We start from the raw sequence: 72089 nt of genomic DNA, 5'->3' as shown, positions 1-72089 counted from the left end.
AAACAAATCTCCACATCTAGACAAAATAAAACCATTCAACATTTTCAACTTTTAGTCACAAAAGAAATACATATCATCAACATTCTACTCATGAAGAAGAAGCCAAGAATATATGATCCATTTGAATCATTACATGATGATATTATTATATCTATTGTCTATGTAGATAAAGAGTGAAATGTTGGTGTCACAACTTCTCTTTTAAAATATTATATTAGTTTAGTTATGATATTTATTCAAATAATTTTGTTTATTAACGGAATAGGATTGTGTGGCCTGATGGCTTTTGCTTTCTATGGTTAGTCTTTGGCTAAGAGTTTGTACATGTGTGTATGCTGCAGGTTCGAGACCTATTGTAGGTAGCAACTTTTTTTCCTCATTTATTTTGTCATTTGATTTTTTTGTGTATTTGTTTGTTTATGTATTTATTTATTATTCTATTTGTCTTAAATATTTTAATTTAGAAAAACTTATTATTTGGATTTATTTCCGGAACATAAATAAATCCGATATCGGCCGAATTCACATTGACTCACCATCTCAGTGCCCAGATTTTAACGATCAAGTAAACATCATTTTAAATATGTTAATTGTATCATAAGCTACATCGTAACCAAGTTCGTGTCATTTGATCATAAGTTGTGCGTGTGCCGATACAATTTTGAACGATTTTTTTTTCTGATTTACTATCGGTGTGTTAACAAACTTAACTGATACAATTTTGAACGATTTTGAACGATTTGTTTTAAATATTTTAACTTGGAAGAACTTATTATTTGGATTTATTTCCAGAACCATAATAAATAAATCTGATATCGGCCGAATTCACATCGACTCACCATCTCAGTGCCCGTTTTTAACGATCATGTAAACATCATTTTAAATATGTTAATTGTATTATAAGCTACATCGTAACCAAGTTCATGTCATTTGATCATAAATTTTACGTGTGCCGATACAATTTTGAATGATTTTTTTTTCTGATTTATTGTCAGTGTCGTAACAAACTTAACTGATACCAACCGATTTCGAGTTGCTGCGCCGACGCAACACGGTGCGTTGTTTACCTAGTTCTGTGTAAACTCAGTTCTACCGCATCTTCACCGTCTGATTTCATCTCTATTCTTCACACGTACGTTTTGATATTATTATTGTTATTTTGTATTTTGTTATAAGTAAGATCTGAATAAAAATAAAAATGTGTATTGTGGTTTTGTGTTGTTAACAGATGTAAGCGGCTGAATAAGTTAGGGGTTCATCCGTTAGTGTTGTCAAAAGCATGTCCTAAAACGCTTACTGTTAGTGCTAAAAGTTGATGTGAAGAGGCTCACCGGTTTTTGAAACTGTGTGTTAACGCCGGTAACGTCGAGGCGTGTGATATTCTCGGAATGCATGGTGAATATTAATAAATTATTATTTAAAAATGAGATCGGTACCGGTACCGAAAACGAGTGAAAATACCGTACTGATTGACAATACCGAAACCGTAAACATGAATAACGAGCATTGGTTGCCCGTTGAAAATATGATACTCGGTATTTTCAATCTGTCTCGGTAAAAGTTCTTTATGTGGTAAAAGTTCTTTATGTTTTCGGTTTCGGAATTTTCAATCGGTATGGTATTTGGTATTATACGGCTTTACTCATTTTTTAGTATAGGTACTAAAAACGAGTACAACCATATAGCGCACTGAATGAAAATACCAAAACCAAAAATATGAATAACGAGTACCGGTACGATTGATAATAGTGTACTTGGTATATTTGGTTCGGTATTTTCAGTCGGTTTCGGTACATAGTCCCATGTTTTTGGTTTCTGTATTTTCAATCAGTACGGTACACGTTATATGCTTTTACATATTATAGGTTTCGGTATTTTTCGATACAATACTAATCTCATTCCTAATTAAAATACTGGTAGTCTGGTACCATTGAAAATACCGAAATTGAAAACATAAAAAAACTCCCTAAAATTAATTTCTAGTATTATTGTATTTTGAATTTATTGTACAAATTTTAATTACTAAACTTCTTATTTTGTAGATCCTGTTTTAGTGCTTACAAATTCGAGGAAGTGGCGCGTCGTTAATGGCGAAGGCGGTGATTAATTCACACGCGTCGGCACTATACTCGCTTGCGTTGATTCAGTTCAACAGTAGCGGAGGCTTAAGGAACGATAAGGATCTTCGCGCAGGCGTTGCTCTTTGTGCGAGAGCAGCGTGCCTCAGCCACGTGGACGCTCTTCGTGAACTCGCGCATTGTCTCCAAGACGGTTACGGAGTACGGAAGAACGTCCACCAAGGCCGGCGCCTCCTCATGCAAGCTAATGCACGAGAATTCGCATCCGTAATTAACGTTTTAAAAAATAAAAATAAACTGTTGGTGTTACCGTTACCGTTAATGCACCCGGTGAATAAGTTTATGATAGAATGGTTCGGGTTAGGCGAAAATCAAGAAAACTTGGCTTGTCATGGTTTAAGAATGTGTTCCTAAGAGGCGTGTGGGCGACCCGAGACCCGAATAAACGAGTTTAGGAGGTGTTTGGGTTGCGGGAAGGTAAAATATTGTTCGCGTGGGTGTCAAGGGTATGACACTATGACTGGCGGGTGCGGCACAAGGGGGCTGTGGGGCCATGGAGGAGTGAGTGGGCCATGTGGTTGATTTCGTGGAGGTGGGAGTTGATGTGGATTTGATGTGATTTCATTAACTTCGTCCCTCCCTTAACTTTTTTGAGACCTCACCCCTTTCATCTTTATCTTCTTGTAAAACTTCTGTCACCTCCCACCGTCAACATTTTAGAAATTTTTTCATAAATGGTATTTTAATAAAAGTTGTTTCATATTATGGTTTTGAAGGTGGTTACAAAAATGTTGTAACCGTGGTTTGAGTATTTATTATGAATGTGTTATATGGGTATTTTAAAAAGTAATAATTTTGATTAAAATTAGGCAAGCTGTGGTTTTAAACTATGGATTGCATAAAAAAAAATAAAACCTAATACCAATTTTAATTGTGTGGTGGTTTTGCTATCAAGACAGACGTGGTTTGAAACCACGGTTTGATACTTTTTTATAATGCTGATAAGTATATAGTTAACACGATTTCGGTACCGGTACGGGTACGGTACCATGCTCAGACCTAACAACGTAAGCTCATTTGAAAATTTTAATTGTTTAAATTAGGGATGGGCAAATTCGGGACTGGTACCGGTACCGAAATCGGTACCGTCAGTACCGAATCGGTACCAACGTTTTGAGTTTCGGTACCGGTACCGGTATTTCCCGTAATTTCCCGTAATTTTACCTTAAATACCGGTACCGTCTCGGTCCCGTCCCCGAACCGAATATTTCGGTACCGATACCAAGAATCCGCGATTTTCGGGACCGGGATTTTCGAGACCGGGACCGGTCGGTACCGGTACGGTCCCGATCTCATCCCTAGTCTAAACCCAATAAAAACCCTTTTACTTAAGGCCCAATTTTTCCCCCCTTCGGCCCCAAAAAATTTAACGATTCTCAGAAACAACCATGAATTAAGGTTAGTGAAACATTCGATTAGAGGTCAGAAAAATATCGAGATCATGATATGAATCTGAATTCACTCGAACCGGTCCGGTTTGGATCTGATATGTCGGATTATATCGGTTCATGAAACCTGTCCCAACCCAATTCGAGTCGGTTCCTACCAGTTCCGTTTAGTTCTCTTCAAAGCCTATTACAATCTGATATGGTTTGGCCCAGATGTGGTTTTGACTTCTATAGACCAAATCAACCGGGTTTTAAAGCCCCAAAATCTAGTTTGTGCATCTCTTGTTTTATCGTCTTTCCAAAAAACATAACATTAAATTTAAACTGCAACTTTGAACGAGTCAGGTATTCACTATCTGACGTTGGATGCAACTACTACATAGGTGGTGTTTATATTGTCAGTTCAAGAAACATGAAGCAACGGCCGCGACCATTTTTATTACCATCCTTGGATAAACGGTAATTAGGGTAAGACAGTAATTAGGGTCCAACCACATTGTTTAAATTGTATATATTATGATCAAAACGAGTTATAGTTAGAAGGAGTTCAGAATAAAATGCTAAGTCACGTTGTCACAACTATTGACGTTCGTGTTTTGAAATAGTTAGACGTGTATATTACAACAAAAAAAATGAGTTTTTTTCTGAGAATAGAAACAAATATGAACATACACGTGGAAAAATAGTTAAATAATAATTACTTAACTAAAAGCAAAATGAACATAGTTTTTAGGGGGTATTTGGGATTCCTTATTTACACCTCCTTATACCTTAAAAAGTGTAATAAGTTATATGGGTAAACTTAAAATACAAAAGACAACAAAAATGAGAAGCGTGAGAAGTAATCCAGTTCATTGATCTTAAATTTGAATGTCTGAGATTAATTTAATAAATAAAAATTAATGAAAAGGGCATGAAGGTAATAACCCATATTTGTTGACTTTCTCGCTCCACATGCAAAACACATGTCAATTCCCCTATCATTTTAAAATGTCCATAACTTTTTCATACGACATTATTTTTTTTTTTAAATTCACCATAATAATAAGCGTTTTTTTATTTTTAATATGAGTATCATATTGTTATATAAAAATAAAAAAAATTAATGGGTTTTTTTAGTTTTGTTTTTTTGTTGTTCATTGTGTCTTTTAGTTGAGTTTTTATGTGAATTGTATTATAGATTTTGATCATTATATTTTTCAATTAGTACTCATATTAAAGACAAAAATTAAAACAAAGATTACGTCATTGTGTCGTTTTGTTCGTCATTAACTTTTAGTCATTGTGTAATACGTTCATTGTCTTTTATTCTGATTGACATATGACAAATTCATTTAATTTGAGAAAAATTATATTGCGTTCATTGTATATTACGTTCAAGTCATTGTGTAATATGCTGTTTCCATTGTGTTTTACGTTTCAAGTCATTGTGTTATATATATATTCACCATTATGTCTTACGTTTTAGGTCATTTGTTATACGTATTCACCATTGTGTCTTACGTTTTAGGTCATTGTGTTATACGTATTCAACCATTGTGTTTTACGTTTCAAGTTATTATGTAACATGTATTAATCATTGTGTTTTATGTAAGATAATTTGTTGTTATTTTTTCATTATTTTTACATATTATTATTACACAACGGTGTTATTAGTATTTAAAAAAACATAATAATGAGTTGAAAGACACAATGACAAAAAACACAATGACGAAAGAAGACACAATGATAAGGGAAAAGACACAATGGTGTGCAAAAAGACACAATGACGAAAAAAACACAATTGTGTGCGAAAAGACACAATGATGTGATTTTTGTTTTAAATTTTATATAACAAAAATCATACTCATATTAAAGATAAAAAAACGTTTGTTATTATGATGATTTTTTTTTAAAAAAAATACCATACGAAAAAATTATAAACGTTCTAAAATGGTGAGGGTATTAACATGTGTCTTGCATGTGGAGAGAGAAAATGTGTACAATTAACTCTATATCCTTTTTCTTTTGGCCCACTTGACACATGTCAATTATTTATGGTTTCACACACTTCTCATTTTTGTTACCATTTGTAGAATAACTTGACCCTAAGTTATATTACCCAAACACTATTTTAATCTATAAAAGTGAATAAGTTATAAGGTTGTCCTCTATGGTGAGGGGCTTCGAAGCCCCTCCACTGTGCCACGTAAAAACTTAATCATCCAGATTTTTTTTCCCGCTCAAAACTTATTTAGGGTTTTTTCCATTCCACCGATTTTTAATATTTACACCCATTAGGCCAAGTGTAGTTGGCGAAATTGGGCAAAAATTTTGGGGGAACACCGCCCCCGGGGCGATAAGGGGCGGGGGCGTGATGAATTTGTCGCCAGAAAGGAAGAAATGAATATTATTATTATTATTATTATTATATTAGTATGTGATATATATATATATATATATCTATAATATATATAAACGAAAACATAAAAATCCTATGTGTCGCGATGTGGTCGCTCCCCTTTTTTTTGGAGTAACTAGATTTGCTTGATTTTTAAATGGAGGCTTCTCATGCATTTGACCCGAATTCATGGGTATGGGTCTTACCAAACCCAGATATTCCTTAAATGGGATATACCATCTCATTAAATTAAAAATTATTCTCACCTAATTATTGATGTAAAAATCCTATAAAATAGGATTATTTTAAAAAAGATATATATATTATTTAAATTAAAAACCAATTTTATAGTAAAAGAAATAAACGGGTCTTGGGTCTTATCAAACCATAAGTATATTATTAACTTTCATAAATATTATTTATAATTAAAAAACCAATTTTATAGTAAAAGAAATTAACGGGTCTTGGGTCTCATCAAAACCATATAACTTTTAAACCGAGTTATAACATTTCATTTATTTGTGAAACAATTTATCATCAAACAATAAGTATATTATTAACTTTCATACAATAAAAAAATATAAATTCAAAAAATAAATAAATATTAGAACAAATAATATAAATCAACCCTCGTAATACGGGGGATAAAAACTAGTATATATATACACACACACACATATATATATATATATTGGAAGGATAATTTGAGAACCTTTTGAGTTTTAAGAATTATGAGAACCAATTATGAACCACACATTCAATTAATTATGTAATAGACTTGTGGTTGTAAATAAATCATTATAAAATATTAAAAGATGAGAGAGAATCTATAATATTAAATACAAAAAGGGTATAAGAGTAAAAATACAAAACTATATGAAGACAAAAAAACTTTCAATCATATTTCTTTTTATTAAATTTGTTAATTTTGTTGTAGATTAGTTCTCCTATCTTTATATCTTGATAAACTTTTGGCTTATAATATTATTATTTATAATAATATCATACTTTTATAAAAATTTAAATAAGATATATAGAAAAAATCTATTATTTATTTAAGACAGAATTACAAATTTTGTCCTTTAAAAAAAACCAAATTACGGTTCGTGTCATTTTTTAGTTTCTTTGCAGGCGGTGTATTTTAAACATTTTTTTCTACACGTTATGTCCTTTACGCTAACTGGGTTAGAAAAACTCAGTTAAATACCCTCACGTGAGGCGCATGTGAGGGCATTTTTGTCTTTTCGTCTTACATAATAAAAAATATAAAACCCTTTCTCTCTCTTCTATCAAACTCTACTCTCTCTCCCTGCTTCTCTTTCTTTCTTAATCACCCACCACCACCACCAACTCACCACCACCAGCCACCCCCACACCTGCCCCCATCCAACCTCTGGCAACCACTACCGGAATCAAGATCTGGAAGGCGTAAGCTCAGGCCTCAACGCCACCTGCCGGTTTCCTTTATCCTCAAAACAGTAAAGTTGTAAGTCGAACACAAATCTGTTTCAATTGGTTGTAATTGTGATTCTACTAAACCTGAAAATATTATCAAACCTGGTCACTAATTTCCTCTCTGGGTTTTCGGATAAACAGAGCTTCTGATTCCAACACTGGATAATCCACCTCTTCAAATCCAAACAATTCCGTATAATAATATTATTATTGATTGTAAACCCTAACCTCTCTGAAATGGTTAAAAAGACAATTGCGGAGTCGCATTTCTTCCGGCGGGAAATCACGGGTGCCTTTGGGAGGATCGACGTCTATCTTTTGGGCGTAATCGACGGGCGGTGAGGCGACTGAATTGGTTCGTCCGGCGGGAGGAGTAATATCGGCGGCATTGAAATGATGAGGAGTAATTGAAGAGAAGTGGCGTTGACTATAGGCGAGCTAGTGGTGGATTAAGGTGAATGGGCAGAGAGTGGTGGCGAGTCGGGTGAACCGGGGGTGGAGGATAAGCAGAGATGGGGCTGCACCAGCCATTGAAGTTAACCAACTGCTGTTAAGTCGCTTGATTGGGTGCGACTGATCTTGGTCAGTGGGTGGGTTAGGTGAATTGGGTTTTCGGATACGGGTTTTGGAAAAGGATGGGTCGGGTTCGGGTGATAGGGATCGTTTGCGTTTGTGAACGGAAAGTGTGGTGGCGGTTTGTGAGATGGAGAGGAGGTGGTGGTGGTGGGTTGAATGGAATCTGCAACGAGGTGGCCGGAATTTATGGTGGCCGGAATTTATGGTGATGGTGGTGGCTTAGAGAGAAAGAAGAGAGAAAGGAGGGGAATGTATCATATATATTTTATTTTCTTTTTTTAAATTTAAGGATATATTAAAATTACAATTATTCCCATCACATGTCTGGCACATATCATACTTAATTGAGATTTTTTAACCCAGTTAGCGTAAATGACATAACGTATAGAAAAAAAATGTTTAAAGTACACCGCCTGCAAAGAAACTAAAAAACGGACACGAACCGTAATTTGGCTTTTTTTAAAGGACAAAATTTGTAATTCTGTCTTTATTTAACTATATATGTTGGGTCCATATTTGGTGGTTTGTACTTAGTTCTATGTTTGTTGGGTTGAGTATGTAATATGAGCTTGGGCTTTTGGTTGTTTGGGCCAACTTGTTTTTGGTTCCCTATATATAGAACATCTTGTATAGGGTTTTAGGTTGTTCACATTGAGAGAAACTGTAAATCAGTAAGAGCCACCATCTAGTGAGCATAAGAATCTGTGTGAATCGAATTATGTATTAGACGATTTATTGTTAATAAAATCGTATGCATTGAAACCATATTACATCGTGTTCATCTTGTTTTTCATTTATATTGTTCTTGAATCACCACGTTAACTAGATTCCGCATATTTGACGTGTTTAGGTTGATATCATATTGTAGTGATCCAGATTCGGGACTTACAATTGGTATCAGAGCCTTGAACGAATTCAGGCTCGTTATTGTGATATCAACGGATTCAAGAATAGTGTTCTTGGTGGTTTGATTATTTTTTACGGTGATTAAAGTGACCGGAAAAGAAACAGTAAGGTTTTTGGGAAGGAGTTGATTTTAGTTTGGAAATAAATCATAATCCCTTAATTCTCGGGAGTTTGTTACTGAATTTGTTTGATTTTGGGGATTTCGGTCAAAGATACCAACTAGCTGGTCAAATAGTCATTGTTTTCGGCCAATCAGGACAGAAAAACCATTGTTCTCGGCCATTTTTAAAGGATCTCGGCCAAAATTGGGGTGTTCTCGGTCAATAACTATAGATTTCAATTAACATCTTTCATTTATTTTGTCTCGGCCGTAGCGTTGACAACATACGCCAGGTAGGCACCGCACCCTCGCCTTAACAAGCCCTCGGCTTTTATCATCGAAATGACATTAAGCCCCGAACTTTCCTTATCACCATAAACCGTCACCACGCTACCATCTAAGGACTTTAACCTTATTATCCTACTCTTACACACTATCTGAGCTTCATACTCAGACAACCAATCCATTCCCCAAACCACATCGAACCCTCCCAAGGTCATGACATACAAGGTAACAGGGAACTCATGTCCCTCTAACTCTATCTTACAGTCTTTAACCATTTTCATTATTTTAACCGAGGTGTCACTAGCAGTTTCTACTATAAAGGTTTCAGACATTCGGAAATATTTCATTTTAGCTAATTTACTAAATGGCGTGGCTACGAAACTTTTGTTCACACCTGAATCAAACAATACTGAAGCGGATATACCGTTTACTAGAAACGTACATGTGACAACATCTGGAATCTGCTTGGCTTGTTCCTGAGTCAGCATGTAGGCTCTAGTCCTTGGCCTAGCTTGATCCGCATCCTTCTTCCCACTACCTCCAGCTTCACCCTCGGTGCATTCTCTAGCAAAGTGGCCCGTCTTACCGCACTTATAACATGCAGACTTGGCGGTACAATCTGGGGCATAATGTCCCACCTTTCCACACTTATAACAGGCATTCGACCCTAGCCTGCACTCTTCTCCATGAGTCTTACCACACTTATAACACACGTCAGATCCTTTACCCCACTTGCACTCACCGCCGTGCATTTTACCACACGTCTTACACGACTTCTTCTCCCACACTTTCTGCTTCTTATCCTTGGAGTTCCACAACTGAGTACCGGGTCGTTTGACATTGACCTACTTCTTATCCTTCTTTTCTTCTTCAACCACAATATCATCCGCATCCAGGTCTGCGTAAATTATCTCTGCGAGCTCAACAGCAGAGTCAAAAGTAGCAGGTTTACTCGTCCTGACTAGCATGCGGACTTTTTGTGGCAATCCTCTCACATAGCACTTGATTCTTTTAGCCTCAGTGTTGACCATATTAGGTACCAACCTAGACATTCTGTTGAACTCGGTGGTATACTCACGATGTATCATCGTTCCGGCTTTCAGGTTCAGAAACTTCATCTCCGCCCTCTCAACCTCGGCGTCAGCACAGAACTTCTTCATCACTAACTCCTTCAGATCCTCCCACTTCATGGCCTTAATCTCATCCCGGGTCTTCCTCTGTTCCACACTGTCCCACCAATACATAGCTTCTTCTTCAAACGATTGGGTGTCATAACCGACAGCTTGATCGGGACGACACTCGCTAATGTGGATAATTTTTTCCTGACATCGGCCTTCACAGACTTAACCACACTCGAGGCCTCTCTTTCTTCTTCATCATCTTTCCTACCCTCTCCTTCCGCTTTTTCGGCAGTTCTTTCACGATCTCCAGCAGACCTCTCCGAGTTCATGTTCTTCACTGCAGTGGCTACTGCTTGGATAATAGCTGCTTGGATTAAGGGATCTAGCTAAACCCCTTCATTCTCCAGCTGCGCTTCCTTCTTCTTCGGTGTTGGAAGCTGTTTCTACCGAAGGTTGTTGAACACGACGGGCCTGCCACGACGTCTAGTGGGGCCCTCAGTTCTCGTAATTACTCTAGCTCCTACATCGCCTCCCGTTCCAGCCATCGTATTCTAAACGGGGAAAACACAAACGTCATCATTCAAGGAACTATTTAGTACAAGGATAGTAAGGCTAACAGGTAATAACAGTGGCCGGATGTGATTAGCTGATCACGTTACTTTCCGTGTCCTATACACTTCCCTGTATGAGTCTATTTGTGATAGATCTACTTTAAACAGTTAGTCAATCAAAACAATCAACTAATCCTATCCCTATCATTCACATATCCTTTCTTAATCATTTAACATACATCATTTAATCATACATCTTACTTTTACTGAGCTTGCTTAAGCGACACATGGCTGTCTTGAACTGATATTTTCTTTCATTTCTTACTTTAATCCCATTCTCTGTTCGAGTCTAAGCATGTAGGATGCTTAAATCTCTCGAACTTTGCTCTGATACCAACTTGTAAGGCCCCGTTACCGGTGCCTCACATTTGGGCGTTGGAATTACTCATCAACATAGTTCTAATCATCAGAGTTAATAAAAACATTCTCGGAAAATAAAAACTTCGTAAAACATTTCATACAAACCATAACTTGTCTTAAAACAACATCTCGTCTTTCAAAATAACAAAACATTAAACTTAAACGTCTTGAGTCTTCCGATGCCAACCTCTTATTCAATGCCACGTGTCCCCTCAAGCGAGCTGCCTCATCCTACTCACCTGCGTGCATACTAAAAGTCAGCTACGCTGAGTGAGTTCTAGCTAATCAAACATAATACAATATATACGCTTACCTTCAATCATGCATCCGAAGATAAATAATAATTACTTTGCTACTTACTCTCATTACATAATTTCATACGTATATTCATACTTTATTACTTTCATACTATATAGATACTGTCCATTCTATCTCAGATATTATTAGGGTCTGGTCCCTCTTTCCTTTGTCTATCTCAGATATTTTAGGGTCTGGTCCCTTTCTTGTCTATCTCAGATATTTTAGGGTCTGGGCCCTTTCTTGTCTATCTCAGATATTATGAGGGTCTGGTCCCTGTTCACTTCTCTATCTCAGATATTATAAAGGGTCAGGTCCCTCCTTCTCTATCTCAGATATTATTAGGGTCTGGTCCCTCTTTCTTCATCTTCGTACATACTATCTTTACATACCCATAACATACATACTTTCTTTAATCAATCATACATATTCATATATTGTACGTATATCTATCATACAAATTCGTCCATCATAAACATACCTCCCTTATTGGCACGTGCAATATCCGAAGATCGTTCACGTACCGACAAGCTTTCATTCGCATTTAAGATATACATACATAACATATAAACCATATAAGGCATACACTTACTAGTTAAGGTAAGTGTATTAACTATCACATCGAGTATGCACACAGAACCGAAAACATAACAAGGAAATGGGGCTAGAAACTCACCTGAATGCGGTTACGTTCACCGTTTATCATAATCCCTTTCTTGAGCTGTGCACTGCAAACTGTATAATATATATATATATATATATATATATCTTTGTTAATTAACCGTCTAACTAATTAATCGGGCTTCCTAAGTTGGGCTCGTTATTTATTTTAAATAGTCACAGGGGCTTAAGCTGGTGGGCTGAGTTAAGTCAGGCCCAACAACCCTTTACAGTTTATGGGTTCAGCTGGGTTCAGGCCCAAGCCCAAAATGGGTGGCCGAGAACTCCCAACAGAGAACCAGCGAGTTGGCCGAGAACTCCGTTCCTGACCGAGAACCTGTGTTCTTGGCCGAGAACACATGGTTACCGAAATCGATGGTTGACCGAGAACTCTACTAGGCCGAAAACTCATGCTGACCGAATTCTCGCGTTGACCGAGAACCACGAGGTTTGACCATGGATTCTCCTCCTTGGCCAAAACCCCCAGCTCAGTTCATCCTTCTATCCTTTTTCATTCCTAACAGCCCCGTAACATGTTCTATGGTTCATATTATGAACTTTTAATCATCATTCATCATCATTCTTACTCGACTACACCCATTACTATCATGGTTTCAAGATCTATCCCGTTTTAGGCATAAAGTTTGGAACTTTATAAATTTAAAACGTTCTAGGCTAGATTTAGGGTTCATCTTGAGCCGTTTATACCTATGAGTCCATACCATCCATTTTAATCATCAAGTTTGCATTTATACAAGATATTTAGATCCAATCTACTCTAGGGTCAAGTTTCATGGCTAACCGATCATAAAACGTAATCTTTAATCATAGAGAACATACCTTTTGATGCTTCTCGGTTACGGCTAGCTTGATATAGGATCCTGGACTCGTTGTCTAGCTTGTATGGTTGAAGATCTAATGTTGTTATGATCGATTTAAGGTTTGGATTTGATCTCGGCTCCTAGTTCTTGCTTGCAGTCGAAATGGAAAGGATGGGTGAGGGTTTTAGGCTTAGATACAGAATAAGATGAATATTATGGATGAAAATGGAAAGGATTAGGGTTTAAGGGGTATTTATACTCCCTTAAGCCCATGGACCTAAGGCCCATCTTTCCTTTTTAGTCCATAATTAACTCCATCTATTTAGCATACTTGTCTTTCTTTCTATTGTTATTATTTATTTAGTAACTCTAGTAAACTTTTCCGTTTTTAAAAAATAATATATAAAATATTATTTATCAAAATTTTAGGACGTTACAGAGAGAATAGAAATGTATAAGCTTCATAATGACAGTCTAAGTAGAGATATGGAAAGAATAAAATCAGAGAATTTTAAACTTAAGAAAAATGAAAAGGGTTTTCTAGACAAAATAGAAGCTCAAAACAAGGATATTGAAAAACTTAAGTCTGATCTTAGTATAAAAGGCTGTCATTATCTAGATGCCCAATAAGAAATTGCTGAGTTAATTGCTAAGCTGGAAGCTTCCAAGTTAGAAATCTTAAATCTAACTAGCAAGTTTGAAAAGGCTTAACTTGATTTTAAAAAATTCGATGGTTCCAGTAAAGTAGTTAACTCAATGATTGAAAACCAATTGTGGTGGAAGTAAAATGAAGGTGAGGGAATAGGATACAGTCAAGTTCCCCCACCTTACAACCACAATTATGTACCTACCGCTGTTACCAAAGAACAGGAGGAAAAGATAAAAGACATGAAGTATAGTAAACAGGTTCAATCTGAAACTGTTGGATCAGGATCCCTAGAGGAAATCAAGCCTGTTTTTAAATGTGTGAACAATTTTGATGCTTCTACTTCATGTGCAGATAATGTTGCTTCAGATATAGTAAATGATGTTGCTTCTGATAGTAAAGGGGTTCAGGCTAGTGAAAGTGAATCTCATTCTAACGTGTCATCAAACTCAGATGACACCACAACTCAAAATTGTACTAATAATAATACACAGATTTGTGGCAACAGAAGGAAGGCACATAAGAAATCAGCACAACAAGGACAGTATCGTCCTCATAGATCCTACGGATCTCCATGTGTTGATACATCATCGGGTGCTACATATATTAAGAGGCAAACATGTTACCACTGTGGTACGCCAGGACATATAGCCAGAAATTGTGTTCATCGTCTATATGTTCCTTACTACAAGCAAAATCAGAAGGCTGTACCAAGGGGCAAGAAGAATGGAAAAACCTTTCCTAAGAAGGAATTCCAACATGAGGCTAGTGCTTACGTTGACATTAGAAGAAGGATGAAAGCGTGTTTCGTCTGCGGGAACGACGTGCATTTGGCAAAGGAGTGTCACAACAGTGTTATTAATAGACAAGCCCCTCAGGTGAAAGGTAACAAGTTTCAACCGAATCCAGTGGTTAAACAAAATGCTTATCTTAGAAAACCACGTGTATCTGTACAACGGGTCACAGATACTCAAGGATTCAAAGTTAATATGACAGGTTTACACTCAAATGATTTAGAAACTGTTAAAAGAAAAATAAATTTTCAGAAGTAAAGAGTGTTGAGAGTTCTAAGAATTCGAATTCGAATTGCTCCACTCTAAAGTCTGTCACATCAAGTTTTACTAAACCAAGACAGACTTGGAAACTTAAAACTCAGCAACCAGAATCTGTCATATGTTGGCAAAAGGTCACATATGTTGGCAAAAGGTCACATATGTTGATGCTCAAGGGAACCCCAAGAAATTTATGACTTGGGTTCCTATGTCCAACTGATCCCGCTATGCGTGTAGGAACAACAAAAAAAAATTCATTGTTTATTAAATGGGTTGTTCCATGCACATGACATGGCAAATATCCATTGTTTTTAAATCTTTAAACCATAAAATGGATTATTTATTGCCTGGATGGGAATTTAGGGTGATAGAACGTTTTTAATCTGCTCTCTAAGTGTGTAGGAACACATCAGGGAATACATTGCATATTAAAAGGCTTGTTCCAGACATTCAACTCGCCAAGATGCAGAATCTCAAAACAAGCTTATTACAAGGTGGAGATTCTCACAAATGAAAAATGATGCCTTGAAGATAAAAGGTAACCGTATCACTTTGGTATGAAAGATCGATCAGTCAAAAAGATTTTAAAATTTTAATTTTTTATAAAAATACAAAAATATGTTCACATTTAGTTTTTCAAGTATAGTTTTTATTTTGTTTTAGTTCAAAATATGAAAATGACTTGAACGTACATGAGAAATGATAGTACATCAGTTGGCTGACTATCACACTTGATTTTTATTAAATACTTCGTTTCGACGATTGAGTCTTTTTTATTTTAAATTTGTACATAAAAGTTTTTGCACAAATTTAGGGGGAGAAATTTAAAAAATTCAAAAAGAGTGTGTGTGCATTTAATAATAAAAAAATTCTATTTCTTTCAAACTTCACTCTTGTTTAAAATTATGTCGGCTGCTCAAGTTTGAAGAACATATACTTGTATATGTTTGGTCCGGTGATCTACTTGTAGGTTCACAGGATAGCCATTTGTCTAAAGACTGAAAGCACATGGGGCGATTGTGATGTGTTTTTGTGTTTTGAATTCCTTTACTTAAAATTAAGTCGTTAACTCTAAGTTGGAGGGACACGTATTTTCATACGTGGTTGGTCCGGTTAACCATCTGTGGTTATAATGGATAGCCATTAACCTGAAGGTTTAAAGTGACCGGGGTGACTGAATTCTCAACACGTGTGTTTTATTTAACTCCCATAGGAAGTGATATACTATTCAGTTAATAGCTTTTTAGAAGCCTAAAAATATTTTCAAATGAAAATTGATCCAACCTTTGGAAAGTCATAGATAAATTGTTTATGTGTGCCTAACGGGTGAAGTTATTAAGCTGAAAAAGGCTCTAGAACAGTCATTGATTTGTATGTTAGTTTTCCATGATGTGTAAAAGTTGAAGTGATATGAACTAAATATGCTAAACTTACCGTGGAGAGTCATTTTGAAGACAGGTGCATGTCTCCAGATACATCTCTCCGAATGATAGGCAGAAAAGCAATTACCCAGTCATACACGAGCCTGTTGGTATTTGGTTCCCAAAATGATGTATATTATTGAGAATGACAAAGAACAAATGTGAACAAAATTACTGTAAATATATAATCAACCAAAAGTTGATAAATGTTCACAAGCTTTTAAGAAAAACACAAACATGAGGGTTAATAACAGAACTACAGGGGTGGAGGCAATAATATAAGTCCTTTAACATCTCGAATGAAAGGCCTGTTAATTAAATTGTAAGTCCAACGTTCAACCTCAAATATGTTTGCAAATTTGAAAAGAAAAATCAAATAAATAAGTTCTGTCATTAAAAGTTTTTAAACCAAATCCAGGGGGTTGGAGTCTAATTGGGGTGATCTGGGGAAAGCCAAATACGCTTTGAGAAGAGATAGGAGGCATCACAGGTCCATGAGTGATGTCCATCTAAGCTTTATGCCGAACTGAACCTAATTCATATCACTGATGCAATGAAAATCATGCTAAGTTCATTATACCTGCTATCAACCTGTCTTTTCATGTCATAGTAACGCTGAACATGAATCCTTGTGACAGCACCTTAAACAATATGATTCTATGTTCGGATCTTTTCATAAAAGGTGACATTTTTATCGAAAACTGAAATTTGATCCCAAATTTTTGCTAAATTATAAGAAGACCGGGTGATTAAATTTGTTTTATTTGTTGTTTTTTATTTTATTTTATTTCATTTATTTTATTTTTGCTTCTTGATTACTCTTGTCGAAACAAATGCATTAAAAATGTGTTATATTTGGTTTAGCTGGTATGATCTCATCTCAAGTCTTTTCAAGAAAATTAAAAAAAAAACAGAAAAATAAAAATCACAAAAATATGTCTGTCTTATTTTGTTTTATTTAATTGTTTTCAAAAACATTTTGGTTGATCTTTATATCGAAGTTGATTGTTCTTTCAAGACTGATTTCCTACAACGGAAGCATATAAAGTATCTGAGATTCAAATTGGATGATGCTATCATGTTCAAGGGGAGATGGTAGAGTATTGGATGCAGAAGCTGAAGTTGCTGATCACTAAAGTTGCTGATTATGTTCTGGTAAAGATTCTGAAGATCTTGAAAGCATCAATCTAAGGGCAAGATTGTTGGGTCATAAATTGGTTAGACTGACGCACATCAAAAGGCCACGACATGATCAAGACTAAAGTGATGTAAACGAAGACGAGTTGAAGAATTACATTGGTATAATACCGAAATCTCTATGAATTTCGGTTAGGCTGGTCTGAAGTGACATAAACAAGAACGAAGCTACAAACCAAGGGGGATATTGTTGGGTCCATATTTGGTGGTTTGTACTTAGTTCTATGTTTGTTGGGTTGAGTATGTAATATGGGCTTGGGCTGCGTATGGTTGTTGGGGCCAGCTTGTTTTTGGTTCCCTATATATAGAACATCTTGTATAGGGTTTTAGGTTGTTCACATTGAGAGAAACTGTAAATCGGTAAGAGCCACCATCTAGTGAGCATAAGATTCTGTGTGAATCGGTTTATGTATTAGACGATTTATTGTTAATAAAATCGTATGCATTGAAACCATATTACATCGTGTTCATCTTGTTCTTCATTTATATTGTTCTTGAATCACCACGTTAACTAGATTCCGCATATTACATAAATTACCCAAGTGCACAAATATCCCAATTTACTACACAATACACAAATAGCATAAATTACACAAATTTCATTTACACCAGTTACACAAATACTAAAGTTTACATTAATTACCCAACTACGAAATACAAAAAATTACATACATTACCAATTACATATGACATATAAGTGCATAAATTATACAACACAAAATACACATATTACATAAAGTACTCAATACACAACACAAAATACACATATTACATAAAGTTTTTCGGATTTCGGGTTTTTCAGGCCGGTTCTTCGGGTTTCAAAGTTTTAAATATAGACCCGCGAAACACGACCCAAATCTCTCTCGTTTTTTTGGGTTTGGGTTTCTCGGGTTGGGTTAAACAGGTTTTTGAGTATCCTAGAAAATTAAAAAATAAAATAAAAACTATAATGTTAAATTAAAGCTAAATTTCAGGTTTTGCTAAATATTATAATTCATTATTGAATATGGTTGTATATTACGGTTTTTATAACGGCTTAAATTATGGTTTTTTTTATATTGTTTTAGGTGGATAATTTTTTTAATTTGTTAAACCCGAAACCCGACCCGAATTAACCCGACCTGTTTAACCCGGAACCCGAACAAACCGAACTTATTTGGGTCGGTTCTTGGGTCAATTTATTTTGAGCTCAAACCCGAACAACTCGACCCGAACAAACCGAAACCCGAATAAATAACCCGAAGAACACCCCTAGATCCGAGTGATGAAGTAATGGACTTTCTATACCGGAACTTTAGTCTTTAGATATAGCATGTAGATGAATGAATGGTACGCTAGAAAGATTTGACAACTTTTTAAGCGAGCTTTTCGTAATAGCAAATTCATGTCTTGCAATGTTTATTTATGCATACGCCTCTTGATTTTAAGATGGTTTTTGAAATATTTTTGCTTATCAGGCTTAATAAATGCCTATCTTTGTTACCTTGTTTCATCAAAACCCAACCTTGATTAAAATGTTAGATTTTTTTTAGACAGAATTACATAAACTGTCCTTTATGTTGGTATCAAATTTAACTCAATGTTCTTTGTCTTTAAAATTGATATGTTTTGTCATTTACATTTCTAAATTTAATAGCGTTTGTCCTTTGATCCTAACCCAGTTAATTTTTCTCGTTAACTCAGGTCACATACCCTACACATGAGGACAAATTAGGCATTTTACTCATTTAATTCAAATAAAAATAATTGATATTTAAAAAAGATAATCACTAAAACTTAAAGACCCTCTCTCTCTCTCTCTCTCTCTCTCTCTCACATCCACCACCGCCATACATGGCATCCTCATGTTCGACTCAAACACATTCAAATTAACCATCAAAGACCCATTTCAAAATTTCAACAAATCCCTAACTTCACTGGTCACAAATGTTTTCAGACCCGATCTGGACGATTTACCGGGTCAAAGGTCGGACCGACCCGGGGAGTGCGGACTGGTGTTGACCCGGATGACGTCATATATAATTTAAATATATATATATATAATTCATATAGATATAAAAATAATAATAGCCAATAATAATAATAACAAACTTTAATGTTTATTTATGCTTCATACATTGTCTTTTAAATATATATGATTTATATTTTGATCAATAAAGACATTAATAAAGCATGGTTGGTTGGCTCATGGTAAATTATCAAAGCTTCTATCTAGGAAATGACTCAAGTTCAAATCTCAGCATGCAAATTTTATTTTGGATTTAATGAATAAGTGGGTTTTACCGGTTGACCCGCCGAGTCACCGAGTCCGGGCCGACAGCTACCCACAAAACCCGGCCGGGTTTTTATAAAACGGGCCAAATACCCTGACCCGACCCGATTCTGAGACCGGGTCTCGGTCGAACCGGTCCGACCGGCCTTTTTCTTGAGATTAAAACACTAGGATTCGATCATGGTCGAACTGAGCATTTTCCCACCGAATTCCCCGTGTATGCTCGGTAGTTGAGGTGTTGTGCACATACCTTATTCCTCAAAGCTAGCACTCATGTAGACCGAATACAAGGCCATTTCATCAAATTTTGCTCAAGGCCTTCTAGACTCACCTTTCTTTTTCTTGAACTTGCACTATTTCCTCCAACTTCATTTATCAGTGTGACTAGTATGAGAGAATAATTAGGATTCACATAGTTTATTTCAATCACCGGTCTTTCAAAGATTGTTATGTCTTCAGCTGGGTCTAAGCTTTCAACTTCATGACCTAAAAATATTGAACTCTCTCCCTCTATATCATCATCTTCAATCACAACCATTGCACTTTTTGACTCTTCACTGATTGACTGAGTTGGTGTGGTATTAATCTCCACAACCTCTTCCTCCACTTCGTGCTCTGAAAGCCCTTGAAGCTCATCTATCACTTCATCATCCACCACGGCACCACTAACCAACTTTTTTTGTTCTCGTTCAATTTGAGCTACTTATTCTAATAGTTGACTCACCAGTTTATCTTGAGCAGCATTAAACGTTTCCTGGAGTTCTAACATCTGATTTAAAGCCTGATTGTGAGCTTCTTGATCTCTCTTCATCTACTTCATAAAATCTATAACGGTTTTCCAAGACTCTTCTTTGTTACCCGAGGAATCTTCTTGATCTTGCCGATAATTTCTTTGATATGTACCACCATGATTATAATATTGAGAGACTTCCTCGTATAATGGTTGAGGATGTTCATGGTAGTAGTAGTCCTCATCCTCTTGATAACTTACAAAAGTTGGCGTCTCGGGCCCTTCACTATCAAACTCCGAATCATCCTCAAACTGGTAACAATTATTTCTCTTCTCAAATTGATAACTACTTTGATACGACTTTTCATGGTTACCTACTGTTGACCCAAAATAACCTTTACAATCATATTGAGGCGATGAATAATTTTGGTACCGCATGTTGCGACCCTGCTGGTTGAAGATCCTTTGGTTATCTGACTCGTAGAAGCCTCGAGAGTTTGGTGAAGGTGGGCCATGATATGAATAATTTCCACCTTAGGGTTTCCCCCCTTAAATATGGAATAAAAAAACACCAAAAACCCTTTTTCCGTCATACCCGGCCGTAAGCTACGGCCTGGCCACCGTAGCCTACCGCCTGGTCGTAGCCTACTGCTCTTACAGCTGCTACAGCACCAAAACACCATTTTCTTCATAAAATCTTCATTTAAACTCTGTTTTCGTCCACGTTTGTGGCCACGTCTTCGTATTTCAATTATCTATCATATCATACATAATTACTTTCATTTACACTTCATCCTAAATGCTCCAAATTAGATCCTCTAAGCTCCAAACGCCTGTAAACATAAAACCAATCAAAGTACTTGTGTTTGATACATATAAACAAGTAAAACACACAATATAAAACACTTAAAGCATATTTTTTCATCCTTGCATCAGCCTGTGAGTTGAAAAGAGAGAAAAGGTAATGATAAAGGTGTAGAAAGTTTTATTTAATTGAAAATAAGAGAAAAAATGTAGTGATTTTAGTGTAATTTTGAATTTAGAAATAGATGATTGAATGCGAATACTATGATATATTAGATATATAAGTTATGTTACTTATGATTTATTGTAATTGGTATGAGTTGATTATATCTATAATCATCTTGATTTAATTTTTGTATATAGTTGAATCTATAATATATATAAACGAAACCATAAAAATCCTACGTGTCGCGATATGGTCGCTTCTCCTTTTTTTGGAGTCACCAGATTTGCTTGATTTTTAAATAGAGGTTTCTCATGCATTTGACCCGAATTCATGGATATGTATCTCATCAAACCCAGATATTTCTTAAACGGGTTTAGCATCTCATTAAATTAAAACTAATCTCACCAAATAGTTGATATAAAAATCCTATAAAGTAGGGATATACTAAAAATTAATATTTGATTTATTTAAAAATATATATATTATTTATAATTAAAAACCAATTTTATAGTATAAAAAAATAAACGGGTCTTGGGTCTCATCAAACTCATATAGTTTTTAAACCGGTTATAACATCTCAATTATTTGTGAAACAATTTATCATCAAACCATAAGTATTAACTTTCAAATAATAAAAAAATAATAATTTAAAAATTAAATATTAGAAACAAATAATATAAAACAATCCCCGTAATACAAAGGATAAAAATTAGTACTATATATAATACATTACATGGTTTCATTATTTTATAGGATGGAGTCATAGAGTGGCAGCAGCCTCCATTCTATTATAAGAGTATTCTTATTGGAACTCGTTTAATGTCTATTTTGATGTCAGTTAGTGTTAGCCTCTTTAGTTCATTTGACACCTCTTTATGTCGATTTTGTCAGACCTTTAAACGAAATATTGAAGTTTCTATCTTGAATGAGTAACATATTTAAGAATGAAAGTAAAATCCATTATCAGGTGTGTAGAGGTGTCAAAATGGGTAAGTCAAGCAACAAGTCAAACAAGATATATTAGTGTAATTATAATCCGATATTTTAAACAGAACAATATAAAAGGTTTGTTGCATGAAATATCAAACATGGATACCTTTTACTTGTTCTACCCATTTCCTTTAATGTTTGATTATTCATTTCTTTGATTTTAAGTTGTATGTCATAATTTAAATTATAATACAATATATATAATACTTCATTTGTAATCTAATCTTTCGAAGAAAATGATGAGGTGTGTTACCAAAAGTATTCGTTAAGATCATCATAGTTTCTCCAAGAAGAATCATGAGTTACTTTGCCACCTTGATATCTTATGGCTGCATGTCACCATGTAAGAACAATGTTTAATAATAACTCACCAGATTTTATAAACATGTTAAGAAATAGTGAAATTGAATTTTACTACCTTACGAGTAACCTCATAAATAGGCACCACAACATTCTGCAGAAATGATTCTTGTCCTGCTCATGGTTGATATGTTAACATTGTAAGATATCTCAAAATCAAGGCCATTGTGCAGTAACATGTGTTGGTACTGTTGCAAAGATATCTCAACACTAAAAGTTAAATAAATATGAAAATATGCTACAATCACTCTGATGCACGAGCATCCGGCCCATTAAGTTGACATGGCCCAAGTATTTATTTTTAGTTATAAATATGATTGTTAGGTCTTTTGTTACATCAGTTGATTGTTTTTGATAAAAGATTGTAAGCTTTTAAGCTTGTTAACCGTATCATTCGGTTTGAATCGTTTGAATGAAATCATTGTGTTCTTGAACCATTTGAGTAAAGCCGTGGAATCGACATCATACTCACTAAGCTTAACAAAACATATAAAAGGAGGACGATGAAGAAACATACTAACTACTAAGGGGGTAATTTCAATGCCCTTCGTAGAGAATTGTGCTTCAACAACTGTACATGTAAATCTTTTAGGCGTAGCAGCAGAACATTATGATTGTGATTGGAGTCTTCAATCCCCTCATTCAATTCCTCAATGTTAATGGCCTAATTAATAAGTATAATGGCCTATAAATGTAAACAATATATATACATATTGTGTAAACCGTATGTATTCTATATTTAATATGTATTATTAATGATTATATTAATAGGGTTGAGTTATAATAAGAAGATTAGTTTTCCTAGGAAATAATCTTGTCCATTCATTTGAGAATTGATTGGTTGAGATTAGATTAGAGAGATCATCAAGTGTAAAACAAGGGTAAGGGCATAATAGGGGATAACACATTTGTTGACTTTCTCTCTCCACATGCAAGACACATGTCAAATACCCCCATCATTTTAAAACGTCAATAACTTTTTTATACAACATGTTTTTTTCAAAACAATTTCACCATAAAAACAAGTGTTTTTTTATCTTTTATATGAGTACCATATTGCTTTATAAAAATAAAAATAAAAATTCATGGGTTTTTACAATGTGTGTTTTACCATAATTGTGTTTTACAAAATTGTGTTATACAATTGTGTTTTATTTTTACATAGTGTGTTTTTGCATTGTGTTTTTTTACATTGTGTTATTTAATTGTGTTTTCGTCATTGTGTTTTTATTTTCATAGTGTTTTTTCCATTGTATTTTTTACATTGTGTCTTTTTCATTGTGTTTTTCATATTGTTTTATTTTCCAGCGAAATATTTGAAGACTTTTCCGGCAATGTGGTGGCATGGGTGGCGGTGGGCGGTGGTGGTTCATGGTTGTAGGAGATAAGTAAAAATTTAAGTGGGTTTTAATTAAGTGGGTTTTTGAAATTAAATTAAGTGGGTTTTCAATATTAAGGTATTAGACAAAAATACCCTTCTTCCTAGCCTTCTTAAGATAATCAAACTTCTTATTTGATCTTTTCTCTATATTAATATTAATTGAATGAAGTAACATGTAGATAGTAATAATAATAACAATAATTAATATATTTAATTAAATCAAGGATAAGCCACAAAGGATACAAGAGTAATTACATAAAATATGACGCTCCGTGAACTTGTACGATACGCTTGAAGGGTGAAACGATGGAATGACAAATTACTTTTTATGCTCAATTATGAAATGACGTTTGTATCCTCATGTTTTAATTGTGAAATGACTATTTCGTCCATCACTTATGCTTAATGATATAATATAGATAATACAAAATATGTTCTTTTAATCGTTTATTACTACACAATAAGTTGGAGCCCATTTAATAAATGGGCGGATTATTATTATATTATTAAAATTCCGGATTGGGCCTTAAAATGTCTTTTTGTGGACAAGACGAAGCTTTGCTTATTGGGATTTTGGGAGGCCTGGAGTCTGGAGGTGTACAAAAAACCGGTTTGGGACCGGTTTTAGGCGAACTGAACCGAACCTGTTTGGGTTTAAAACTGGTTTCATCCAAACCGGTTTCCAAACCGACCCAAACCGTCAGTTTCAGGACCGGTTCCCCTTCAAATCTATCAAACCGGTTTTAAAACCGAACCGGTTTGAGGAAAACCGATTTGAAACCGGTCAAACCGGTTTATAAACCGAACCGGTGTGACAAGATCGGCCTATCATGCTTCTAAACCGGTTTATAAACCGAACCGGTTTGAGTCAAACCGGTTTTGACCAGTTGTTGACCAAACCGGTTCGGTTTGGGTTTAAAACCGGTTTTGTACACCTCTAGTCTGGACTAGACAGTGGTGGATCTAGGAATTTTTTTGAGTGGGTTCACTGTTCGGTTATGTTTGACGATTCAGCTTGGTTTTATGGTTAGGGTTGTTTCGACTATTCTGGTCAGTTAAGGTTTATCACATAATAAAACTACGATATAATAACACATAATATCTCTTAATATTCATAATGCCCACAAATTAAAATTTAAACATTATAAGTAAAATGTAACCTACGTTTCACAATTGGGTAATATCATGGATACATTTACATTATCAATAATAACATCATGATAGAAATTCACATCCAAGCATGAAAAAAATAATCAATAATCAAAATTAGTTAGTTAATGATAACATTAATCCCATATCATATGATCAACATTCACTATCAGTTTTTACAAAATTTGTTAAATTAATGTGCTACCTAGTGTAGAGTTTGAGTCTTTTCAACTGTTTGCATCGTTAAATTAATGTTTTTGTGTTTGTAAGATTATTCTTAAGAATGCAGTAAATTACAAAGAAATATAAATTATAGATTGATGATTGCGCCCATCCAAAACATTACAAATCGAATCATCTGTCATTTTTGTGTTTTTTAAGAGGCCTACTATTGATTCTCACAGGTTAGCCAACGGTTTAGGACTAGAGAACCTAATAAATTATTTAACAAAAACGGAATAAGTATCCGGTTCTAATTGGTTAAATTTAACGGGTTCTAACGGATTATGGTTCTCTATCTTCATTTTATAAATTAAGAATTTAAGATGAATTGTTCTGTGAATAGTAACAAATACTTTATTACAAATTATTCTAATATGTATATTACATATTTTATACACCTGCACCTTGGTTCTATCCGGTTTTAAGAAAGTGACTGGCTATATTAAAATCCCTACATGTGTGCTTTCAAATTAAGAACAAAATTGCCTAATTCAACTAACAAACATACATTGAGAATCCACCGTCGAACATACACAGCCCCAACATTCTCTATGTTTGATGTGTGGAGAGGGCTGCGACGGCTGGGGGCAGGTAGGCAAAAATCCTAATAAGTTAACTAGTAAAGAAAATATATAAAGAGAAGAAAAAACACACGGGTAGTGGGAATTGAACCCGGGTTGTTAGATTAGGAGGATGGGAAGTTTACCACTGAGCCAGGGCTTCATTTTGATTGTTGGATTCACTCACAAAATATATGTGGGTTCACTCTCATATTTTATATAGGCGTCCCATATAAAATTCGAACTCAGTGGTTTCCCGTGAACCTGCTCTCATATATTTAGATCTGCCCCTGGGACTAGAGGTGTACAAAACCGGTTTTAAACCCAAACCAAACCGGTTTGGTCAACGGCTGGTCAAAACCGGTTTGACTCAAACCGGTTCGGTTTATAAATCGGTTTAGAAGCAAGATAGGCCGACCTGGTCACATTAGTTCGGTTCGGTTTATAAACCGGTTTAACTGGTTTTAAATTCGATTTTAAAACTGGTTTGGTATATCTTAAGAGGAACCGATCCTAAAACTGACGGTTTGGGTCGGTTTGAGTGATACCGGTTTTAAACCCAAACCGGTTTGGTTCGGTTATCCTAAAACCGGTCCTAAACCGGTTTTTTTGTACACCTCTACTCTGGATTAGTGGATTCTACACTTCTTTTGGTTGACTAAATAAGTAAATATGCACTTTTGTTAAGTTTAGTTATTGTTAGAAAAAAGAAATTATTCAAATTTGGGTTATTTGGGCCAGGTCAAATTTGTTATTTGAATTCAGTTCGGTTCAAATTTCGAGCTTTTTCAAGTTCGATTTGAATAACGAACACCCAAATGGAGTGCCAGTTTTAAGACGTGAATGAAATGGGAAGTCTTGATTTGAATTGGTAGTTAAATCTAACGGATTAATCCGTGTTCTCACGGATCTCACCTGTATATGTGGCAAATCCGAGCAATTTGCTGTTAAAAATGTCTCACAAAAACCAGATAACTAATTTGTTAAATGTTAAGATACAACTAGAACATGATAACAAAATATAAATGTATTGGTGTGAGTTGTAACAAATGAAATAACTATTACTTTACAATGAGTGAATACTCTTGATCAAAAGATCCGTTGTCTATGCAAATTTATAAGCAACATAAACAAACCAAATTACAAGTTGAAAATAATAGTAAGTACATAAATGGATAAGTATTTTACTAAATGATTACAACATAAATTTTTACTAAAGAGAAACTTGTGTAACTTCAATTTGGCACTCCCAATATTCATGTATTATTATACTCTGGGATTTGGGTAGATAGAAAAATTTCCTTATGAAATGCCATATTATTAAAGAAATAAGACAAGGGACAACTTACATAGTTGCAGGCAGCAACAATGTTTTTTAAACCGGTATTTTACTTCTATCGAATTGGGCTAAAAAATGGTACAATCGGCAACCGGTTGAATAGTTTAACTTATGATTTCCTATAACTCCAACTTCAATCCAAATATAACCCAAAAATAAATGATTCCATTACAAAAAATAATCCAAAAGTTAATTCATATTAAAAAAAAAGTAATGTAAAATACTCAATTTTAAAAAAATAGTCATAAAGTTTACACGTTTGAATGTTAATTGTTGGGTTAAAAGTAATTTTGAAAAATTATTGGCCGCAAATATCAAAAATTTATCAGATTTAAAACCGATTTTCCGGTAAAAACCGGTATTGTAGAAAAAAAACCGCTAGTACAATGTTCTAGCAAACCAGCCTACTGTGTGAAATCCGGTTCAACAAACCGGTTTAAACCGGTTTTTAAAAGACTGGATAGCAAGAAACCCGAACATACAAGAAAAGAAAATATAAACTACAACCACCAACTTGTGACTAAACTATCAAGTGAAATTTACAAAATGAAAATTTACACAATTACTACCACTTCAAACATGAACTTTTACTTCTATGCTTCACCCATAAATATGAGGCTGATTTGATATCACTCACCACTTTGGATATCAAAAATAGATTATTATAAAAATAATACTCCATCATTCCTTATGCAAACAAACAATTGGTGTTTAGCTTATTAATAATAATAATAATAATAATAATAATAATAATAATAATAATACTCCGTAATAAGAAAATCACCTCCCATGGCAATTGTGTAAAGTGTAAACTAACCTTTTGGGCTCGAAAATTCAATTAAAAAAGAACTTAATCAACTAAAAACAAATTTGTGTCATCAATAGCTAGAGAAAGATTTTTGTTTTTGTTTTTTTTTTTTTAATTTGCATTACGTGTTTTGAGTAATGTATCTTTTCACTTTTCCTCATTTACATTTAACAACCACAACATCTAATAACACACGTGTAAATGAGTGAGGAATATGGAAAACTAGAAATGAGACCCTCTTCAACAATAAACGAGTCTCAATTAATAGACTCAAGAAGGACATAAGAAGATATAGTTTTCATTGGGTAAAATATAGTAGGAAAACAGAAGAGGTTGAATGGGGAACCTGGTGTTCGTTTGGTTTTAAGTATGTAGTGTAATCAGGAGTCTTGGTAATCGGGTGTATATACACTTTGATATTTTTGTTCTTGGCTAGTATCTTGCTAGTCAAGTTCTCTTTTTGGTTTCTAATAAGAATTGGCCGTTCAAAAAAAAAGTTATACATAATAAATTAATAATTACTCCACCTACGAAACAACTTTTTGATAAAAACGATAACTTGTGTAAACACGAAGGACGACAAATGTCAGTTACAAAACTTTAAGCACCAAAACAAATACTTAAATAAGCATGAATTCACAATACCCACAGCTAAAACCTCTTACTCGTTATTATGTACCGATTTGTGCATCGGAATCAATTTAACTCGACGATTAGTGTTCGCACTAGGTTCTATGCTCGTTAATTGCGTTTATATATCGGTTTATTGATTAGGTATTTACTGTATGATATTAATCGGTGATTTGTGTATAGGAATCGATTTAAGTTACTAATTAGTGTTTGCACTGGGTTATATGCTCCTCGTGTGGATAGATTGGTTATATTCATTATAGCTGATTAGGTATTTACGGTATGTTATTAATCGGTGATTTGTGCTTCGGAATCAGTTTAAGTTACTAATTAGTGTTTGCACTAGGTTATATGCTCGTTAATCGTGTGGATAGACCGGTTATATTCATTGTAGATGATTAGGTATTTACGGTATGTTATTAATAGGTGATTTGTGCTCCGGAATCAGTTTAAGTTACTAATTAGTGTTTGCACTAGGTTATATGCTCGTTAATTGTAAGGATAGTTTGATAGATCAGTTATAATCGTTATAGTTGATTAGATATTTACTGTGTGTTATTAATCGGTGATTTGTGTATCGGAATCAATTGAAGTTACTAGTTAGTGTTTGCACAAGGTTATATGCTCGTTAATTGCTCGGATTGATCAATTACAATCATTATAGTTGATTACTAATCGGTACTTTGTAAATTAGAATCAATTTAGCTCACTAATTAGTGTTTTCACAAGGTTTTATGCTTGTTGATTGCATGGATTGATCGGAAACATTATTGTTGATTAAGTATTTACTATGTGTTATTAATCGGTGATATGTGTATCGGAATCGATTTAATTATAACTATTTTTATATATTTTTTTCTATTATAATTTTATGTATAAAATAATATATATTGTTTAATTATTTTTATTTATGTTTGTGAAAGGTTCGATTATTTATTATGTGTATGAGTCATCTAGTTAATTGTTTCATATTTGTTCGTTTGTGTTCATTTATGTTTGTTTGTGTTCAAATACGCTTGTTCATATATGTTAATTTATGTACGTTTAGTTTTAAACAAACGAACACGAACATGTTCATTTTTTAGTAAACTAACATGAACACAAATATTTGCTCGATTAAGTTTTCGTGTTCGTCTTCGTTTAAAGTTAAACGAACGAAACGGACAGGGTCAAATTGCCCAGAAACTTTATGTTTCTATTTTATTAACATCAATTCAGTTAGTCGATTAAGTTTCGTGTTCGTTTATTTAAGTAACGAACTAACACGAACAAAAAGTTTGTGTTCGTTTAACTAAACAAACAAGCATGAAAACGTCTTTCATTCGTTCGTTTATGTTCGTGAAAGGTTTGTTTATGTCCGTTTATTTATTATGCGTATGAGTCATCTAGTTAATTGTTTCATATTTGTTCGTTTGTGTTCAAAACCAGCCCATTGCTTTTGGAGAAAATTTTCTAAGTTTCTCTACCAAAGCGAAGAAGAGGTCCATTGAGGAGCTAAGACTCCTCAATAAACAAGAACGCGGCGCGGTTGCATTCTCGCGTTCAACACGCCCCTAACCACACTATACACGCCCGAAAAAAATACGTAGGTTTGTGGGGATAGAAACCTCAGTTTTGGACGTAGTGTATGCTCCTCCGTGTTTGGTGATGGTTCGAACATGACCATCACCTCCTTCGATGATCAAAGTACGTGAAAAAAATTCTGTTTTTCCCTTATATATATATATATATATATACGTGTGTGTGTATATATGTTATACTAATTAAATTGATTGTTGAAAGGGTTCTTAAGGAAAAACTACGACGATGCCGAAAATAACCTTCTTCATTTGATCAAGTTGGGAGCCCGATCTTTTTAAAAGTTGATGCGGCAAGACTGCTTGAGCATGTTCACATTAAGAACGAGAAGTTTGACATAATTGTCTTTAATCGACCACATTGTGGTATTTACCACGAAGACGACAATCCGCGGGTAATAAGGTAACTTGAGTTTAATTTGTTGTTTATTTTTAACTTTTATTTATAATCAACAGATATAGATAACGTTATATTTTTATTTAGGAAAAATCAAGAGCTGATTAAACATTTTGTTAGTGGTAAAACCCTAGTTTAGTGTTTATGAAGGGATTTGAATGTTTATATGGTACATGTGATGTAGATCTAGGGCTGTAAATGAAATGAACGCTCGGTGAATTGTTCGTTCATTAAACAAATGAATGAACGTGAACAAGGAATTGTGTACGATTAACTAAGTGGATGAACACGAACAGTGACCCTGTTTGTTCAAATGTGTTTGTAAGTTATTTTGTTATGTTTTGATGTGTAAAATATATATCTGATGACGTTTGAGTGAAATTTGGTATTAGTTCACAAACAGATGTAAGGTAAAACCCTAGTTTAGTGTTTATGAAGGGATTTAAATGTTTATTATATGCAAAATCTGATGTAGATCTTGGGCTTTAAATGAATTAGCTGTTTGGTGAAGTGTTTGTGATTTGTTCATTCGTTTAACAAATGAACGGACATGACATTTGTTCAACTGTGTTTGTGAATTATTGTGTTATGTTTCGATGTGTAAATATGCATTTGATGGCATTTGAGTAAAATTTGATATTAGGAATTCACAAACAGTATGTTAAATCTGATGTAGATCTAGGGCTGTAAATGAATCGAACATGAACAAGGAATTCCGTTCGATTAACTAAATGGACGAACTGTAACGGTGGCCATGATTGTTCAATAGTGTTTGTGAATGTGTGATAATGTGTTCGTTTACATTCGTTTATGTTAATTTTTGTTTGTTTATTGAAGGTGTTTAATGACTTTTCTAATCTTATCATAAAGATTTAAGCAGAATTATTAACTTAGTTGCCGTAAAGGCACTAAATGTGAGCCTTGAGCCTAGGCGCTAAAAAGTGAGGGCCCAAGTTAAACAAGGCGCATAGGATAAACATACCATTTTTGGGGTTTTAAACATGCTATAGGCCTTTTAGGATGGTTTCAAGCCATTTTTGATGTTTTAAACTAGTTTGCCCAGAAATTGCAGTAGTTTGCTGGAATTTAGGATTTGGATAGAATCTGACCAACAGCTGGCTGGAATCTTGCCCGAAGGTTGCCAAATCACCTGGATAGCAGGGAGGTGCATTCCCTGTGCCTTGCCTGAGGGCCTAGGCGCACGCCCGGAGGGCTTTTGACAGCAAAGGTCTAAGCCCTTGTTGAATAATTATTGTTTGGAAATTATTGGTGTTGATTAAAAGTTAACAACATCAATTTTGCCTTTCAGAACTATTATGTTTAATATTATGATTTTATTTATTGTTTTATTTATATATAACACAAACCGAGCTACATCTGGATAATGGGTAAGCGAGCAACAAGCTGCGCCGCTATCCCCTTTTGAATCGCAAAGCCTATTCTACTAAATATAAATCCTTGGTTCCTCGGGCTCTGCGAGTCACTGTGGACCACCTTCTGCACCCGCTCCAAGAAGCGAACCGCCTCGGGAGCTATGGATCCAAAAGTGTCGAAGGCAAATGGAATGAACACGTGCTGATTCTCCAAACACGTTGTCTGATGCTTAGCAACCTTCCTAGATTCCGCTCTCAAAATCGCCTATCCCGGTACGAAGCCACTGTCTCTCAGCCCCACCAACGGGGACAACCCAGTGAGGTCAACACACGCATGCTTACCCCCTGCCCAGCCAAACACAAGAACATCCGCAGGACGCAGGGTAGATATGTTTTATGCTTGTTTTTATCTCTAATGTTCATATTAATAAAACCTCTGCTATCAATTGAACAATTTGTTGCTCAATCTTTAATTCTTTATTGAACAGGCTGCACAGGCTAGGTTTATTGAACTATAACTCTATTGTCAATGATGCTGGTGGGTCTGTGCAACCTTCGTGTCTTTCAACACAAAAGTAAGTTATTTGGTATCATTTTCTTTTTGGTATGCATTTTATTTATAGCACCTTCTCATTTGTAGAGTTTTGACAGAGCAAATTGCTGAAGGACAACCGAGAATGCATAGACCTTGGAAGAAGATTATTGTTGTGGTTCAGGGGATTTACAGAATGGAAGGAGAGCTTTGCGAACTTCCTGAGATTATATCTGTATGCAGAAAATACAAGGTGATGCATACATGTCTTGTTGTTTTATTGGAATGTCATTCGCTTAAGCTTAAGCCCTAATCTTAAGCTTTAGCCCTTTGTATTAATTTCCCATTCACCCTCTTAAAAATACTTATATATTACTTTTCCATCATAGCTCATTCCATTCACTCGGGGAGATGGGGGGCATAAAAACTTTTTTTCTGGACCGAAAAAGTTCAAATTGTAGGAAGGCTGAAAAAATGAACTAAAAAAGACCAATTTTGGTTGCTAAAAATTGTTTGAATCATAGCTCCAACAAGTTGCTTGTGCTTAATGGGTGTGCTTTCTTTTATAAATTTTGTACAGGTGTTGGGCGGGTCAACCGTCATATGGGGTAATGCTTCGTCTCCCGGTAAGACATTGTAAACGTTTATGCATTTTCTCACATTTCTTTATACGGTCGCTGCTTAATTTGTTTTATTTGGTCAATACTGTTTGGTTTTGGAAGCAATTTTGGGTTATCTTGCTGGTGGATGGGTCAACTTTGTGTTTTGTATGAGTTCGTATTAGCTGAAATGGTCATGGTCAGGTTTCATTGGTAGATTTGAAGCTCAAACCTTTCAAAAGTAAAGCAAGAACTGACCATTACAGACACGCCTGTTATTTTTTTTGAAACTTCACTATATAAACAACAGCGAACAACACCCGGAGGCTACAAAGACCAAAGAGACATTACACCAAATTGAACGAACACCAATCTGACCACAAGACTGGTTTTTATCGAGGCCTATTTCTATACCAAAAGAACCCCAAAGCCTTAATGTCACTAACAATATCTACAATTCTTACCGGAATTTTAGAGAACACTAGATCGTTTCTAGCTTTCCACAGCCTCCAACAAATCGTTATCACCAAACCTTGAACAACCTCCTCTTTACCTTGGGACAAACCTGCCGTCAAATGCAATCTGGAGAGCTCGAACACACTGCTGCAAGCCCCCGAAGAAACCGAGGTCCATGATTCCAACCAACTCCAAACGTGACCCGCCACTTCACAGCTAGAAAATAGATGATCTGCAATTTCCGGAGCTAAACCGCAAAGACTGCAAGAACAAGAACTAACCTGTATACCTCTCTTCATCAATTCAGTTCTCGTAGGAATCCTATTCAACACCGCTCGCCACATAAACACACGACACTTCTTCGGAATCCATTTGACCCAACTGATATACATCAGGTTTGGTTTATGAAATGGTTTAATTAGATCATATGTTTACCCGCACCCGAACCCGAAGAGCCGCCATGATCCGACCCATGTTGTTCTCTGTTTTACTTCCAAGTTATACAATTTATATTTTCATGTTTATTTCCTTTTAGTTTACATGTCGGTGAGTTTTTTTTTGTTTTATTTATTTTCCTTTAATTAAGTCCACCTTGTTAGTGGGTAGGTTATTGGTAGTTATTTTATTTCTATGTAAACATTTCGTGAAAGAAGGATAACGGCAGATGTTTATGTTTGATTAAAATATTGTGTGTTAATTTTATCTCAATGGATTTTGAGTAAAGTTGATTCTCCAGTGCTAGTTCAAATATGGCAACTTGAATGGTGATCTTTGGAATCTAATCACAAGTTTAGGTGGTGAATTATGTATCCTAAACGCGTGTTGGATGCCCTTCGGTTTGGTTCGGTGGTGTGTCTGTATCCGAAAACGAGCCGTTGTTCTATCCGTTATATATTCGAATCAATTTTCTGTATGTTACCGGTGACTTGGCTATCACCAACCTATCATACTCCCCACCAACCTATCATACTCCCCGGGCTCAGCTCAATATCTTTACCGATAATTCTTCTAGCATCCGCCACAGAGAACTCGTCACCTTTAACACCTCTCCAAATCCAGTTATCCGGACCATTGGATCCGAGAATCGGACTATACAGTCCGAACATCTTCTTCCATTCCGACACCTCTTCGGCTCCGGACTAAACACGCCTGTTATTTTTAAAGCTATGTTTTTTAGTTTGACCTGTTTAAGTTAAATCACAAATAAAAGTAATCCACTAAATCAACTGAAATTATATACATAAGGGGTTAATTTTCTTACAGAACTTCAAAAAAATTTAAGAGCTTAACAAACTGCTATTTTTTTTGAAACATTTTTTTATGTAAATGAGATATTCTCATGCATTTGAACCGATTTCACGGGTATAGTTTCACCAAACTCAGATAGTTTTTAAACGGGTTATAATATCTCATTAAATTTAAAATTGATCTAACTAAGTATTTGATATAAAACTCCTATAGAATAAGAATATATACTAAAATTAATATCCGATTTAAAAAAATATTATATATAATTAAAAAACAGTTTTATAGTAAAATAAAATAAGCGGGTCATGAGTCTCATCAAGCCCGTATAGGGTTATAGCATATCATTTATTTGTGAAACTATTTCATCATCAAATCCTAAATATATTATTAACTTCATTACAATAAGTAAAAATAAAATCCATATAAAAGATATAAATATTAAAAACGAATAATGTAAAACAATCCTGTAATACGAGGGATAAAACCTAGTGCGTGTGTGTATATATATATTGAAAAATTCATGGTGTTATAATTTTAAAATTTGTTTTTTAAGTGTTTCGGCGTAAATAACATCTAACATGCAGAAAGATTTGCAATCAGATCAAATTATAAACACACCTCCCGAAGTTTCTGACGATCCACGATTATCAATCGAAATTCAAAACACACTCAATGTCTTAGTTCCGACAACTAGGATGAGGAATTTTGGCACTAGGATGTCCGTTTAAGACTAGGGTGCTACGTAAGCGAAACCACCCAAGATCTTCAGCATGAGGATTTTATGATTAATGTTTTTTATTTGTTAAAAGATCTCATTGTTGATTTGGGCGGCGATGATGTCGACCATTACAATCCAACCAGCCTAGAGACTACCACAGACCATGATCATGAGTACTAAACTTAGTATTATTTTGTAAGGATTACTCTATAGAATAGTAGTCAACTTTGAAAATTGTTCCATTCATGTTATTGAACTTTCATTTTTGTTCCAATCATAGATATTTTACCAGGATAGCAGTTAATCTAGATTTTTTTAAAATTTATTTTTTAATGTTTTTACTTTGTATAATAATTTTGGTTAGGGTCGGAACAAGTTAGGGTCAACAGGTTCGGGTTAGAACGGGTCAAGGTCGGAACGGGTCAAAACGGGTTTCGGGACAGTTTTTTTTAACCAACGAATCAGCGCGTTTTCAACATGTTACAGCTCGTTTTAATAGCAAAAGCTCGTTTAAGCGATTTTTTCAGTTCGTTTCAGCAATTAACAGCTCGTTTAAGCGATTTTTCAAGTTGTTTCAGCACCTAACAGCTTGTTTAAGCGATTTTTCAGTTCGTTTAAGCACCTAATAAGTCGTTTAAGCGATTTTTCAGTTCGTTTCAGCACCTAACAGCTCGTTTAAGCGATTTTTTCAGTTCGTTTCAACACTTAGCAGCTCGTTTAAGTGTTTTTCAGCACCTAACAGCTCCTTTAAGCGATTTTTCAGTTCGTTTCAGCATCTAACAGCTCGTTTAAAGCGATTTTTCAGTTCGTTTCAGCACCTAACATCTCGTTTAAGCGATTTTTCAGTTCGTTTCAGCACCTAACAGCTCGTTTAAGCGATTTTTCAGTTCGTTTAAGCACCTAGCAGCTCATTTAAGTGATTTTTCAGTTTGTTTCAGCACCTAACAACTCGTTTAAGCGATTTTTCAGTTCGTTTCAGCACCTAACAGCTCGTTAAAGCGATTTTTCAGTTCGTTTCAGCACCTAACAGCTCGTTTAAGCGATTTTTCAGTTTGTTTCAGCACCTAACAGCTCGTTTAAGCGATTAGTCACTTGAAATATCACATTTTTATTTTTGGGTCAAAATGGGTTGCAAATTTAATTATATGGGTCGATGTGGGTTAGTGTCTTTAAAAAAGTGGCATGTTCGGGTTGAAACGAGGTTTAGATTGGAACGAGATCGGTTTAGGTTCGGCTCGAATCAGGTTTCGTGCCGACACGAGTTTTAGCACTGGACGGGTTGGGTTACGGTTTTTTTTGAGCTTTCGCACTGGACGGGTCGATTTTGGTTTTTGTTTCGTTTTCGTCGACTTTTCAGTTTCGGTTAATTTGTCGGGTTTTTTTATGAACGAGGACGACGGCGAAACATTTTTGTTTTTTTTAACTTTTTTTCGCTTTTTATTTGTATTTGAGTTATGATTTATTTATTGTTTTGTTTTTGAATTTTTTTTAGGGTTTTAATCTTAATAAAAACCTTTAAAAAATTCAAAAAAATCAATTAAAAAATCATAACTCAAAATATAAAACAAAAAAAGTAAAAGAACTAAAACGTTTCGTCCGTTGTCCTCGTTCAACAAAAAAAACCCGACAAATTAACCGAAACTGAAAAGTCGACGAAAACAAAACAAAAACGTGCTGAAACAAGTTGTTAAGTGCTGAAACGAACTGAAAAATCGCTTAAACGATCTGGTATGTTCTGAAACGAACTAAAATTTCGCTTAAATGAGCTGGTAGGTGCTGAAACAAACTGCTGAAAAATCGCTTAAGCGAGCTGTTAGGTGCTGAAAGAAACTGAATATCGCTTAAACGAGCTTTTAGGTGGTTAAACGAACTGAAAAATCGTTTAATTGATTTAAATTTTAAAACTTATGACCCAAATCAATTCATTTAAATTTTAAAACAATCCAAATTAACCCTTTTGAAATGGTCTGGGTCAATGTTAACGTAAACACAATTAAGGTATTACCAAACCTAGTAAATATTAAGAAAAAACACTAGCTTGGTTTAAGATCAAGGTCGCTAGATAAAATACGTGAAAAAAATTAGTTGTGAAAAGAAAAAACAGTGCTACCTTACCTTCGGCCCATTAGGTCAGGGAGAGTATTTAAAACATCCAATCTCTTCATATCGTAATTTTATTATATTCTCAGCCGCGATGATGAATTCGATCTTCCACCGATTAATCAGACCCATGGTATCTTCATCTTTTAGGGTGAGATTCTCTTGATCCTATGAGTATTTTTTTTGTTCTTTTTCACACACGAACAAAACCCCAAGTTTGTAACGATTGTTTAAAACTCTGATCTGGTCAAATTTAGGGTTTAAATTTTGTTATATGAATTGTTAAGGTGTCAATCTGGTTTTTGGTGAAGGACTTACTTCAAAATTTGGGCTTAAATGTTTCGGTTTGAATTTCTTGAGAAGTAGGTACGGAATACCATACCGAGTTTATGAGTACCTGTTTGGTTCAGTACCTGTGATTTTGGTACCTGAAAATATGGATACCGAGTTTATGGAGAAGTTAGTTTCCGATCGGTGCTCATCCCGATTATTTGCACACTATACTTCTTTGAGGAACTATCTCCCTATTTGCACACTATAGGCAAAAAAAAAACTATCGTCCTATTTGCAGACTATACTTCTTTGAGGAGGAACTATCGCCTTTTTTGCACACTATAGGCAAAAAAACAAATAAATTATTTGTTAATTTTGCAGATGCAGGATGCAATTCATACTCCTTTGAGGAACTATCGCCCAAATCCGATGCGTAAAGATTTGGTTGATACAGATCGACTTAACATACTTTTCCATGAGAGGAAGGACACTGAGTCCGTGTGTGAAAGTGATTGTGAAAAGACCCCTCTCAAACCGTTAACGAGCAAACTCTCAACTTATGAAATACTTGGACCAGGAATAATTCTTTTAAGAAATTACGTGAGCATCAAGGACCAGGTAGGTATTTGCTATGTTTTTATTTGCAATTGGTAATTTGGTTTAAAACGAAACTCAAGTGAGAGCCTCAAGCGCAAGCTATGTTTTTATTTGCAACTGGTAATCTTGGTTTAAAAAAGAGCGTGATGGCGAGGTGTTTTGGTCTCGGAAACTCAAGTGAGAGCCTCAAGCGCAAGTCTAAGAGCCTCACGTAGTATATTATTTAATAGTTATCATTAGATTCAAAAATACTATTTTACATGTTTTTAGTACTTAAATACCAAAAATTATATATAACAAATTACACAGTTTATAGCTATATATAAATTAAAAGAACTAAATTAAATTAGATTAAGAAAAATGAAAAGAAGTAAATAAATTATTAATCTTGTCTAGAAAAAGACAAGGAAAAATTGTTGAGTTAACTTTTCTGCACAACTACTTTCATATGCTAATCACTGTTTAAATCACTCCAAAAATAATATTTAGTCATTTTCTTTTTGGGGTATTTACGTATATTCCTTCCTAAGTTTTTTTATTACATTCTTTTTTTTTATTCTCTAGTATCAGGTATTTTTTAAGAACAAGAGGGTTCTACAATCTGATAGTAGATTGACAAATTGTTGGACCGAGCTGGATTTGAACCAGCATAAACATATCCCATTAACCACTCGGGCATCGACCCAACGCCTAATTTTATCCAACTCTTAAAAATCAATTACATATTTTCTTTTCTTAAAACATGCATATTACTAGGGGCATTTACATATATTCTTTGCTAAGTTTTCTTATAACATAATTATCCAACCTTTAAAAATCAATTACATATTTTCTTTTCTTAAAACATGCATATTAAATACTTATTCATTTTGTTAAAATTAACTTATTAATCAACTATTGTACTAGGGGCATTTACATATATCCATTCCTTAAGTTTTCTTATTACATATTTATTCAACCTTTAAAAATCAATTACATATTTTCTTTTCTTAAAACATGTATATTAAATAACTATTTTACTAGGGGCATTTACATATATCCCTTCCTAAGTTTTCTTAGTAAATATTTATCTAACCCTTAAAAATCAATTACATATTTTCTTTTCTTAAAACATGTATATTAAATATTTATTCATTTTGTTAAAATTAATTTATTAATCAACTATTTTACTAGGGGCATTTACATATATCCTTTGCTAAGTTTTCTTATTACATATTTATCCAACCCTTAAAAATCAATTACATATTTTCTTTTCTTGAAACATGCATATTAAATATATATTAATTTTGTTAAAATTAACTTATTAATCAACTATTTTACTCTTATCTTTAGTAAGCAACTTTTTACATATTTCTTTATTATAATTCCATAAACCCAATACGAAATTGTAAAATCAATTGCTCTACTATAATCAATTAGTTTCATGATCTTTCATATTCTTTCTTCTTTCCTTTTACTTAGTCCTGTAAACGAAACAAACGAATCAGATTTGACAGAGACTAGCCAAAAAATCTATCATAATTCATCAAAAGATTGTCCATCAAATGGACACTCTTTTTCTGAAATTGGAGTATCCGCTTGAAATTTGGTATCATTTGAACCAATTCTAGACATCTCTCACAAGTAGGGGTGTTCAAAGTTGTATATCCGATTTTTGGATATTGAATTTTGATATCCGAATTTTCGGATATCCTATGGATTCGGATATCGAAATGGATACTTGAATATAAATAAAAATTTCATTTATATGGTTCATTTATTGTATGGATCTGTGTAAAGGAAATTGTTTGTCTAGAATTATACATTCAAGCATTTATAATACAAGTATATGTTTCATAAACACAAATTTTGCATGTTGTTTACTTCTATACCTAATCGATCTATATCACGGGTAACCACCACCAGCGATGAGTTATCGCCGCCCTTGAATAGGGATGACAACGGGCCATGTTTGGTCTGAGTATTGGTAATCCCATGCCCATACCCGTATGTAAAATCGTGTCCCATACCCGTCCTATTACTTGTTGGTATTTGCCCGTCGGGTATCGGGCATACCCGAGGGTATCGGGTATACTCATTGGGACTTTCAAGTACATTTTTTAATCGTTATAATTATTTTATACCCTTTATTCATACACAAATTATTACAAATTTAAATATAATGCATGGGATATATACACGCCCTGCTTGCGGTGCGCGCATATAATGTATATATGTGTGAACCCTCGGGTGGGCAAAAGTAAAATTGCACTAATTTTGACGTTATTTTACTAATCTCGTGAAAATAACGTTAAAAGTGGCGGAAGGTTAATCAGGCATCATGTGGTGGCGTTGATAGCCGAAAGACAAGGGCACATGCACCGATCAGCCGGTGTCCCGATGATTGAGTGCTATGTGCCTTATGTCCAAGGCTTGATGCAAAACTACTATCGAGCCGGGGGTCTCACCGGAAGCAGCCTCTCTATCCCTATGGATAGAGGTAAGGCTGTCTACATCTTACCCTCCTCAGACCCTACCATAGCATTGCTATTGGTGGGATATACTGAGTACGATGATGATGATGATGATGATGATGCATGGGATATATAGAAGCGTGACAATAAATAAATAATATCATTATAATTTTTATATATATTCTTCACAACCTATAAAATACAGAGAATTTTTTGGGCATATAATTCGGGTATATGGTTCGGGTAAACGGGTATGCGTTTTCGGGTAATCGGGCCGGGTATTATCTAATCTCATACCCGGCCCGTACTCGCGAAAATTTTTAAATCCTAATCCCATACCCAACACATACCCATCGGGTTTCGGGTATACCCGTCCCATTTGTTTCGGGTATACCCGTCCCATTTGTTTCGGGTTTCGGGTATACCCGTTGGGCTCGGGCTTTTTTGCCATCCCTAGCCTTGAACTACCGCTGCTTCATCACCGTTTCATATTAAGGCCGAAGCGTAGATTTTCGTTCCATCTTCCAGTTACAGTTGATTCTTCGTCTCTATTTTTGAATCCATTTCAATCAACCTCAACCATAGATATTTCATGGCGGCCGGATCTAGTGCTTGGTGGTGGCCGGAGGGGTGTGGTCGTTTAAAAAGTGTATGGGAGTATAGAGAGTAGAGTTAGGGTTTCAAATGTAAATGAACTACAACAGCCGCTTTAAGACTACACTCTAGGGTTTCTAAAAATATAAAAATAATTAAATTTAAAATTTCGGATAGTTTGGTTATCCGAAAATTTTCAAAGTCACTATCCGAATATGAATCCGAAATTTCTATTATTTCGGATACGGATTCTGATATTTTTCCAACATCCCTACTCACAAGTTACAACCTAACACCAAATTAACAAACTCAAAAAATTAAGAACTGATAACAAATTTTCAATGCAGAGCTTATTATTAACAGAATATGATCAAATGGGGATATACAGCAAGAGCATGGTTTAAGAAAAAATAAAAATAAAAATGTCAACATCTATTTGACTAACGCTAAAAGTACATATTCATATTTCCAAAATATGAACTTTCTGTTCATAAACTTAAATGTTAATAATCACCAAGATTACAAAAAACAGGGATACGAAAAGCTCATACAACAATCACTAACAAAAATAAAAAATTACCAATAAAAGCACCAATTAGAAATAAGGTACCGTTTGAGTAGTGTTTTTTTGTAAATTTGTTGTGAGTCGAGGATAGAGAAAACTGTAATTATAAGTATAGAAAAATATTATTTAATTGAACATGAGAGAGAAATGCATTGTTTTTAGTGTAATTATAAAGATGATAATTATAAATTGGTTGAGAATGCTCTAATAAGAGGAAATATGTAAAAAACCTTTTTTTTCACCACACATCAATTCCTATCCTACTTCCCTCCTTAGTGCTTCACCTATGGCGACCTTCAATTCCGACAACAATCTCTTGTGACCCGCAACATCACCAGCACAAAAGTTGTTGCTGTCTCTTATCTATTTCTAAATGAATCACCTCATCCGGTTGCTTCTTGTATTTTTTGCCTCACTTAAAATAGAGTTTTTGAGATCGCAAGCCTTGGGCGTGTCTTCTTTAACCTAGCTAGTAATGTTTTGTTATTGTGAACAGTTTTCCATGTACAATGGTGTATGTTTGTTTATAAGGATTGAAGAGCATTGTTAGTTCATTAACAACTAATATGTATATATGTTTTGGAAAAAAAATTCAAAAATTTTTGTGAAAAGCAACTATGGTATGTTTATTTTATTTGTAGGTTGATACAGTGAATATGTGCTCGAAGTGGGGTATGGGTCCTGGAGGGTTTTACAAGCCAGCAGGAATTCAACGATATATTATGTGTCTTGGTCGAAATTGGGATCCGATAACAAGGTATGAGAAACGTTACTTAAGTGATGGTTCTGAACCACCACCACCACTTCCACTCCCTTGTGAGCTAGTGTCATTGGCTGAAGCCACAATTCAAGATGCCCAAGCCCATCTTACTGAACTTCCTTCGATGCGGCCCGATATGTGTTTAGTCAATTTCTATTACCGAAATTGTCTAGATGAGCTTCATGAGGTTCGTTTTAACTTGTGCACACTGAACATGCAAATATATTGACTTGTGTTTCTACTTTATCTTTTTTCAGCTAAAGGGTGGTTTTGTAGTTCTGCATTTTATATATTTTAACGTTTTGAAAAGTTCACTCGTAATTGTTGGACTATTTTTTACATTAACCTTTTTGTTATTTTTTTGGTGGCATCATTTAGGTTAAAAAGCATGAACTATAAGTTTTTATTTTTTTTTCTATTTGAACAAAGAACTCACAATCAATAATTTCAAGTGTTTTTTTGTTTTTTTCAAAAGTTTTTTTACTTTACTAATGTAACATAAATCATGATTATATGAACTATATTGTTTTGGAAGTTATAACTAGTGACGATCTCAACTATCAGTTTTGTTATCAATAACAATCTCAGTTTGATAGATTGTTAACTTCGTTTATTTTTTATGACGTGGTGTCTGACGTGGCAATGACTTGGACTTCTTTAATATATTTGGATATAATTTTCAAAATTAGTTACATGGATGGTCAATGTGGTTCACACAAATTATGGATTTGATTTCGTTTATTACTCCTTTTGACGTGTTAACCGTTTAAAAATGCCATGTCTAAAGGTGTAATAATTATAACAATGTTTCAAATCCAATAATTTGTGTAAACCACATAGTTTTAAAAACTATATCCAACTAAATTTAAAAAAAGTCCCAAGTCATTGTCAGTTCACATGTCATCTGAATTAAATGAACTTAACAATCTGGTTGACCGGGATTGTTATTGGTAACAAAAGTGAAAATCGGGATTCCCTATAGTCACGTTAGCATGGATTAATATCGGCTAATGGTTAATAGCTTGGATTACTAAAATCTAATTATTCAATTCAAAATGTTATTTCTTTATGTTGTTTGACCGGGATTGTTATTGGTGACCTCTTGCATTTCTTTCCTTATGCCCATCTGTATTTAATTAAATGATATTTCTTTATTTCATTTACAATTTTTTCCCCTTTTCATTCACTCACAAAAACAATAGATTTGAGGATGGCAGGGGTGAGCAAGAAATGATTCGTAACCGCTAGAACCGGAATCGAACCGGTGCCTTAGAACCGCTATCATGTGTTACTTTATGGTTCTCGGTTCTTAGATATTGCATTAAATAGTTTCGCGGTTCGGTTTCGGGTAAAACCGCGGTTCTAGACATGGAACCGAAGAACCGGAATATTAAATACTTTTTAGTTAAATTTACCAATTCTCATTTTTTAGGGTAACTTATTAGCATGTATTAATTCAATCATTCTTTAATTCAAATATACTTTCTTTACATTCAATCCCTACTAACAAAGATCAATTTTGTTTAAGGCCTTTTAAGGTAATATAATATAAAATGATATGATCTTCCTTTAATCTATATTTAATTTCAACAATTATGTTTTAATAAAATATATAATGGATGTTCATGTTATATCTAAATTAATTTTTATCATGAAAGAAGACAATTATATAAACTTGTTTTATACGAACTTTTTTTGAAAATCGCAAAGTTGCACAACCAATTTGATAAATAAAAGACCGAACCGTGATTAGCGAGAACCGACTGTTTTGGAACCGAACCGTTTACTATAATAGGTTTCGGTTCTAAATTTTCAGTCATTTTCAGTTCTGAATCGGTTCTCACGGTTCTGAATCGTTGCACAAGATGTAAAGCCCCCCTCAAGCATGGGGGAAAAGTTTGATTTCCTAAGAAGTATGGCGTTGGGGGTATATATGGGGATGGGATGTTCTTTAAATATATGGTGGTATGGGATGAAGTGCATTTTTAAGCAATTTGTGTGATGTAGTTGAAAATATGGTTGGAGTGTGAATGGATAGCAAAGTCAAATTTTTGTGTTTTTGTTTGAATGTAGGATCGTGATGAGAGCGATGATAGTATCACAAGAGGATTGCCCGTGGTTACTATTTCTCTTGGGGAGCTTGCTTTATTTAAGTATGGTCATACTAGAGATGAAAAGAAGTTACAAGACGTATTTCTAGAATCTGGTGATGTGCTGATATTTGGTGGCAAGTCTAGGCTTCTGTATCACGGAGTGACGCAAGTCGGTCAATACACAGCTCCTAGTGAATTATTAGATGAAACCGGGACTATACGTGGTCATTTATCCCTTACTTTCAAGCAAATCTGATCGTGGTTGTTTCTGGAAGTGTATTTTTCTTTCTCGTCTTTGGGATCATGTTGGTGATCTTTGTTCGTGTTTAAATATACCATGTTTAGTTTTAAATGTATTTGGTTTTTCATATAATGTAATATTATGAATGTATTAATATTATGGTTATTAACACTTAATATAGATTAGTTTTCTTCTTACGTTTTCCAATTCTATGTATACATCTCATTATACCTAATTGTGATGCATACCTAATTAATTAATGAAAATCTCTATCTTTCTCATTACATCTCTTTTTGTTTTAGCTATTAAACTTGTTTCATAATACATAATCAGCACGAGTTGCTTAACTCGTCTCGTGCTTAACTCGTTTTTTTCTCCCTATCTTTGGTCAAAACCCCATGGAGATACACCGAAAGGAGAAGATGGAAGTTAGTGGTTGTTAGCTTGCCAGGAGTTGGGCAATCATCTCAGCTAAACGAGTTCTTCATTCATAATTTAGGTAACAAGACTCCTTTGTAATTTATGTTTATTTCTGTTTTTAATAAACTATTATTGTGCCGAAAACTTTTAAAAAGTAATAACCGGTTCGTGGGAGCTTTTCCCACGGTGGTTTTATCTTTACCGGTGTTGAAGTTTCTCGACCTTGGGTTTAACGAATTCGAGGGGTCTGTTCCGAATAAGCTGTTCGATAAGGACCTTGATGCGGTTTTCTTAAACGATAACCGGTTTAAATTTGGCATTCCAGCGAATTTGGGTAACTCGCCGGTTTCGGTGCTGGTTTTGGCTAATAATGATTTGGGTGGATGTCTTCCGGCAAGTATTGGGAAAATGGGAGCAACGTTGAATGAGATTATGTCTGATGAATGATAATTTGTCGAGCTGCTTGCCAGTGCAGATTGTTTTTGACGCCAGCTTTAATGTTTAATGGGCTTCAAGGGCCGTTGCCGGCGGCGATTGTCGGAATGAGAAGTGTGGAGCAGTTGAATGTGGCGCATAATAAGTTGACAGGAGTGGTGCCGGATATTATTTGCAAGAAGGGATCAAAATTTTGTTCATAATAGTAGACAAAAGTCAAAAGGCTAAAGGACCTCGGTTCTGTTTTCGATGTTAATTAATTTTTCACATAGACTAGGACCTAAGGGAGTCGGACAATATTGGCCTATTGTGCCGTAATCTGATTCTTGGTAAATCAAAGATATTAAAATTATTCATATATAAAATAATTAGTCCACTACGGTGATATGTAAATGGTGTTTTACCTGGCGCTGTGGTGGGTTGGTAAACTCAAGCGGTTGGTCCTAAGAGTAGAAGAGGTAAGTCGACGTGAAATCGATCGGTTTTGACTACGTGCGTTTTTATACCGAAGTTAAAACCAAGTATAAAACAAAAAAAAATTCTAAAAATTTTGTGTGAACCAATGAGGTGGAGCCGGTTGGTACTCAAGTGTTGGGATCCTGTGCGTTGAAGCAGTGAGTCTACGCAAATTTGGTCAGTTTTTGCGAGGTTTGTTATGGTACTAGAACAAAAAAAATCATCATTTGGTCGGTTTTGGCTACGAACGTTACAATACTTGGGGTAAAAACAAAACACGGTGACTCTACGCGACTATGATCGGTTTCCATCACATTTATTACGGTATCTGAACAAAATCATAACAAAAAAATGTCTTCCGCCAGGTGGCCTATCGAGATACTATATACCACAACTTTTATTTATATTAACATATTTAAATAAAAAAAACACAAATAATATATTAAAAAAATAAAAGGAAGAAACTGAAAAAAAATCTATTCACAGGAGTCTCCATCCACTTAACAAAAATGAATATCACGAAATGGTAAATGTTTCTTTATATGAGTCTTGAACTTGAGCAGTTTTTTCATTACCAAGCATTATTAACAAATTTAACGTTAACCAACACACCAAGATATTACTATTGATTAATCATCAAAATAATTTACATGAAAATAAAACACAACTAATAAAATATTCAAAAAAATAATAATTTGTGACACCGAACTTCTAAGTTATACTAGATATATAATATATAATTGGTTTATGAAAAATTATTCATGGGCCAAGTAACATGTTATTACTTATTAGTTATTATGCATACAAGAGTGGTTTAATTATATTAAAATTTAGTGATTCTTTTGTAAAGATTTTCGAAATTTCTACCGGGTAAGCTTATCAATTTTTACATTAGGTTTTGAAATAAATCGATAGTTAACTTTCATATTGAAAAGAAAATAGAGATTACAGTTATTACATGTATTTGCTTATTTAAAATAAAATACTATTGGTTCATGCATTATATTTTGTAAAACTGAATTGTTTCTTTTAACAATCTTAATTTTTTTTTTGTCAAGATATCTATAATATGAGTTGTGTTCAAATAAGAAGTTTAATTTTCCTAAGAAGGCTAGGAATGAGGGTATTTTAGTCTACTACCTTAATATTCAAAACCCACTTAATTAATCTTAAAAACTCACTTAAATTTTTACTTTACAACTAGGAGTGTCCAAAATACCCGAACCCGATTAACCCGACCCGAACCCGAATAAGCTAATTAGAGTCAGGTTAATAGGGTCAAAAAGTATTAATCGGGTTATTCGGGTTACCCCGAATAACCCGAATTGTTAATAGGGTCGGGTTTCGGGTTCATTTTTGAAAAAAAGTCGGGTTTCGGGTTAACCCGAATAACCCGATTAGTGGTGATACTTAACTTTATAAAATAATGATGAAAAGATAAAATAAGCACTATTAAGTATTAAGGCAATATTGAAAGCTTTATAAAGAAGTTAATAAGTTAATTATTCTGATTGTTCATGAAACGTTCGATGGAAAGTTTATTTATGTTGTGTTCATTTAATTAAACAAACGAATATGAACACATGTTTCACTCGTTCATCTATGTTCGTGAACGTTCGTTTATGATCGTTCATTTAAGTTTGTTTACGTTCATTCGTGTTCGTTTACATATTAATAGAAAATTATTAAACGTTATTTGCATTTAGAAATTATATCACCCTAATATGTTTTATATTTGTTTGTTTTTTGTTTATTTAAGTGTGTTCATTTATGTTCGTTTATGTATGTTTGTGTTCGTTAATGTATGTACATATATGTCATTCATGTTCGTTTATCTTTGTTTAAATATTTTCGTTTATGTTCATGAATTGTTCGTTTAGATTTTAAATAAACGAACATGTTTAGTTTTTAACTAACGAACATGAACACAAATATTTGTTCGATTAAGTGTTCGTGTTCGTTAAAAGTTAAATGAACGAACACGGACATGCATTTGTTCATGTCCGTTTGGTTCGTTTGCATGCCTATGTATGTAATTATAATATAATTACTTGTAAAAGAAATTAAAAAGCGAGTGAAATAAAAATTTTTGCAACTTACAAGTTACAAACACAAAAAATAGCTTATAATTATAAAGTAACATAGTTAACCCGATTAACCTGATCGTACTAACCCGAAACCCGAACCCGACTAACCCGAACCTTAATAGGGTCGGGTTGCGGGTTAGATATTTTTTAAGGAAAACACGACTAACCCGAGCCGATTAACCCGAAACCCGATCGGGTTGACCCGATTAACACCCCTACTTACAACCACCACCGCCCCCCGCCACCCCCCGCCACCACCTTGCCGGAAAAGTCTTTGAAAATTTCGCCGGAAAGTCACCGGTAAAACACAATGGAAAACAGTATGAAAAAAAAAAACACAATGAAAAAAACACTATGAAAATAAAAACACAATGACAAAAACAAAATTAAATAACACAATATAAAAAACACTATTGTATAACACAATTTATAAAAAACCCATGATTTTTTTATTTATTTTTATATAGCAATATGGTACTCATATAAAAGATAAAAAACACTCGTTATTAAGATGAAATTGTTTTTTAAAAAAAATGTCGTATAAAAAAGTCATGGACGTTTAAATGATGGGAAATTTGACATGTGCCTTGCATGTGGAGAGAAAAAGTCAACAAATGTGTTATCCCTATTATGCCTTCACCCTTGTTTTACACTTGATTTTCTCTCTAATCTAATATTAACCATTCAAGTTTAAAATGAATGGACAAGATTATTTTCTATCTTTCCTACAAAAACTAATCTTCTTATTATAACTCAACCATCTATAATATTATTATGGTTATTAAGAACCATGAATTCATCACGTTTAGAAATTATATCAAATGTTGATTTAGATTAACAAACTTGATCTCTTGACAAAGAAGTTTCTAATAATTAGTAAAATCTATTTTTACGGATTATGAATTACTGACTTGATTAATCTACAATAATGGAGATATACATGGAAGGTTCCTTTAGATGAGCTTCTAATGGTTAAAAGCTTAAAAGGAACGTATCATCAATATATATTTTTTAAACTATTTAATGGTTTTATTCATTCACAATAAAGTGGTTTTTTTACAATTTAATGGTAACAATATTTTACGTACTTGGTTGCCAATTTAATTAATGGTAGAGCACTCACTTTATTAGTAAGAGGTACGAGGTTCAAACCTCACTATCACCAACTTATATGGGAGATATGAGGGATGGCCCTGGCTTGCCAGGGTTCGAGTCATAATCTCACCCGGTTTTACCGGCTCCTCGTTGTCGTGCCATTAGGCGGGTGTGGGGGTCGGGTTTTATCCGGTGAATCCCTCAATAGGGTGGACCGCTAGGGGCTTCGTCCATCCGGAATAGTGGCCGGCTCGGGCTACCTTTGGCTAATGGGGACCGCGTACGAAGTACCCGGCGTTACTTAGTTGGTCGTTCAAAAAAAAATTAGAACTTTCAATAAAATATATTTACGGTGGGGTTCATGACACCTTTGTCTAGTTTTAAATGAATCCTTGTTTTAAACTAAGTTATTGTTTCTTTCTTTAAATAACTAAGCAGGAATTTTAATTTATATATGTCGTGGATATTAAAATTAGTATATGGATGTTATTATATATACGTTTTACAAATTTAGCTTCATCAAATATATTTGAGGCGTATGTATGACAAAAAAATATATTTGTAACATTGATATCTTCAGCACATATGGAAAAGAATGATATGTTACGAAAATAAAGGTTTTTAACCCTGAGTAAAGAATTTATTATAACATTAAAGAAATTCATTGAGAAATTTGTTTATGTTCCAAAGTGTAGTAGTATATTTGTATGCAACATATATACGTGTGAATGCTTATGCTATTATACGGGGATACACGTAGGGGTGTTCAGGAAAACCGAAATCCGAATAAATCCGTACCGAAATCGAAACCCGACTAATCCGATTCGAATTCTTATTCGGATATGGATTTAAAAATATATCGGATAGTTCGGATTATTCGGATATCCAAATAAATAACATTTGTTTTTATTAATTTTTTTATAGCCCAGCTCAAAGCCCATTAAAATTTACAATACCCTTGGTCCCTAACTTCTAAAAAATTGACCTAAATCAGTTAAGTTATTTTACAGCGGCTATACTTTCAAAAATGACCTAAATCAAACAATTATTTTACATTCCGTCAACCGCCGTAGCTCCGGCCTCCGTCAATCGCCGCAGCTCCATCAATAGCCACTAAATTTACCCCCCCCCCAGTCGTAGCTCCATCAACCGCCGTTAGCCATCTGCCACTCGCCGCCCTCCATCTGTCATAGAGGTAATTACACAAGAGATTTCAGACTGATTATTTGTAGAAGTGTTAACAGAGCTTCTAGCCCTTTGATGATGGTGAAGATGTTAACTGAGCTTGTAGCAGTGTTAATTGAACCATAATCAGTCTGATTATTTGGTAGTGATGGTTGGTCGTTATGATCCTTACCCCTTTGATGTTGTCATATTTGATTGGTTTACATATTGTTCTCTGTATATGATGATTAACATATACCATTCAAGTTAACTATACTCCACTTGTGATTGAATTATTGATGCATTTTCCTTTTTGTTAAACAGATTATTCAGGTCATTTCGGATAGTTCGGATTATCCGAATCCGATCCAAATTGATCAGAACTAATTCGGATCGGATTCGGATATGATAGAAAAGTTCCCAATTCGGATTGGATAGGGTTCTAAAATTTTCAAATCCGAACAATCCGAACCGAATAACCCGTTATCCGATCCGATGAACACCCCTAGATACACGAGTTATATATTTGTTTGTAACGGATGAAAAACAAACATCTTATTTCACAAAGTTTTAATAAAACTTGTTTTATATTGAGACATGTTATGATGTCATGTATTGTAAAATCTAAATTTAGTTCTATTCTATGTCTATCATATATTAAAGGGGTATTGGTTTTTAATACTCTTAACTTTCACTCGTTAGACAATAACACTTCCAACAAACAATTTGTCTTCCACCACTCCCAACTTGTAACTTATTTTCTTCTATCACTCCCGAATTTAACGGACACTAACTCCGTTAGTTTTTTTTTGTTGACGTGGCATTTTTTCTGATATGGCAGTCATATGTGGCATTTTTCTTAAAAAATTGTGGGTCAATGTCTCCAACTCATCATTTTCTCCAAAAAAACCTTAAGGCTATGTGTAGTGGAGGGGCTACAAAATGGGCGTTTTGCACCATATGGCGCCCAATCAGCAAATGGTGAGTTTTTGTTTTTGGGGTGTAATGCTGTTGTAGCCCGATATATATATATATATATATATATATATATATATATACACACACACATATACATATACATATACACCACACACAATCTATTATAATAATAATAAAATCAAAATGGAAGCAGCGATAAAAACCTTACCCCTCCTTATCGCCCCACAATTCGCCGGGGGGGGGGGGGGGAGGGTGTTGTCGCCGGATTTCGCCCCAAGACCACACCCACTACTGGTGGCCTATCAACACACCCAAAAGGCCACCTGCACCTCCACCACCACCACCACCCACCCACGTCGCCTATAACCACCGCCGCTAACACCATAGTACCACCATTTCCTTTCCAACACCCGTAGCACGAACCTTCATCAATCAATCGAAACCTTATATGACATCACATTAATCGGAACCTTGTTTCTCATCGGGCTTGCGTCTGTCACCCCTACACTTATAAGCAAGAAAATACCATCATAGTAATTTGTTCAAGAATTGATTATATTGTTTCTAACCAACCCCTACTGAGATTTGGAATCTGTACAAATTACAAGTCTACCCTCATAGCGACCTCGGGTTGAAATTTGGAGGTTCGTGTTGCTGGTGTTGGAAAGGAAAAAGGGTCATACGCTATTGTTTACAACTTGTTTTCCTCTGCTGGTGTTAGAAAGGAAATAGTGGTACTACGGTGTTACCGGCGGTGGTTATAGGCGACGTGGGTGGGTGGGTGGTGGTGGTGGAGGAGGTGCAGGTGGCCTTTTGGGTGTGTTGTTAGGGTTTTTATTTGGAGAAGTTGATGAGTTAGAGACATGGACCCACAATTTTTTAAGAAAAATGCCACATATGATTGCCACATCACAAAAAATGCCACGTCAACAAAAAAAAACTAGCGAAGTTAGGGTCCGTAAAGTTCGGGAGAGATAAAAGAAAATAAGTTACAAGTTGGGAGTGGTGGAAGACAAATTGTTAGTTGAGAGTGTTATTGTCAAATGAGTGAAAGTTGGGAGTATTAAAAACCAATACCCCTATATTAAATAGGTTGATGTTAGAATTGAAGAAAACTATATGATCAAAGATGTGGTTTTGTATCACCGTTACAAAAGATTATAAACGCGTTCGAATAATGGTTAAGATTCATTTATAACAAGACACTTGATGTGTCAAACTAAGAAAATCTCATTATTAAAGGTTATAAAATATTAGCATGATAAATCTTACATGACTCATTCATGTAATTACTTCTGATACTTGTTGTATGGAGAGAAGATTAATTATGAGGATAAACTAGATAAGACACTTTTTCATTTGTCAAACCTCAAATATGCTTGTGAAGTAGTATATCATTAAAAATGTATGAAAAGTTTGAAGTGATTTTGTATTTGTGTCTGAGAAAATATGAATAAACCATGAAAATGGTTTGGTTTTATATCATTCCCTGAAGTGAATGTGACTATGTATTGGTCGTTGCGATCATGGACATTGAAAATTTGTAAAGATGATTATATTAATAATGAGATCGGCCATCATTTCTAAGTGAACATATTCTATGACATAAAAGAAAGTAGCATGCGTACTTTCAAGTCTATCCTATGCTTAATATCATGCTACCACGAAAATGTCAATTTAAGTAGACAAGTAGTTTGGTAAAGTAGAATGATTAGGATTGACTTCGATTTCTCAAATACCAATCCTAACAACTTCGAGTGGTTGTAGTTAACTCACACAAACTCCCCTTGGTTGATTTAATTAGGTTATAATTGCACATTCTATTAACATATGATTTCTTTAACTAGCATGATAACCTAAGCAATCGTGTTAATAATGTTATTTTAGAGTTATCAAAACTAGAGAAATAGATCATAACTTATATCTCATTATTTTTAAGTACAACATAAGGATCCATGTTTTATCTTAAATAAGTTATCAATGTAGTCTTTTTACCATTTCTAGTCTTCAAGAACATGAGTGAACATGAATGATTATTAATCATCAACCTTGATGTGTTGAGTTAAAGTGATAAAACATTTCTTCATCAAAGGATAATTGCAAAATAATCATGTACTATACCAACCTAAACCACATGTTTCACATAATCATCAAGTAAAACAAAGCTTCTTCATAGATTTTAGATGGTAAATGGAGTTTAGCGCATAATGAGCATTGTCATGAACATAAAAAAGATGATGATAACAAACACATGATTAAACTAGAACAATCTAACCAAATGTGGATGAATATTCCTTCTTAATGATGATGATGATGATGGATGATGGTGATGATAACTTCCAAGCCTTCAAACTCTCCACAAGATCTTCAGTTTGAGTTTAATGTGGGTGTTTTTTAAGAGAAACTCGTATAGAGATTTTCTTCAAGCACACTTGATTAATGCAACATTCTCCTCTATTTATAGGCAGTCCGGGGAAGCAGGCACGGCCCCGTGCTTCTAGAGGCACACCCCCGTGTCCAGGTGTCCAGTTGCTTTAAATGCTATGTCTGATCGTCCAGTGAGCACACCCCGTGCTTTTTTGTGACGTGTGATGATTCTTTTGTCTTCTTTTCAAATGTGACCATGACCTCATGGTTGATAAAGCACGGCCCGTGCTTCTGTGTCCAGTGTTTGTATTTTTTTGCAGATTTTTGTCTTTTCTTGTGTTTAAAAGCATGGGGGCGTGTCTAGGGGGCACGGGGGCGTGTCTGAGGGTTTTCTTGGGCTTTCGTTCGTTTTTCTTCGTCTTTTCACTTGTTTATTCGTTTAAGGATTGGGTTTGATAGAAGTTGCAGTTTTTAGAGATTATTTGATGCTAAAACAATGTATAATTTTATGTACATTAGAGAGCATGTGACTCCATACACGCCCCACACATCCACCTGCGCGATACCTTTAAAGCCTCACCAACCGAAATAACACATCCAAATTCGTCGAGATCGCCTCCCATAAGGTCTCTTTTTTGTCATCCGATGACAAATGATGCCACTTAATATGTGCGACCAGTCGAACCCCCTTGGACCCCGTTAATCCATCCATGCAACAGTGGAAGCCTCTAAACGGACACGGCCAAAAACCCTCATCAATAACCCCGGTCATACCACCCCCGCCCAACAAAACATCCCGGTAGCCACGAACCACACCAAAAATAAAAAATAAACAAAACTCGAGTTGAGTTTGAGGAAAGAGCACCCGCACATAAGAGGAAAGAGGAGAGCAACCACCCGTTGCGCTCCCCTCTTCAAACACAAAAAAAAACTATGATTATTTCATTGAGGCATTTTGTCAAACTCCTGGTGGGCAAACCATTTTCTTCAAAAAATTTAGTTGATGATGATTCCTATTTGAAAGTATGAAGTGGAAATGAGATTTGGGTTGTAATAAAAAGGAGGAAGATATTGATTATCAAGTGAAAATAGGACTGGAAAATAAAATAACGAAATCTTAAATTAACAATAAACCATGTTTGGATTCTAGAATTGGTTCGGGTGTGGAGTCGAGAGGGTTTGGGTTGGATTTTGACTAATTCTATTCGGACCGATTATTAACATCTCTTAATCATTACAAATTTCAACATGAGTCACTACCATCTATAAATAATTCTCATATTTACTTTTGATATGTACATCAATATTCTTACATTCTTAATCGTATCTTATCTAATTTTTTTTTACCAAAGTTAGTAGTTTTGAACTTGTTCAGTATACGTGGACCTCGATTGATTTAAAAGGGTCTTTTGTATAAGTTATGAAAATTCAGTTTGCAAAGACCCATGATTTATTATAAGAAGACGCATTCTCTAATGGTGGAATCATGACTTTCTGATATATAAATAGTCTTGTAATACAAATAGAAAATTGGTATGCTTTATAAAAATATTGTGATTCAGTTGATACTGAAAGTTTACAAGAAAGTCTCTGAATGATTTGAATTATCTAATCATGTAAAGTAAGTTCTTGAGAACACAATGATTGTTGTGTATAGATTCATATTATATTTGAATACGTTACGATTATTGAATATGTTGAACATAAATTGAACTATTGAAGAATTCCCTAAGGTAGTTGAATACTTGAAAGGTTAATTGATACATCTTAATGATGGAATTCTTGTGCATCAATACATACACATAGAAGAGAATGCACATGATGAGCACAATATCTCATAAACAAAGAAATTGTACAATATGGATTTTTGATATGTGATACAAATTGATGTGTCAATAGACAAGTTTATGCAGCAAAATTCCTGAAAAAGTGAATGCATATGCATAATTTGTCGAGTAGAAAAGAAGTCCATGATGGATTAGTAAATGCATGGATTTATGCTTATTACGTATGGAGTAAATTATTTGGATTGAGCTTGACACAAATCAAGAGATATTTTGATAAACAGGGAAATAAGTTGGATATGGATATAATTAACCATACTTTTATCAAAATTTCACTCTTAAAAGTTCATTATAATCACAGTTTACAGTGATGATGTACACATCATCGAGAAAACTTATGAGCTTTTAAAGAGAAAATTATTTTTGAAAGACTTTGACACAGTGTGATTAATGCTCGACTTATAGTTCAAGTATATGTGTAATTATATGTTTATAAATACATCAAAGTGCATCTAGAAAATGTTAAGACATTTTACCATGGACAAATTTAATCCTTTAGCACGTTAAAGGATGTCTAACAATTACTCTATATCATTTTCTATCTGAATATGAAATATTATTGGTTCGGAAATACCATAATTTAACTGTACACTTCTAACGGCTCTGATCTTCGCCAAACAGCATCTGAGGTCTACTTTAGTGGACCTGAGCGTCTTAATTTTTAACTTATTTTATTTATGAAGAACCTATGGCTTTTCACTTTTTAACTTACCCAACTTTCTTCGATTTCTATTTGCAAGTTTCATGTCTCGATCTACCATTTTTATTTATTTTTTTCCGTTTGAAGTGTTTGGATCCGCATTGCAACCTACATATTTATTTCATGACAATGTTTATGTGGAGTCTCTTTTATTATAAGAGACCATGGCTATTCTCTCGCTTATTGTTGAAATCGGTAGCCTCGGAATATAAGGTAACTTTCATTTCTATTTTTTGAACTTCATGTATTCATTGATGAATTTACTTAAATTTTTTATTTTTATATATTTTGGGAAAAACTTTGAATAAACCTAAGCTCAATTCAAGCTCACATATTGTAAAAAAGCCTTTCGAGTTTTGTATGTTTAAAATTTTAAAACTTGGAAATCACCAATATGACTTTATTTTTTTTTTACTTTTAAATAAAAGTATAGCATGTTATTATAATCCTAAAGTTCCAATAACATAAATGTTGATCAAATTATCATGTCATGATCATATTAAACATTTATATTACTTAAAAAGGATTTATCCTCTCACATCTACACCTTACATAGTTACATTACATATTTACATGAATATACATGCTAATGTTAAGTAACAAATATAAACAGCCTCCAACTATTACTGTTATCCCTTAGGTAAATTACTGTTATAAACGAAAGCTTTTAAAATCTCTCTGGTTGCTCACTATATTCTATCAAGCCACCACCAGATTACATTATTTGTAAATGGAGGCTTCTCATGTATTTGACCCGTAAATGGAGGCTTCTCATATAATAACCCGAACTTTAGTATTATATAACAATAATAATAATAATAATAATAATAATAATAATAATAAATAAATAAATAGAACCTGGAAGAGTTCAAAGTTCAAACTCAAGATTTAAGCACATGTGTATTATTCTAAATTCAATCATCATCTACTTACCTTCTTCAAATTCAAACTTGCGGATAGATCGAGATGATATGTTCGTTTCTTTATAAACATCTTCAAACTCTCTCAATCACATCTCATAAGACCTACTAGCTCCTATTCTCACACGACCTTTGTTCTTCGTTACCACCACCGCATCGCCCCGCCACTATTAAATAAGCCTCATCCTCCGCTGCCGCCGTAGACTGCCTCCGCCACTACAAATCGGACACTACCGGGCCGCTAACAACCAGACATCTATTTTGTTCTCAGGTCAGTTTGATTCATGACCAGCATTTAAGATTAGTTGCTTCTTTGATGTTCTAATTGATCAGAAACTTTGTTGGTTTGTTGGACCGATGCAGTCGTAAGCGTCTCCGGATTACCGTCTCTGACGCCCCGCTTCCTGATCATATCATCTCACAGTGCGGGTAATAATTCCAGACCTTCCTTTGTTTTATTCATCCCGATACTTTGCGGCTGTGACGATTGACGGTTCCGGCCATTTAAGGCTTTAAATCTGTATGCGTTAATAGATGCATGCTTGCGTTTAAAGATAAGAATCATTCATCAGAAATAAAGTAAATAAATAAAGAAAGAAAAGGAAGTTGACTAAAAAGCAAATTAATCTGACATTGTTGAATATGCACGTGAGTTTTGTAAAAACTTGTTTTGCACCATACAATTATATAAGAGCATTGGAAATTGTTTTATGAAACCATCATATAACTAAAAGGAATAAAGCAACAATTTTGCTCATACACTTATATCTACACACATATTCTAAGTAATATATAACATGAACTCTACTGCGTAAATTAGTTTCATACATTATTTTTGTTTAACTAATAGTATTATTCTATTAGTGTTAAATTCAAAACTCTTGCCATCCATTTAACGTTATATATTAATATTAGTAACAATTACATGACTTTTATGAAATCAAGTGTTGAATTATTATTATTATTTTTATTTATAAAAAGTCTTTGTCGCCGGAAGACCGATCAGTTAATCACGCAATATATTTTGAGTTCAATAAATCTTATGTGAACTATATTATAATGTAGATTCTCAATCTAGTTGAAGACAACCTTATCTTTTCTTTTTGCTTTGTTTAAGGTACGGATTCTTGTTTCTGTCACTCATAGTATAAATTATATTCTGTTACTTCATAGTACGGTTTCTGGTTTCTTTCTCTAATAGTATTAATTATATTCTGTTACTTCGTAGTACGGTTTCTATTCTCGTTTACTAATAGTATTGAATCTATTCCGTTACTTTGTAATACGGATTTTCGTTACGCGTCAGTTATATTTTGAGTTCAGTTATATTATATAATATATTTTTGTAGCATGCAATAGATTATTTATTTTGTACTCTTTATTGCATGTTTCGGTTTGAATATGTTTAGTTATATGGTGTTATCTTTTGTACTCTGTTACCCGAGCAAATTCTGACTTGTCGTTGGGGCGTCAACGACATGGCACTTATCGTGACAGTGCGTAATCAAAGTTCACGGCGTCTCTGAAAGTACTCATGTAGTACCTTGGCCACTTAGAGGCGTATAGATCGATCTTAGCTCCGACTCCTGACTCCTGACTTCTGTTTGAGATGGAACAATGTGTGCACGCCACCCACACCGTCTCCTTGGTGCATGGACTAGCTAGCTGTGTACCCCTCTGTTTAGGCTCTGGGTGCTTCCGTATTACACGACCTATTTATTTTAACATCATCGTTGTGTATTTTAGTAATTATATTTTGTTTCGCTATATTTCTGGTCCGTTTTGATATGTGTATATGCATTTGATTAAATTTGAGTATATTCAGATTACGTCCCGATCGTGTATCGGATTATGTTTCGCATTTAATTATAGTTCGGTCTAAAACGTGGTTTTATATCCGCAATAGTTTCAGTTTTATTTCAGTATGTGTTTTGTCTTATGTATGCCTTTACCTGTACTATTGTTCTCTCCGTTACTGAGCAATTTTTGGCTCAGCCGTATTTTCTTGTTTGTGTCTGTCTTATTTGTTAACAGGTAATTTAGGAAATCGAGGAAATTGGGGAAATCAGTGATGAGAGTAAAATGAAGCTCAAGAATAAGGACTTGATTTAATTTTCTTTTATTTAAGCATTTAATAAATTTGATTTAGAATTTCTTTCAGTTGTTTTTAACTCTTTTGGTTGCCATGGGATTCTTTTCATTTCATTTAAATGGATTTTGTTTGGTCTATGATATCTGTAATAGTGACACGTCAGCCTGCTCCGGGTTGGGGTGTTACATCTCATGTATTTGACCCGAATTTACGGGTATGAGTCTCACCAAACCCAGATATTTTTTAAACGAGTTATAACATATCATTAAATTAAAAATTAATTTTCCCAAATATTTGATGTGAAATTCCTATAAAATAGGGATATACCAAAAAATTAATATCTTATTTTTTTAGAAAAATTACTTATAATTAAGAAACAATTTTATAGTAAAAAAATAAGCGGGTCATGGGTTTCACCAAACCGAGATAACTTTTAAAACGAGTTATAACATAACATTTATTTGTAAAACACTTTCACCATCAAGTCCTAATTACATTATTAACCGTGTTACATAAATAAAATTAAAAAATCCAAATATATATATATATATATATATATATATATATAAATATTGTGAACGAATTATGTAAAACAGGATAAAAGCTAGTTTTAAATATGTATTGAATAGTCAATTAAATTTGCAAAAAAATGCATGTTTACATCGTATAGCTTAAAATCACTAAAAAGAATGCAAGTTTACATCTAGTATTAATTAAACATCCAATCTCTTCATATCGTAATTTTATATTCTCAGCCGCGATAATGAATTCGATCTTCCACCGATTAATCAGACCCATGGTATCTTATGAGTTTTTTTTTTTTTTTAATTCTCTTTCACACACGCACAAAACCCCAAGCTTGTACCGATTATTTAAAACTCTGATATGATCCGTTAAAATTTAGGGTTTAAATTTATTTTAAGGCGTCAATCTGGTTCTTGGTGAAGGACTTGCTTCAAAATTTGGGCTTAAATGTTTCGGTATCGGTTTGAATTTCTTGAGAAGTAGGTACGGAATACCATACCGAATTTATGAGTACTTGTTTGGTTCAGTATCTGTGATTTTGGTACCTGGAAATATGGATACCGAGTTTATGGAGAAGTTAGTTTTCGAATTAGAGCATTCTCAACAGGTTCTCGATCTCTATCTTTATAACAAGGGGAGGGGAAAGAAAATATGTGATTTTATTTCGTGTTCACGAGTTTAATGAAAAGGAAAAGGAAGAAGGGAAATTAAACATTTTAGGTGTTCCCGAGTTAAGATGAAAAGAAAAGAAAGATGCATTTTCCTATTATACCCTTTAAGTAAACCATTACATGAAGTTAGATATAAGGGTAATTTAGATTTTGATAAAAGTTATAATTAGATATAAATATTTTCTCTTCTAATCTCTCCAATTTGGGATGATGATAATATGCTTAAATTTTCTAGCCTTTTCTCTCTTTTCCCCTCCCATCACTTTCTTAAAAAATCTTTGGAACATGGTTTTTTTTATATTTTCTCCTCTTTTCCTTCCCCTCCCCTCGTTAAATGAGACTCGGAACACAGTCTAAAAAACACAATACTCTCGTATACAATAATATAATATTATTTTTACCTATTTATCATTATCTTTTCTCTTCTACACTCACAACTACTTTCAAATATATTAAAATAAATAAAGCATGAACAATGTTCATCTAAATTTACTCAAAATTTACCATCTCTTTAAAATTTCTCTTTACTCCACTCACAACCACTTAGAATTCTTTAAATTTTTTTTAGAGATTTCTCTCATAAAAGTTTTAGAGAAGCCGATGAGAATGCTCTTAATCAATGCCGCTACTCGGTGCTCATCCCATTTATTTGCACACTATATTAAAAAAAAAACAAATAAATTATTTGCTAATTTTACAGATGCAAGATGCATTTCATACTCCTTTGAGGAACTATCGCCCAAATCCTATGCGTAAAGATTTGGTTGATACAGATCAAATTAGCGTACTCTTCCAAGAGAGGAAAAGTGATTGTGAAAAGACCCCACTCAAATAGTTAACGAGAAAACTCTCAACTTATGAAATACTGGACCAGGAGTAATTCTTTTAAAAAATTACGTGAGCATCAAGGACCAGGTAGGTATTTGCTATGTTTTTATTTGCAACTTGGTAATCTTGGTTTAAAAAAAACGTGATGGCGAGGTGTTTTGGTCTCAAAACTTAAGTGAGAGCCTCAAGCGCGAGTCTAAGAGCCTCACGTGCGCGAGGCATAGTATATTATTTAATAGTTATCATAAGATTCAAAAATACTATTTTACATGTTTTTAGTACTTAAATACCAAAAAATATATATAACAAATTATACAGTTTATAGCTATATATAAATTAAAAGAAGTAAATTTAATTAGATTAAGAAAAATGAAAAGAAGAAAATAAATTATTATCCTTGTATAGAAAAATACAAGGAAAAACTGTCCAGTTAACTTTTCTACACAACTAACACTTTCATAGACTAATCATTTTTAAACCACTTCAAAAATAGTCATTAAAGTTTTCCTTTTATTCTAATTCAATATATTTTATCTGAATACTAGGTTATATATAGTTTTTTTAAATAGTTTGACATTGTAAAATATTTTTTAAAAATTGAAAAAAATAAATTTTAAATTATGAAAAATTGCAAAAAAAAAAAATAATAATCTGAAAAATGCAAAAGAAAAAAAAACAAAAAAAATGAAAATTGCAAAAAAAAAAAAAAAATATTTTTTATTTTTTTTTGCAATTTTCCAGTAGTTTTTTTTTTCTTTTTTTTTTACAAAAAATAATAATCCAGAAAATTACAACAAAAAAAGTTGGCAATTTAAAAAAAAAACTTAATTTTTAATATTATTATTATTTTGCATTTTTTGACGATTAATTTTTACTAATTTTGTCACTTTAAATTTTTTTTTACAATGTTAAACAATTTAAAAATAAAAAAACCTACAAAACCTACTATACAGGTAAAATATCTAGGATTATAACAAAAAATAAACTTTAGTGACCTAATTAGAACAAAAAATTTTATTAATAACCTGATTGGAACAGTTTCAAAAATTTGTTATTATTCTATAGAGTAATCCATTTTTAAAAACTATATCCAACTAAATTTAAAAAAAGTCCCAAAGTCATTGTCACACATGTCACTGGGATGAAGTTAACAATCTGTTTGACCAGAATTATTATTGGCAACAAAAATGAAAGTCGGGATTGCCTAGTCGTGTTGTTAGCAGGGATTAATATCCGCTAATGGTTAATAGTTTGGATTACTAAAATCTAATTATTCAATTCAAAATGGTATTTCTTTATTTCGTTTGATCGGGATTGTTATTGGTAACCTCTCACATTTCTTTCTTCATGTCCACTGTATTTAATTAAATGGTATTTCTCTATTTCGTTTACAATTATATTTTCCTTTTCATTCACTCACAAAAACAATGGATATGAGGATGATAGGGGTGATCAAGAAATGGTTCGGAACTGTTAGAACCAGGGAACTGGAACCGAACCGGTGCCTCAGAACCGCTAACATGTGTTACTTTACGGTTCTCAGTTCTTAGTATTTGCATTAGCTTGTGTTACTAACCGGAATATTAAATACTTTTTAGTTAAATTTAACAATTCCCATTTTTCAGGGTAACTTATTAGCTGGTATTCATTCAACCATTCTTTAATTCAAATATATTTTCTTTACATTCAATCCCTAGTAACCAAGATTAATTTTGTTTCAAGCTTTTTAAGATAATATAATATAAAATGATATGATCTTCCTTTAATATATATTTAATTTCATTAATTATTTAATAAAAAATATAATGAATGTTCATGTTATAATCTAAATTAATTTTTATCATGCAAGAAGACAATTATATAAACTTGTTTTACATAAACTTGTTTTGAAAATTACAAAGTTGCACAACTCATTTAATAAATAAAAGACCAAACCGCGATTAGCGAGAACCGACTTACTGGTTCTGGAACCAAACCATTTTACTATAATAGGTTCTGGTTCTAAGTTTTCAGTCATTTTAAGTTCCGGATCGATTTTCGTAGTTTTGAACCGTTGCACAACCCTAGAGGATGCAAAGCCCCCCTCAAACATGGGGGACAAGTTTGATTTCCTAAAAAATATGGCGTTGGGGAGTATATATGGGAATGTAGTTGAAAATACGGATGGAGTGTGAATTGATTTGCACTTAACTGATTTAGCATAGTAAAGTCAATTTTTGTGTGTGTTTTTGTTTGAATGTAGGATCGTGATGAGAGCGATGATAGTATCACAAGAGGATTGCCTGTGGCTACTATTTCTCTTGGAGAGCTTGCTTTATTTAAGTATAGTCATACCAGAGATGAAAAGAAGTTACAAGAAGTTTTTCTAGAATCTGGTGATGTACTGATATTCGGTGGCAAGTCTAGGCTTCTCTATCACGGAGTGACGCAAGTCGGTCAATACACTGCTCCTAGAGAATTATTAGATGAAACCGTGACTATACGTGGTCATTTATCCCTTACTTTCAAGCAAATCTGATCCTGGTTGTTTCTTTAAAGTGTATTTTTCTTTCTCATCTTTGGGATCATGTTGATGATATTTGTTCGTGTTTAAACATGCCATGTTTTGTTTTAAATGTATTCGGTTTTTCGTATAATGTAATATTATAAATATATTAATATTATGGTTATTAACACCTAATATAGATTAGCTTTCTTCTCAGATTTTCCAATCCTATATATATACATCTCATTATACCTTATTGTAATACATACCTAATTAATTAATGAAATCTCTTTCTCCCTACATCTCTTTCTGTTTCCCTACCTTTGGTCAAAACCCCATGGAGATACCACCGACAGGAGAAGATGGACGTCAGTGGTTAGCTTGCCAATTCCCCATATCATGTTTATTTTAAATAATTAATATTTCCTTCATGTTTAAATGTGACTAAACCCGAAGCCATTTAGTTAAAGGCCATACAGTTAGTTATAAATAAAACTATCAAATAAAATAAACAAAATATTAAATATATATAAATTATTAATGTAAAAAACAAGTTAATACCTTATAGCAGTTTAGTAAAATTTATTTGTTACGGATATTGTTTCTTGTATAACAAATTTATAAATAAAAAATAATAAAGTTTATAAACAATAAAGGGCACGTTCGTTTCACAAAATTCGTGAGAATTCAAAGAAATTGAAATTAAAATCTCATGACATGGCGTGTTCGTTTCGTTGGAATTGGAATCTTAATTTCATATTGGTGTGTTCGATTCAAAGAATTCGAATTGTAATTGGAATTTAATTTCTTAAAATTCCTTTAAATAAAGGGATTTCAAATCCTCCAAGATGTAGAGGAATTCAAGAAATTTCATTGAAATCTTTTCTTTGAGTTTTTTTTAACGAGGACAACGAATAAAACATTTTTGTTTTTTTTTTACTTTTTTGGTTTTTAATTTATATCTTGAGTTATGAATTTTTTATTATTATTTTTGAATATTCTTTTGATGAGTTTTTTTATCTTAGTAGAAAACCCATAAAAAACTCAAAAAAAAATAAAAAAAAAATTATAACGCAAAATATAAATAGAAAACAAAAAATCTAAAAAAACTAAAAATTTTCCGCCGTTATTCTCGTTAAATAAAATTCCGATTCATTTGTCAAACGAACACATCAAATGATATTGGATTTCAATTCCAATTCCAAATGAAATGTTTAGATTTCAAATCCAATTCCATCCATTCCAAATCCTATGCCAATTCAAATTTCAATTTCATTCTATGAAACGAACTGCCGAAGGGTCCAACAATCAAAACACAAAGCGACAATTAGGTTTTCACATAACTCAATACCATCATCTTCACTTCCATCCTCATTTCCCACGCATCACCCAGAACCCGTTTTAAATCTCCGGCGGCCGGAAAAAGAAATACGAACCAACATCTTTTGAACTCGTTTTCTCTTCATTTTAAGTGTATAACCTATTTGTGAAAGTCAAAACTTGTAAACGACGGTGGGCACTATAAGTGATTTTTGACTCATTTTAGGCTAACGTGTACCTGCAAAAACGACACTCGGCAGACGGACGGTGGGCACCGGCCCACCCTACTAAAGCCCTAAATCCGCCCCTGCATGAATATACATGTTAATGTTAAGTAACAAATATAAACGGCCTCCAACTATTATTGTTATCCCTTAGGTAAATTTTAAATATGTATTGAATAGTCAATTAAACTTCAAATAAATGAAATAGATGCATGTTTACATCTTATAACTTAAAATCACCTGATTATAAACAACTTTCAGTATGTTTAGAAAACGAGCCGAGCTAAGCCAAACCGACTCATTTATATTCGAGTCATTTTTAGCCGAGTTGCGGCGTAATACTACTTTAGTGGAAAGTTCATATTAAATTGTTAACGTCTCTCTCTAATTACCCTAATTGTGAGATTTCTTCACACACACACTGTTCATCCATCTATTTGCTTTGATTTGTTGTACATGGTGAAGTGTGGGTTGTACCTCATCAATTCTAGACTTACATTTATGTTTTGAGTAGCGTTAAGGTTTTTAGATGTTGACGGGTTCGTTTTCCTTTGTCGCACACATGACACAACGCGCAAGTTATAAAGTGTCGTTTTTTATAAACTAGTGTTTTACCCTGTGCGTGACAGGTTGATAAAACCCAAGCGGTGGTAAAACCCTAGTGTTGTCGGCCCCAAGGGTTGAGGTGATATGTCGACGCGAATTTGATTAGTTTCGATTATGTGCGTTATGATACCGGAACTAAAACCAAATACAAAACAAACAAAAAATGAAAATTGAGGTGGACCAATACCAAATTTTTGAAAAAGTGGGTATCGAATATATAGATATGGTACCGATGGTTGTTATAGTATCATCATAGTATCGTCTCTATCTGCTTTTCTTTTTTTATTGTATTTATTAATGTTTATCATTTTGATTATAGTAACCAATTAATTTACTCCCATCTTAACCCACCATCACAATTCATTATAGGTGGTAATCTTGACTCAATACATTTCAAATTGGTTAGTTTTTGTTGTTTGAAAATTATATAGGTTGGTTTGAGTCATTTTTATTAACTAAAATGGTCAAAATGGGTCACTGGAAAATCCACCTTGTTACTTTTAGGTCAAAATGGATCGACAAATCTAAAGAAATGGATTGATGCGGGTTAGTGTCTTTAGGAAATGTGGCAGGTTTCGGATTGAAACAGATTTCCGCACAAGACAAGTTTCGGCACAAAACAGGTTTCGGATTGGAATGAGTACGGTTCAGGTTTTGGCTTGGATCAGGTTTCGAGCCGACACGATTTTTCGCTCGGGACATGTTGGTTTCAGTTTCTTTTTGTTGATTTCAGTTTTTTAGTTTCGTTTTGATCAATTTTTTCGGTTTCGGTCGGTTCGGTTTTGGTTTTTTGTTTCGTCTTCGTCGATTTTTTTGATTTCGGATCGAATCTCGGGAATTTTTTTTTTGAATGAGGACAACAGAGAAAAAATTTAGTTTTGCTACTTTTTTTGTTTTTAATTTATAATTCAAGTTATGATCTATTTTTTGTTGAAAAAATTTTTGAAGCGTTTTTTATCTCAACCTGACCTAAACTCGTTTCGACCCAAACCAAAACCCTTTTCTCAATTCTGTTTCAACCCATGACCCAATTCGACCCAACCCAACTTATTTGCCATCACTGCATTTCACTTACCATAACACACAAATGTGAAAACCCTATCAAAGTGACGCTAACATGTCACATGTTTTTTCATCTCACAACTCACACCTCTTTAATAGAAGTGTACAAAAAACCTAAACCTGGAACCGGACCCGAAAGAAAAAACCAGAACCGGTTTTTTTATACCGGGGTTTTTAATACCTGAACTCGTACCGACCATACCCGCATGGTACGGATAGGCTATGCATTTCAGTACCAAAACCCGTACCCGATTTGTACCTGGTAATACCCGAAAACCAGAACCGGTTCCATACCCGAAACCCCGTTTTTCCAATACCCGCAACCGGGTTTATCAAATACCCGATCTATACCCGAAAAATATCTGAAAAAAGACCTATAAACATCCCTAAAAAGTGCAACCCTCTTAAAAAACTCCGCCTATACCCGAAAAAAAGCCCGAAAAAACCCGAAAATAAGGTTTTCTCAATACCCGAAAATAGGGTATTAAAATACCCGCTTCATTACTCGACCCGAACTCGATGCATAGTGTATGATTTTTAGAGACGATACCCGAACCCGAACCCGTTATTGGCAATACCCGATTTTCCAATACCCGGTCATACCCAAACCCGGTTCCTATGAAAACGGGTATTTGGAAAATCCGATTTGTTCACCTCAACGGCTCAACCTCCTAATATTAAGTTAATGTTGTCCTTTTTGTTTTTACTACAGTATAATAATTAGTGAACAAAATATTAGAACATACTAAACTACCTTAAATGCGTATGCACAATTAGTGGATTTCCACTAATTCCCCATAACAACAGCCACAAAACCCAAAACAACTTTCAAATTAAACATGAGTAAGCAAATACAATAATAATTTAAAGCTATAAAGAAATTTAGGAAATTGGGAAAATCTTAACCACGACCCGAGTCATATGACAAGAAGTCCCAAAATCATATGACAAGAACCATAATGCTTCAATAACAAGTTCTTGATTTTACAACATTAACCACGACCCGAGTGACGGTTGACCCACCTTGCATCTGTACAAAACTTTAAAAACAAAATGCAACCGATTTACTCCACTTTTTGTCTGCCTTCCTCCAATTCGGGTTTTTTCGGTTCAGCAGGAAAGTATTTTATGCCCACCATGTCTCCAACTCTGCTTATAACCTGGTATTCAAATTCATGTTTCTTTTATTAACCACCACGATACATACATGAAGTTACTAAACTACCCTTGCTTCTTTTTTTAAGAAGTTATTACCTCTAACGCTTTGACCATGTCTTCCCTTGTATGAGCAGCAGAAATGCAGATACGCGCTCTAGCTAACAATAAAGGCGTCGCGGGAAATGCAACGGTCACTACAGCAACCTTTGACCACATAATAAAAGTCAATCACATCGCCTTCGTAAAATATAATCAATAATAAAAGCCTTTCACATGATTAACAACATGAAATTATAACGGAAACATACATTTTGCTTGAGACATTCTCGCGAAAAAGCTGGAATCTTTGCAGGATTGTAAAGCATAATGGGCATAACAGGTGAATCGTTATCGCCTAGAACCTCAAACCCCATTTTCTGCAGCTCTGATCTAAAATAATTGCTGTTTTCGCGTATTTGCGCGAGTTTCTGAGCCCCTGCATCACCAAAAAACAATCAGTCAGAAAAAACAAATACTGCTATTAAAAAGATAACAAGGTTATGTTATTATGCCATTTCAGACCTCGACTAGAACCATCCTCTCCAAGAATTACTTTTATGGCAGATATAATCTGTTGTGCAGCAGGAGGTGATATTGAGGTGGCGTACAGATGAGCTGGACAAGTATACTTCAAATATTGAATAAGTTCCTGAAAATATAATATATATACATTGAATGATATCAAGACTCTGTTACCATACTATTGTGTCATTTGAAGAAGTTGAAAAGTGTGGTGTAAGTAACAAACCTTGGATCCTGCTATATAACCACCACATGAACCAAAAGATTTTGTGAATGTTCCCATCATGATATCCACATCAGCAGTATCCACACCTAAAAGCTCGCACACGCCTCTTCCTGTTTTTCCAACTGCTCCTATACTGTGAGCCTCATCCAAATATACATACGCCTGCATAAATGATACCACAACAACGACATGTTCACCGCAAATAAACAATAATATTTAATTTTGTTATTTTAAATTGAAAATTCAAAAGGATTTTATTTTTTATTTAAGTTACCTATGAAAAATACTAAAATATTTTGAGTTTTAGAACTTATAAAACAAGTCTCCCATATTGCCTTGATCAAAGTTCAAAAAGAAGGCAGGTTAAATGTTCAACGAAAGTTGGTTGACTTTCAAACAAAAAGATAGAAAGTTTCGTGCAAGGAGTTAAGGTCGGAAGTTTCGTGTGAGGGTATTTTGAAAATTTTTTAATTGGTTTTAAAATTAAAATTTTTGGCTATTAATCGTGCTCATTCGCATTACAATGTACCCAGCCGACAGTACTGAAGCTTCACGTAGCTTTAAGTTTTGTGTGTTTAGTCTGTTTATTTGTAATTCTCGTTTACAGGGTGTAAATAGCATTTAGTTTATTGTAATTGTAACACGCTTTGTATCTTGTACGAACTTGTAAGTGAATGACATTAAATAAAACAAGACATGTATGTATCACCTTGTATTTTTTGCATATGGCTACAATCTCAGGAAGTTTGCAAAGTTCTCCTTCCATGCTGTAAATCCCCTCAACCACGACAATAATCTTCTTCCAAGGTCTATGAGTTCTCGGTTGGCCTTCAGCAATTTGCTCTCTCAATACTCTCTCCAAATGAGAAGGGGCTACAAACCATATATATAAAATATAAGAGATTAAAAAATACATGCCAAAAATAAAATGATACCAGATAACTTACTGTTATGCTGGAAGACTCGAATGGTTGCACCTGAGCCACGAGCACCATTGACAATAGAGTTATGGTTCAATGAATCACTGATTATCAACCCACCCTGTGTAATTTCCAGTTAAGAACAATAAACTTTGCAAAATAAACTAAAAATATAGATAAAAGTTAAAGAGCATACATGTCTAATTAATACAGGAAGGATAGCTGAGTTGGTGACATAGCCCATGCCAGTAACCATTGCAGCTGGTTTTCCAACAAAATCAGCTACAACTTGTTCTAATTCAACATGTAACGCTGTAGTGCCTGAATGAACCAATAAATTTAAAGGTAAATAACATTAATAAAAACTATAGACTGAGGAAATAATAGAGTTGAAACAGAATAACTATATAAAATTACCTCCTTCTACACGAGTACTGCAAGTACTTGCAGAGTATCTCTGCAAAGTTTCAGTTACACGAGGTGTGCAGTATTCATCTGCTGCGGCAAAGCCAAGGTAGTTGTATGATCCTAAGTTAAGACACCTACTTATCTTTGTAGTCCGTCTGCAAAAGGTGCACATTTAGACAGTTATACACGATATGTCATTTGAAATATATATAGAGAGAGACAAACAAAAAGGTTAAATCACATCTCAAATACTCACTGAAGAGTCTTGTTATTGTCATTAGAAACACGTTCCACCACATCAAACCAAGCATCAGGAGGACTCGCTATTGGTCGACCAAAACAATCCTGTATGTATGTGAAAGATATCAAGAGATAACTCTGACTTCTAGGTCATAAAGATTAAAGCATCAAATTGCTCAATTAATATCAAAGGTTTTATTAATATGAGCACTAGAGATTAAAACACGTATGAAACATATGTTCAAATTATGACACTATCAGAAAGTGATTATACCTTCCTTAGAAGTAAAGTGCAACGTCTTGTATTTATAATACTAGTTCTAAAAATGCAAAATTGATGTTGTTATCTTTTAATCAACACCAACAAATTCCAAACAATAATTATTCAACAAGGGTTTAGACCTATGTTGTCAAAAGCCCTCCGGACGTGCACCCAGGCCCTCAGGCGAGGCACAGGGAATGCACCTCGCTGCTATCCAGGCGATTTAGCAACGCTCGGGCAAGATTCCAGCCAGCTTTTGGTCAGATTCTATCCAAATCCTAAATTCCAGCAAAATTCTGCAAATTCTGAGCAAACTAGTCTAGAACATAGAAAATGACTTGAAACCGTCCTAAACAAGCCTAAAGCATATTTAAAACCCCAAAAAATGGTACGTTTATCCTATGCGCCTAGTTTATCTTGGGCCCTCACTTTTTAGCGCCTAGAATCAAGGCTCACATTTAGTGCCTTAATGATAATTAAGTTAATACTATTGCTTAAATCTTTATAATAAAATTACAAAAGTCATTAAATACCTTCAATAAACAAACACAAACAGATGTAAACGAACACATTATCGCACGTTCACGAACTCTATTGAACAAACATGGCCACTGTTTCTAGTTCGTCCATTTAGTTAATCGAACAAAATTCCTTATTCGTGTTCGTTCATTAG

The 72089-nt window shown here is 34.0% G+C and overlaps 2 protein-coding genes and 2 pseudogenes across 2 annotated transcripts in view; 3 read left to right on the top strand and 1 right to left on the bottom strand.

Moving 5' to 3' along the window:
* The window catches only part of LOC143530669 (F-box protein At5g50450 pseudogene), a 6997-nt pseudogene extending 4300 nt beyond the window's left edge, over positions 1-2697 (top strand).
* Positions 2698-31530: 28833 nt separating this feature from the next.
* LOC143530668 (DNA N(6)-methyladenine demethylase ALKBH1C-like) lies at positions 31531-45460 on the top strand. Its single transcript, XM_077026144.1, has 8 exons — positions 31531-31541; positions 32661-32747; positions 32813-32957; positions 33285-33330; positions 38113-38249; positions 38480-38716; positions 42949-43254; positions 45141-45460. Exons 1-8 carry the CDS (start codon positions 31531-31533, stop codon positions 45414-45416), a joined length of 1245 nt encoding a protein of 414 aa, XP_076882259.1. The 3' UTR covers positions 45417-45460.
* Positions 45461-64034: 18574 nt separating this feature from the next.
* Positions 64035-64462, top strand: LOC143530667 (DNA N(6)-methyladenine demethylase ALKBH1C pseudogene; annotated as a pseudogene).
* A 4106-nt stretch (positions 64463-68568) lies between these two features.
* The window catches only part of LOC143530709 (long chain base biosynthesis protein 2a-like), a 4707-nt gene continuing 1186 nt past the window's right edge, over positions 68569-72089 (bottom strand). Inside the window, exons 3-12 of the mRNA XM_077026176.1 lie at positions 71171-71259; positions 70924-71069; positions 70703-70827; positions 70534-70627; positions 70296-70459; positions 69587-69748; positions 69361-69487; positions 69108-69274; positions 68896-69003; positions 68569-68801 (exon numbers count right to left, since the gene is read on the bottom strand). Coding sequence (XP_076882291.1) covers positions 68706-68801; positions 68896-69003; positions 69108-69274; positions 69361-69487; positions 69587-69748; positions 70296-70459; positions 70534-70627; positions 70703-70827; positions 70924-71069; positions 71171-71259 — 1278 coding nt within the window. The 3' untranslated portion in view covers positions 68569-68705. The remainder of the gene's footprint in view (positions 68802-68895; positions 69004-69107; positions 69275-69360; positions 69488-69586; positions 69749-70295; positions 70460-70533; positions 70628-70702; positions 70828-70923; positions 71070-71170; positions 71260-72089) is intronic.

This window comes from Bidens hawaiensis, unplaced genomic scaffold (genome assembly GCF_021521415.1).
Source record: "Bidens hawaiensis isolate Kalapana, Puna unplaced genomic scaffold, B.hawaiensis_p1.1 tig00008970_1, whole genome shotgun sequence".
Classification (NCBI taxonomy): domain Eukaryota; kingdom Viridiplantae; phylum Streptophyta; class Magnoliopsida; order Asterales; family Asteraceae; genus Bidens; species Bidens hawaiensis.
Note: the sequence above shows the minus strand (reverse complement) of the source record. Positions and strands in the feature narration are given on the sequence as shown.

Bases quoted from the DNA above. Each gene is read 5' to 3' on its own strand.
- LOC143530668 (XM_077026144.1), top strand. The intron at 32,958-33,284 runs GTGATGCATACA...AATTTTGTACAG, and splicing joins CTGTATGCAGAAAATACAAG to GTGTTGGGCGGGTCAACCGT. The intron at 43,255-45,140 runs GTTCGTTTTAAC...GTTTGAATGTAG, and splicing joins GTCTAGATGAGCTTCATGAG to GATCGTGATGAGAGCGATGA.